Raw genomic sequence first — 71,667 nt, 5'->3', positions numbered from 1 at the left:
CAATTACAACAATTAAAAGGCATCTGGATGGATATGTGAATAGGAAGGGTTTGGAGCGAGATGGGCCGGGTGCTGGCAGGTGGGACTAGATTGGGTTCGGATATCTGATCTGCATGGACAAGTTGGATCGAAGGGTCTGTTTCTATGTTGTACATCTCTATGACTCTAAAAACCATGGAACAGGTTGTCATTGAAATCATGGGAAGACCAATAGCATGTAGCAACAAGATTTGGGCATATCGCAGAAGAATCTGTCAATATCTTGTCTTTCCACTTAACCCCTTCAGTCATGCATTCTCTGATCTCCCAACAAACTAATGGAGAAGTCATTAGCTAGTCATCTGGTCAATGCATGCATCAAATTGATACCCTAACCCTTAACTCTTCCTACTTTCTCTTTTGCCAAATCTCACCACATTCTAACAGCACAATAGTTGTACTTATATCAGATGGTTTGCAGGGGTTCAAGAGCATCTAGGGATGGACAACAAAGGCAGGCCCAGCCAGCAATATTCACATTCAATGAAAACACTTTTTTTAAAAGAAAGTGTCTTTCTTTCCTGTCCTACACAATGCCCTCAAAAGTTTCTGACATATGAATCACTGGAGCTCATTCTGTAAGCATGGTACAAAAACATTCATGAACAATTCAGTAAGTGGACGAGTAGGAGGACCAGCCCACCTCTCTAAAGTATATGACTACTGCAATCTTCAGCTAATCTCGGCTTTTCAAAGACAGTATTCTTATTACTAACCCCTGTTTCGCAGGATAATGGCGAGCCACCAGAGGATATTTAAACGAGCTGATAGAAATTCATGGCTGAAAATTCTCAAAGCGCGAAATATAATTGATCATGTGGAATTTCAGGAGCTCCATTTTGAATGATCGAGTACAACATTTATTCATATTATCGCAGATATAGTACTCATCGATCTCACAAGTGAAGAGAGGTTGGTTGTAGCAAGAGATGTATGGCTGACTGGTTTTTGTAAACAAAGGTGAACATGATCGAATTTATGGAAGATGGGAGACAGACAAAATAGGGCTTTGGTTATTTCCAATTTGATAAAAGCTTGGATACGATCTGCACAATCTCTATCCTGATATAAGTACCAACAGCTAGTGACTTCTTGTGATAAGGACGCTAACTTCCACATACTAAACTGGCGCAAGACATTGTCTAAAAAAGGAAAGCCCAATTATATTACTGTAAGTGATTTTTAAAAAACTTGACTTTTTTTCCTAAAAGACAGCACTTTCGCTATGAAATGGGGAATCATCTACTTTTTGGTAATTCCCTGTATTACCTCAAGAGAAAGAGTAAAAAGTAACCATGAGAGGATCGCTTGCGCTTCAACAAGTTTATTTATATTTTAATGTTGTTACTGTTTTTACGCCCCAGTCTTGCGCACGAAAGAGGGAACACTATCGGGGTTTCCACCGGGAAAGCCAGTGACTAATTATGGACAATAAATAGGCGCCAATGATGCCCAAATGCCAACAAAGGTCTGAGTACTTGAGCCCAAGACAGCCCCACACAGAGAATCCAGGAGAGCGAGCCTGCGACCCTCAGCATGTCCTCATTGCACTGTTAGTACAAGCTGCTGCTCTCTGAGTTCTGCCCGTGGTCCCTGTCTCCGGGGAGAACCGCTACTGACTGCCTTTGTTTTTTTTCTGTCTCTCTCCTTTCCAGATCTCTGCCAGTCTGTCCTACTCTTGGTGATGGGGGTGACAGCCGCCTGGATGGTTCCTGTTGCTGTCTCCCCGCTCCCTGAATCTTCCGGAGACTCTGCAGACCTTTCTACAACTGGTACACCCCCGAGCGCTGGAAATCCGAATCTTGAACCTTTGGCTCTTTTCATCTGGAATATTGCCACTGAACAGCGCAAACGACAGGTGAGTAATGTCATGTAATGTAATGTAGTAAGGTAAAAGTGACTGTACAAGAAAAACGTAGGAAAATTCCTCTACTGATTCCTCCTCATGGTAGTGGGTCTTAGCCTTTCCATTTTCTACTTCCTTCCCAAAAGATTGAAATTGACCCAGAGACATTTGCAGCTAAAGTTGAGCCACTGACTTCAACCAGCATCAACTTCAGCTTTTCATTCTTCAATTTTCTATTGAATTTTACATTTCAATTTATGTTTGACATGTGTATTTGACCATCTCAAATTTTGAGATAAATATGATTATACCCAGTTATAATTCACCAAGAAATGACAAGGCTGGCCTTTATGGAAGGATATGTTGAATAACATTCCTCATTTGCATCAATTATGCCACCTTTAGTTACATCGTAATGGGTAGAGTTTATGGCACAGTATTAGTGTCCCTATTTCTGAGTCAGGGGGGCTGGTTTCACGTTACTCCAGATGTGTGTAACAGTAACTCTGGACAGGTTGATTAGAAAATGTCCACATTTGTGAATGTGGGAGCTGGTTTCTTTATTCTGCTCCTGGGATCCTAGCGCTCATCACGCTCAGCTACTGTGCAGGACAACCGAATGCGGAAACAATTCTGAGTGGCAGAATAAAAGGGTGTCACTTTTACAAGGGTTTAAGCAAATGAATAGAAGCTTCGGATTAAGAGTAACGAGTTAGCGAGGGAGTGATGATGTGCAGTTTTCCTGTGGACTGTTGATGCTAGAATTAGTTATCAGATTTGAAGATTAGATTAATAACATTGACTTTTGTTTCAGCTGTGCGATTACTTTTCCATGTGCGATGGGACGTCAAATTCACTGAATATGTACAACATGGAGCTGTCACAGATTCGAAAGAGAGATAAATGTTTTGAGAGCAGTTTCCAGAAGGTGAGTAGTCCCTTCAGTGTTAGCTTTTGCCGCCTGTAGTTGTGCTGACTGGACAAGGGATATGTTGCTGAACTGGCGCTTTGGACACACCCATTTTCACTTTTCATTGAAAAGGTGAATTTGTATAAGCAGGAGTATAAATCCAGTAGAATGATCCCAAGCTATTCATTTCTCCTTGCCACTTACCTGCTCGTATTCTAAATTGGATTTTAATATTTGCAAAACTAAAAGCAAAACTGAATTTCTGCAAGGTAGACTTGATCTTCTGCCGGAATTTAATAGAGTCGCAAAACAGCCCAAAGAAGTCAGGTAACAGCCACTTATAATGCAACCTTGCAACGACGTTGTAGCGGGCGTTTAGAGAATTCTTGTTGCAGTTCAATAGATTTTTTTTCTAAAAGGAAAGTTATACGTAACAATTTGCACAGAATTTTGGAAAGAGCAAGAAATAATCAAATTGTACGGACTCTATTTCTAAACTACCAATATTTTGTAATAATTCAAAGAAATTTAGTTTAATTTCAAGTTGAAAATGGTCTCCAAAAGTTGTAGTAGTTGTCATCCTTGTTAATTGAGATGTTGAAGTGGCTGAAAGTTCCCGCATAATTTCTGCGAGGTTATCAATTTAATTTCGCGTGGTATCGAATTCAAAGTTGCAGAATTTAAACTTAAGCGTTCACTTCGGAAGTATCCAACATCTTTTTTACGGTGGTTCAAAAACCTATTTGCCTGAGGCAGACACCGGCCTCGGAGTTGGAACGTTTCTGGTTCAGGCTCCCTTCAAAGATTTGAACCCAATTCCACGCTGACACTCGAGTGCAGTGCACAGAGAAAGCTGTAGTGTTGGAGATTTTTACGCTGAACACCTTTTGAAGCAGAGCGCATGGAAGTCCTAGCAAACATTTATCCCAAATCCTCAATCAGCAAAATCGCTTCGTTTATCTCTGCTGTTGGTAGACTATTGCTGTGGGCAAATTAACTGCAACCCAGGACAGAACCCCATTGGTCCTCACCTACCACCCCACCAATCTCCATGTACAGCGCATCATCCGCCGTCATTTCCGCTACCTCCAAACGGACCCCACCACCAAGGATATGTTTCCCTCCCCTCCCCTATCAGCATTCCGTAAAGACCACTCCCTCCATGACTCCCTCGTCAGATACATACCCCCCACCAACCCAACCTCCACTCCCGGCACCTTCCCCTGCAACCGCAGGAGGTGCAAGACTTGCGCCCACACCTCCCCCCTCACCTCCCTCCAAGGCCCCAAAGGAAACTTCCATATCCGCCACAGATTCACCTGCACCTCCACACACATCATCTATTGCATCCTCTGCACCCGATGTGGCCTCCTCTATATTGGGGAGACAGGCCGGCTACTTGCGGAGCGTTTCAGAGAACACCTCTGGGACACCCGGACCAACCAACCCAACCACCCTGTAGCTCAACATTTCAATTCCCCCTCCCACTCCACCAAGGATATGCAGGTCTTTGGACTCCTCCATCGTCAGACCACAACAAAATGACGGTTGGAGGAAGAACGCCTCATCTTCCGGCTAGGAACCCTCCAACCACAAGGGATGAACTCGGATTTCACCAGTTTCCTCATTTCCCCTCCCCCCACCCTGTCTCAGTCAAATCCATCAAATTCAGCACCGCCTTCCTAACCTGCAATCTTCTTCCTGGCCTCTCCGCCCCCACCCCAGTCTGACCTATCACCCTCACCTTGACCTCTTTCCACCTATCACATTTCCGACGCCCCTCCCCCAAGTCCCTCCTCCCTACCTTTTATCTTAGCCTGCTGGACAAACTTTCCTCATTCCTGAAGAAGGGCTTATGCCCGAAACGTCGATTCTCCTGTTCCCTGGATGCTGCCTGACCTGCTGCGCTTTTCCAGCAACACATTTCCAGCTAACTGCTACATCATAACAGTGACTGTACTCCAAAAGTAATTAATGTCAATGCAAGGTTTTCTTTTGAGAAATCAGTATATTTTTATAGCCTTATATGTTACAAATTTTTTAATTGTGTTGCAAATTTATGAATTCTGCAGAAAAAGTGTTTGATCAGGATTGTCAAGGGATTTCAGGACTATAAGAAGTATCTCCAGTTTGTGCGTCAAAGGATTGTGGGTGATAATTTGCAAGTGGATGCAATGCTGAGCAGCACAAAGATTTTGGTTGACCTGCTCCCACTGGAGGTAAGTTTTGTCTAGAATACATAGTCCAATACACAACATGTCTACAAGGTCAGGAAAGGGAAAGTGAAAACAAAATTTAGATTTGCATCAAATTCCATAGATAGTACAGAAGAAAACAAGTCGTTCAGCCTATTTTGTCTTTCCTGTTGTTTATACTCCACACAAGCTTCCTTTACACCTCTTATCTAACCCTGTCAATATAATCTTCTATTTCTTTCTCACTTGTGCAGTTCCCTCTTAAATACATTGCTTTAACTAATTTAGACAGAGTGTATCTCAGACTACCCGATGAGCTAGCGAAAATAGAAAATGAGCAAAGTGGAATAGTTTTTGTTTAAACCATTTAAGAGAAAGCGTAGTATTGGGAACAGTCATCAGTCTTTCCAAGCATGTGTATTCCTATGTTTTTTTTGTATATTATGTAAAATAGTCATGGCAGCAGTGAGGTGATCTGTGAAGGAATGAATTGACCCCTTTCTTTTAACAACTTTCTCTGAGGAGATTCTTCATTTGATCAACACTACTCATAGAGTCATAGAGTTGTACAGCATGGAAATAGATCCTTCTGTCCAACCTGTCCATGCCGACCAGATATCCCAACACAATCTAGTCCCACCTGCCAGCACCCGGCCCATATCCCTCCAAACTCTTCTTATTCATATACCCATCCAAATGCCTCTTAAATGTTACAATTGTACCAGCCTTAACCACTTCCTCTGGCAGCTCATTCCCATACACATACCACCCTCTGCATGAAAAAGTTGCCCCTTAGGTCTCTTTTATATCTTTCCCCTCTCACCCTAAACCTATGCTCTCTAGTTCTGGACTCCCCGACTTCAGGGAAAAAACTTTGTCTATTTATTCTATCTATCCTATCCATGCCCCTCATAATTTTGTAAACCTCTATAAGGTCACCCCTCAGCCTCCGATGCTCCAGGGAAAACAGCCCCAGCCTGTTCAGCCTCTCCCTATAGCTCAAATCCTCCAACCCTGGCAACATCCTTGTAAATCTTTTCTGAACCCTTTCAAGTTTCACAACATCTTTCCAATAGGAAGGAGACCAGAATTGCACGCAATATTCCAACAGTGGCCTAACCAATGTCCTGTACAGCCGCAACATGACCTCCCAACTCCTGTACTCAATACTCTGACCAATAAAGGAAAGCATACCAAACACCGCCTTCACTATCCTATCTACCTGCGACTCCACTTTCAAGGAACTATGAACCTGCACTCCAAGGTCTCTTTGTTCAGTAACACTCCCTAGGACCTTACCATTAAGTGTATAAGTCCTGCTAAGATTTGCTTTCCCAAAATGAAGCACCTCACATTTATCTGAATTAAACTCCATCTGCCACTTCTCAGCACATTGGCCCATCTGGTCCAGATCCTGTTGTAATCTGAGGTAACCCTCTTCTTCTTAGTAGATAGATTTGTACCCATTACCCTGATGTAATAATGCGATATTTTTGAACCTTAAAAATGAGTCTACACAATTGCTCAAACATCTTTTTGGAAATGTTTGGCAAGCATGAAGAAATAGCATTTCTTCAAATTTAGCATATGTATTCTAAACATACCCCATAAGTTACACATTTTAATTATTACGTACAAGCCATGTCATTGTTCTGCTTTACATTAGGTTATTTTGTTTTAAATTATTGGTTTACAAATTTGGTTCAGTCATCTAACTCCCGAAGTTCTTAAAGGAATGCGGGTAGAATTTCTATGGGTTTCTGTGAATTTCCCACTATAGCATCAGTGGACATCAGCAAAAACAGCCATTTTCACCATTTTTTTTTGCACTTTTCTACCAATTTTCCATTAAAGTCACAGCAGGAGATCAATCGAACTCCAAGGAAATTCTACCCTCAATATTTTATTCTTAGTCAAAGTAGGGAATACATTCACTCTGGGTCATGTTTCTTTCATCTCTTTTCTTTTCAATAGAGCAAAATTCGCGAACGTATTGCCCAACAAGATAACAGTAATGAAGAGACTTTCAATCTGGATGAATCTACTAAAACAGACTGGGATAAGCAAGTGACAGTTCATGTGATTCTTAGAAATTTTGCTCTCTTTATGGAGAGTACTATTCGAGCCATTCGATTCATGCAATCAGCACCTGCAACAGCTTTATGATAGCCAGGATAATACTGTATGAACATTTTTGTTCATGAGTTCCTGAATGATATCTGTTTTTATAGCAGATAGCAGTATTGTTTTATTTTCAAAACCAGCAGTATTCTTTTAGTTCAGTTCTATGAAATGAAAAATAATAATCCACATTTTGGCTATTTATGATATTTCTATTTAATATTTATTTATTTACAACTGTGCATTTAGTGTTATGGAGTCAGAATTCAGTTTTGTAACTGCTCCTCGCCCAAATCTACCAAATTATATATATTTGTACTGCTGCTGTATTAATTGTAATTGTAATTGAATTGAAAGTAAGCAAACGTTAATAAATTATATTATATGGTATTTCAGTTTTCTTCATGTGTTGTTTGTCAAAATATGTCTGAGTAGCATAAGCAGTGGTAATGAATTTGGGAAAGTACAACAGAAATGGAATTATCAGATTCCCAATGTTGAGAAAAACATTTCGATTTTCCCAAGATTTTAAGCTAGATGAGAATCTCGTCAGTAAGTGGTGAGGACCTTATTTCCATGCAATTGCATCTCATTATTAGCTAATCACCCCCATTTGTTTAGCAAATACACTTCAGCAACTGGATATTGCACTTTGGAGTTCATCATCATCTTATGTTGCAATGCTACTGACAGGTCTCCCTACACATAAAAATGCATACCAATTTTATACATCTGAACAGGATGTTTTCTAGGTCTCTTAGCTTGGTTTCATTGCAATCAGTCACTTTGTGCTTACTTGGATGTTCACTGCATCTCTTCCTGGTCCTTCCACTTCATTGAGAACTTGCAGGTTCACAGCATGTCTGGCTTGATTTACCTCTTAATTGAGACAGAAAGCAAAACAGCTTGGCATGGTTGCTGGCACTTAATAGTCAAGGGATGGACATGTTTCTATATGATACTGGGCTACAGCAATGTTGAACATACAACATGTGGCAGCTTCACATGGCAAAACCACTGAATGTGCTTCAAGCAATGGCCATGTCTGAAACTCAAAGGGAAATAGTCCTTACTCAAGTGAAGGTGGATAATGATCAGTCAGAGTGTGTCGTCACACTTAGTCAAGAGCATCATCTGCTTTCAGTCCAAAGGGTTGGCCATGATCAGTCAGTCATTGGGGCAATCGGGGATTCATGTCCTTCCAGTCCAGAGCTTGGGCCAAGGTCAGTCTAGTGAGTCAAGTCCAAGCAATCCGTGGAGTGCAGGCAAGTCAGTCAATGAACGCAGAGGAAGTGGTGAAGGGTGATGCAATTACAACATTTAAAAGGCAACTGGATAGGTATATGAATTGGAAGGGTTTAGAGGGATATGAGCCAACTACAGACTATATTAATTTAGGATATCTGCTCAGCATTGAAGGATTTGTTTCTGTGCTGTATTCTCTGACTCTATAACTCCAAATGTGAGGGGAGAATCTGATAGGGAATGAGTATCATGGGGTATTGTTTCGCATGTCACCACCACCCGGGTTTCAATGGGGGGCATGGACAGAGACAATGGGTATGGCTATGCGATATGCCAGGGCTGAGAGGGAAATAGGGGAAATTGACCATCAAATTAAAGGTTTGGATGAGAGTGCAGGCCATCTGAAAGCTGATGGGGTTGACAGACACAAATAAAAGAAAGGCTATGTGAGGGGTGAGTGGAGGTCTAACGCTGTCTGTGAGGACAGGGTGTACTTGTAGGTAATATGAGACCCTTCAAGGTGCACTTACATTAATCATACATCCATGGTGTCAATTAAGACACATATCTTACATCAAATTCCTCTTCTTGTCTAGTTCATGCATTGACCAACAATGCAGGTTACGAGTCTTGGTCGCAAGCTGTCAAGAGCATGCCACTGATCATGAAAAGTCTTTCCTAGTTATCTCTGAGAAGGAGAGACAGAGGTAGTTACAGATGAACATAAAAATGTCAGCTGCAATCACCAACTCTCAAACACATCCCAGAGGTCTCATAGCTGCACAAGAGCTTCAATCTGCTTTCCTCTCAAAGAGAAATGTAATTATGTGAGAACATGGACTGTATATTTGATGTTTCATTTATTGGGTGTTGGAGGTGGTGGCAACAAGCGAGTGCGCCTATTATAGATATAACAACTGAATATTGTTTTGCAATATACTGCATGCACCTGCAAAAGGTGTAATATAAGTGAGAGGTACATGTATAGGTCATTACATGGCCCTCCTTCTGCAAGGCCTCCACGTCATGGTATATTGCAGCCTATGACAAAGCTTTATTTCTCTTTAATAAGATTGTTCATGAGCCACTTCACTGAGAAATTGAGAAATTGTTCTCTTTATGATAGTCCCTAAATATATGCTCACCATAAATGAACAATGCACCCTTCCCAAATAGATCCACCAATGCCAAGTGTTATCATTGCTGGCACAGTCCTACAAAAACTGCGCAGAAGAATTCAGGAGATAAAATGATAACATGAAGTCCAGGAACAACAGCAAACTCCAGCAGCTGCTGCTCAGTTTGCAGGGGGAGAATCCAGAACCAAAGATTCTCAGGATGTGGACAAGGATGAGGGCCTAGAATTTACCACCTTCCCTGTCCTTTCCAACAGATGACTGAAGCTCAGTGCAGGCATAGACTGAAGACATCCTTGGACAACATAATAAAACTGTGTCATTTGATGCAGCAAGTCTTATATTCTGAAGGAGCAAATGGCTAGTCCACTCTGGTGTCATTGAGGTAAAAGCAACACTTAACTCTAATATGACTGGCTTGTTCCAAGCATCCACTGGGGACTTTGTGGAATCTCCCAATCCTCAATCCACAAATAAATGAAGGATTGTACAGATGCAATTTGAGCCAGATCATACCTCTCATTCCCATAGTAATGTCAGTCCTCCAGTTTATAGAGTGAGATTTTCCATCTTTGTTATCTTTCCCCTGGAATAGGGTGCAATAGAATATGAACACATTGCATTTAGAACAGTATACCATATCGTGGCTGAATTTATTATCAGGAAAGGATTCCACTCAAACAATGTCACACTCATCTGTGATCATTGCTACATAGCATCTTAGAGGTCTCCATCAGGAATTGTGGCATCTGCCATGAAGTCTATCTTGTTGATAACTACCAAGTTTCTGCCTCATTCCAAGGGCCAAATGCCATGTGTTAGTGCTTGCTAAAATTCAAGGGTTGCATTCTACATCTTTGATAACTCTTATAGAACCTGCCAACCAAGACAGAACACAGATGCAACATAACCCACTCTTCCACCGCAGCCATTGTGAAACAGACAATCGGGCTCCTCAAGATGAAATTCTAATTCTGAGATTGCTCTGGATGGGCTTTGCAGTATACTTCAGACAGAGTAAGCCACAAATTCCTGGCATCCTATGCTCTGCACCACTGGAGCATGCAATGAGAGGATGTTACAAAGGTGTTGAGAGGGCAGCAGCAGTCTTCCACAGAGAAAGATTAGGATATTGACTGGGAGGATCATAACTTTCAGCATGACAGAGTGACAATTCACACGGAACTTAATTGTCACCACTTCCAAAAGTTATGACGTGTTAAGACATAATTTAGCACATACATATTATAGGTTGGTGCAAAACCAAGCAAAACCAAGTGGCAAAAGCAAATGTAGAATTTTTTGCTTTGCCCTGATGATCTCCTCATAAAAGTTCTAAAGCTTGACTGCAATCATGAATGCAATTGTTGAAGGATGCCTCAAATCTGTTACTATCTAGGATTCTTCCAAGAAATCACTGTAACTTGTATCCTCCTTGCCTGCTTAATTCTGACATGGTAGCCACATCATCAGGTTGTACAGCTAAAGCGACAGTCAATTGGACATGTGAAAATACATACATATGTGAGAATATATTTACAGTGAAGTAATACCTGGACCACCTATGTGCCCTCATAGCACCTTTCTTCTCTAGCCCATTAATTACATCTAGGTGCAGTCTCAGAGTCTGCACCTTGAGTGGAGGGAGTCAGATATGCCCTGGAGCCTTTTGTCTGGAAGATTTTGGCAGATTACTCTGAGAGCATTTCTGGCTCAAGGGCACAGATGTGCTGTGAATGTCTTACTCAAAAGCAAGCTCACACACCATTGATGCAAATTTCCATATCATCTGGGTGCAGCATGGAGGTGGAGGGCCCTGGCACCTCTGAAGTGTCCTGAAAGGAATCATCGAGGAGGGCTGTGTGTGTTTCCTCCTCCATCTGGATGCCACCTGATACTAATCGGTCTTCTTGAGAGGACTGACACATGGAAAGAGGTCAAGGTTCCTCATCCCCACTTGCCTTGCTGTTGTTGCTGGACACTGATGGCTAAAGTGATGGAATGTAGCTCTGTGTTCATTTTCAGCAGCTATTGAGCATTATGCCAGTCCTGGGTCTCCATGGCAGCCACCAACATTTACATGCACCCAGACACAGGCATGCTGGAGCCAACATTGTATTGGTAACATTGGTAGACTTCCAAACTTTGATCTTGTTTATCAACTGACTCTGATGAATTGCCTGTTATTCTGTGCCTGTCTGAGCAGTGGTTACTCACCAGATTGCACTCTTGAATCGAACCTCGAAAGAGGTTCACAACAAAATGAAAGATTATGAATGAAACTAGCTAAAGACTCTCAAAGGAATTGACATCTGCTGTTGAAGTATGATCTAGCCAGTGTCTTATTTAGGCTTGAAGTCAAATATTGATCAAAAGCTGTCAGGAAGTTATCAAATGTAATTTACTTATCACTGATCTGTTTTCAGTGTTGCATGTGATCTGATATGCTTCCTATCTAGGAGAAAAGTGTATTCATTTGCTGTGCACCTGAGTTGATACCCAATCTCAAAGCTGTTTAAAATTTTAGGAATTATGTTTTGCACATCTGTGAGTTCACTAATCAGCCAAATGTATCTGAAAGTTTATTTTTTGATGGATGGATTGGTATAGGCAAGTTTGGTCACATTGTATGTTTGTTGGAAAGCACATGAAGTCGTTGATTGTTTTCTTGATAGAAAATGTATTGTCATCGAGAATGTTGTGCTGCCTGCAAAACAAGGGGAAATATATTTCAAACCATCTTCACGAGCTGAGATGAACTTTGTGATGTCATGAACGTATGAAAGATTCTACGTGCATATAAGAAATGGCAAACCAGCGTATGCTTAAAACAAGATTAGGACATAACAGAAACTGCCGACATGTGGTTAAATAGAGAAGGATCTAGAGAGACACTAAAAAAAGCCTACATAGTAGGAAGTAGAAATATAGCTACATTAGCAGTTAAGAAAAACCACAAACATTGATAGAGGCTAGCAACAAATAGCAGAACTGTTATACAACAAAGAAACATTGAAAGTGGGAGTTAAACGAAAGTGGCAGCACTGAAAAATGTACAAACAAGGGAACACCAGAAGGAAGATCAGGTCAGACTCAATTAGAAAAATACAAAGACAAAGAGAAGGAGTTTAAGAGCTATTGGGGTGCAAAGTTGTAGAAGTGAAAATCTATCAATCCAAACATTGGTTCCCATGACTATTTAACATGAAACAACATACTACTGGTGCTCTTCATTGGCTATTTTTGTAAAGGTATAAGGGCTAAGGACTTGCAAGAATTCAGACATGTCTGGCTTCAGTTCTGGTGGTGATAGACTCACCATTTTTCAAGTATGTCAAAGACTAAAGAGTCTTCTGCAAGATCAGTATGAATGTTCACTGAACGGACAGTTTGTGATGTCAGTGTTGGTGCCTAGGGGAACTTCTGGAGTCATATAACCTCTGGTCTTCCTCTAGGGACATGGGATGCTGCGAGCTTGACACAGGTGATCCGCAAACCATGCTGGACTAAATTTTGGTGCCTGTATTTGGGATGTGAACACCAAAGGTTTGATATTAACTTCAGATGACGGTACAACATGGATGATAACTGCATTAGTTTCACATTATACATCAGAATCAGTTTTTCTTGCTATTAGGTAGATGAAGGAAATTCAGTAAATGCTGGATGGCCAACTTAATAGCATTGCCTAAAAGTAAAATTATCTAATAGGTCCCTCCAATGCAATTTCCTCAATTTGGCACTGAAATTGAAACAAAATTATAACATTAAAATGTAGAAATGTCTAGCCCAAAAATACAATCTACATCATGGTTGGAATATAGCATTTTAAATATTACATGTATTTGTCACCACAATTGTTATTGTGCATTTGGCCAAAATAAATCAAAAACATATTTATTGTTGCAAATTTGTAACACAAATGCCATTTACATTGAAAATTTATATTTATGCTGTTGAAACACAAACTGATAAACAACTTTCTATCCACAGAATAACATTACCTTTCAAATTTATCTTCTTACTTATAACATACTAGAACAAATAACAAAGATTGTTGATTTATTTTGAGACAGAAGTCATGGATTGGTATTACACTGAAAATGTATACACCCTTCAGCATTTAATCAGGATGGATTGCTGATACTGGAAATATAGCAGGATAGATGGATCATAACAGTATTATAACAAGACAGATAGCTGAAATTGGAATTATATCAGGATTAAGTGGTCATAACAGAGTCAAAACAGGATCAGAGCAATCTTATCAAAAACGAAGGATCATAATTGATTTATACCATTAATATAAAGTGTAACTATTCTCAGAGATTCCAACATCCAAGTGTTCTTTCTAATTAACTGCTAACCGACTGACTGGAAATAAATATCTTCACTAGGGATGATGTGATAATACTAAATTTTTAACCTTATGATAGATCCTGTGTAAAAGTGGTTAAGATTTGAAATGCTCAAGAACTGTGATTTGGGATTTTATTTACCAAATGCTTTATTCGCCTGTAAGTTATAAAAGAAATCAATGATCATATCAATAAATCTCACCAGAGATCTAGCAGAGTTTTAAGACAGGAGGACTGCTGCATGAGAGCAGAAGGAACGAAACACCATGGCTGAATCCAATTAGTTCAGGATTCAGAAGTGCTTTTGAATGAGGGATGGGAACAGGATATTGAGGAAGACCAGGGGCACCTGGGGAGTACCAGAGACTTTCAGTGGAAGGCTTGTGTCTGGGAAGAACATTTACTGCCATTATTTGAAGATTGACTTTGAGATACATGTGTACCATCAGACTCTGGAAGAATGCTGACACATGGTGTAGCTCCTATGACTGAAGAACCATCAGGAAGTCCATCATCTGCATGAAGTTCATCCACCGCTTCTCCATGAGATCAATATTTAAAAAGTTCACAAAATGTACCATAATTCAACTACCATCAAAACTCTGTATCTGTAGCACAATCAAATAAAGGCACAAAACGCAACTGACAAATACAAAACTACTTACTATGAAACTACGAATACATAGTGGTGCACTCAATGGTTATCTATAAGTACTCTTTCCTTTTCTGGTTCTCACACATGAGCAGCTGTAGCAGGCAAGGTGGATTGTGCTGAAATTCTGAAAAGAGATGGTCAGCTGTCCTCCTGTCATGAAAGGTCTTGTTTCCCAAACCCCATTCACCATGGGTTTTAGCAGACTGGGCAGGCTGGTCGTCATCTATATTGCAATCAATTGCAGAGTAGTGGAGGAGAGAGGAACAATACTAACAGTAGAATCATACTCTATGATTCGCACAACACTAGATTAGATTAGATTTCCTACAGTGTAGAAACCAGCCCTTCGACCCAAAAAGTCCACACCGACCCTCCAAAGAGTAACCCACCCAGACTCATCCACTTAACATTTTGGGCAATTTAACATGGCCAATTCACATGACCTGTAAATTCTTTGGAATATGGGAGGAAACCGGAGCAGCTGGAGAAACCCATGCAGAAATGGGGAGAACGTACAAACTCCACACATACAGTCACCTTGAGGCTGGAATTGAACCCAGGTCCCTGGCGCTGTGAGGCAGTAGTGCTAACCACTGAATCACCGCGCCACCCCACTTATCCAGAACCCAAGGATTCCTGGAAGATTAAAACCAGTGCATTCACTATCTTTGAAGCTAATTCCTTTAATGTCCTAGGATGCATTAAATCGGGTCCAAGGGCCTTATCAGTCTTTAATCCAATTAGTTTCCCTAGCAATTATTCTCTAGTGATAGTTATTGAATTTATTTCCTCTCCTCCTTTGGACCTTTGATTACTTAGAACTTTTGAAAGGCTATTAATATTTTCCATCATGAAGACTGATACAAAGTATTTAATCAACTTCTCTGCAATTTTTTGGTTCCCTATTATTATTTCCCCAAGTTCATTCTATAATGGGTCTATGGACACTTTGGCTTTAGTCTTCCTTTTTATATGTTTAAAGAAGCCCTTGCAATACAACTTGATATTGCTTGTGAGTTTAGATTCAAAATTTCTTTCTTTTTTTTTGGTTGACTGTTGTTGGATTTTAAAACTTAGTATTTCCATATGTGCAGAGATACAGGTCACAGATCCATCATCAGCTTGAGAGGAAGTCAAATACATTCAGTACCTTGGGGCCTCTGTTCAGCCAGCTCAATGATCTGCCAGAGGTCAATCTCTGGCCATTTGAGACAATCTGCAAGCTATTTTCAACCAAGGAGCTCAGAGACACGCTGACAGTTGCCTGGGTTTCCATTGCACCATTTTGCTTTTTCATACAATTGTAATAACTGGATTTGAAGTTGACACCTTACTCATTAGATGATATATGATGTCAATCTCCATATGTCACTGGATGTAACTGAACTGCTTCTATGCACTGGAAAGACTAGCTCCATACTCTGTATCAAAACTTGGACAAAGATGAAGGAGATGTGATAGAGGTTTTGAAAATTATGAATGGTCTGGATAGCATAGGTAGTGATATACTGTTCAGACTTGTGAAAAGAACAAGAATGAAATGGCATTGAAATGGCAAAATAAACAGGGGTAATATGAGAAATAAAATCACTCAGTAAGCAGTTAGGCCATGGAATGCACTTCCTGGAAGTGTGATGGAGGCAGATTCATTGAGGCATTCAGGAGGGTGTGTGATGATTATTTGGATAAAAATAACATGTAAGGGATGGGGAAAGTAAAAGAGATTGGCATAGGTAATGGTGTCCACTTGAAGAACTGAAGATATGAAGGGTCAAATGGCCTCCTTTTGCAACATGATTTTTCTGTGATCACACCAAGCCATGACACTTAGCTTTCAAGCAAGCTCTCCATTGCAGCACTGCACCATTGGTTTATCGCACTTACTAGCCTTCTTCACAGGCTTGGCCTTACAAGGTCCCCATCTACCTTTTCTATTTCAAAGTATCCCTTCCACCCTGCACCCCCCCAAAACAAAACAAAACAAATGTTGCCTATTCCTTCACTTATGTGTGGTTGCTGTCCACTAGTGGCTAGTGCACCCAACTGTGAGGATCTCATTTTAACCAAGAGGCAAAATTACACATGGTGCCAATCTTTGCATTGATACCTATAACGGTGGTGGTGATTGACTCTGATACACAGCAATCTTCCTTAATCTCCTTCTGTTCCTACTTTGGAAGGTCAAGACATTCATTTGTCCTTTTCTAAAACTTCTGAGACTGAAAGACATTTATCTTGTCCCTGGGGATCTGCAAAGATAAAGTTAGAAGATCTTGGGGGAAACACATGTAGTAACTGTAGAAAGATATGTGAGAGAAAGCCTTATGGAGGTCAGAAGCGAAGATGGCTTTGGAAGATGAAGGAGCAGAAATCGTTGTGGATCGGTAAGAAGGTAGCTGCGATCATTCACTTCTGGTGAACATAATCACTACTCAGTTCCTGGTCACAGCATTTTCCATTTATTCCCACGTTCTCCACCGTAACATCAGGAACAGCTCTGCCACTTTAAAAAAAGCGATCTCATGAAGGTGTTGACACCTTCCACACCCCAGTCAAGTCTGCTGCTTATTTGTACTGTAATCTTCCTTGAAAAAGAAAGAGTGGTGAATATGTGTAAGTGTAGTTACAAGTGTGTTTGCAGGATGCCTCACCTGATTAAAGAGTTGTTACATGTGCTTAAAATGTGTGAGAGTCTGTGTATAGTTAGGTGGTGAATGAAGTGAGGTGAGATTGTGATGTCAGTGGTGGTTATCGGGCAGTGTGTTTGTCATCTTGTTTACTCATGTGAAGGTACAAGAAAATGCATCTAATCCGTACTTGAATGCTAAACTTACAGTTGTTAGTTTCAACACCTGTAGGAATATGTAAATTGTGATGTTTATGAATTAGCCCAAACTGTGTGCTTAGAAGTATGATTATAACATAGTTGGTTACAATTGCCTCCATTGGTAGGTGGTTAGGAGTTGGGGTGAAATTAAGGACTAGGGTTCAGTGCGAGTATATACTCCACCTCAGTCCTACTCTTCCAATCTTTGACGCAAATCAATATATCTCCACAATGATATCAGTAAACTAACACACACATAAATTGCTTTAAAGTTGGGGATATTGTCCTCTTGAAACCAACTCACTGAGCCATGCACGCACATTCAATGACAACATGTATGTCACAGGCACTGAGCCAAAAACATGAGTTATTAGGAGAGTTAGTGAATCGTTTGATTAAAAAAAAAGCTGAGTTTTTCAGATGTAAGTTAACTAAGGAGATGGAAATTGAGAGAGAGAGGCTAAGGGAAGAAATTCCAGAATGTCAGGTCTAGATATCTGAAGGCATGGCTGCAACTACTGGGTGAAAAGAATGGGCATGTATAAAAGGCAGAAGTTGGAGAAATGCTAAGGGCTGCATTTGAAGGGCTGCATAGCTGCACAGCATGTCTACCAAGGCATTGAAGATTTTTAAATCTAAGACCATAAGACTATGAGATGTAGAAGCTGAAATAGACCATTCAGCCCATTGAGGTAAAAACAATGACTGCAGATGCTGGAAACCAGATTCTGGATTAGTGGTGCTGGAAGAGCACAGCAGTTCAGGCAGCATCCAATCCATTCAGCCCATCGAGTCTGCTTCACTATTCAATTAGATCATAACTGATCTGATCAGCTTCAACTTCACTTTCTTCTCTACTCCCCATTCCTTTTTTCATTAAAAGCTTGGCTATTTCAGCTTTGTGTTTACTTAATGACCCAGCCTCTACATCCTTCTGTGGTAATAAATTCCACAGATTCAGTACTCTCCAAGAGAAGAAATTCCACCTCATTTTGTCTTTAATTGGTAGCCCCTTATTGTGACATTATCCTAGACTTTCCCACAAAAGGAAATAAATTACATGCAACTACCTGTCAAGTTCCTTAAGAACCCTATACACTTCAATAAAGTCACCTTTCATTCTTTTAAACCTATGAATAGAGGCTCAGCTTACTCAACATCTTCTCATAATGTAATCCCTTCATTCTCTGGATCAGCTTAGTGAAACTTCTCTCGAATGTCTTTAACGACAGTATGTCTTTCCTTAGGTAAAGGGGACCAAAGCTGATCACAGTATTCCAGCTGTCGTCTACCTTGATAGCTTTAGCAATTCCATTCTCCATTCCCTTTGAAACAAAGACATGAGTTAACATGAAGACCAATATTTGAAAATGGAGTCACTGGGGGATTGCAGGCAAATGCAGTTCATTATGATAAAAGCAGTCGATGAGCAGATTTGATGCAGGTTGGGATAGAAGAACAGAAATATGTACAAGTGCACATTTGTGGAGGAAGGAGGATGGGATGCCACAGATTGGAATAGTGGAAGTAGCTGAAACGGATGGGTCAAGGATGCAGCAATTTTAGGCAATGTTATGCCAATGGAAGTCTTTATGCTTGAGAGAATACAAAGCTTGAAATGCAGCTCCAAATTCAAGTGATGTTAATTTTTATTTGCAAATGCCCTACATGTAATTTGGGTTTAATTCCATCTAGAGTAAAGGGAACAAGGAATAGATTAGGTCTTATTTATTTTGTTTGAAAAATATTGTTATTTTGATAATGTTTAAAATATTTGTTGCGATATGATTTTCTTCAATCATCATGAAAGTACTAAACCAAATAGTTTCTTGAATACTTTCCATTGCTTATAGAGGCTTATAAAATCATGAAGGGCATGGATCGGGTGAATAGCCAAGATCTTTTCCCCAGGGTAGGGTAGTCCAAAACTAGACAGCATAGGTTTAAGGTGAGAGGGGAAAGATCTAAAAGGGACAGAAGGCCAACACAGAGGGTGTCTCAGCATTGTCACACATGCAAATATAAATCATACATTCCCTCACTCACACACACACTTACATTCACTCTAACACTCTCAGTTATTCAACTTTCTCTTAAAACATGTACTCACTCTCTTACCCATATAAGAAATAGGAGCATGAGTAGGCTATTTTGTCACTAAAGCCTTCTTACCTATTCAATAAGATTATTGGCCTAATAACCCCTTAACTCCCAGTAGATTAGTATTCTCTATGGCCCTACAGCCCCTATGGCTTGATATCTCAGAGATTAACAACGCTTTGAAAAATAAAATCCCTCCTGATTTCCATTGTAAATGTGAAACCTCTTATGTTAAGACTATGTCCCTTTGTTCTAAATTCCCCAGCGAAGGGAAACATCCTCTCAGGATCTCCCCTGTCAAACTCTCTCAGAAAGTGCAGTTTCCAATCAGAAACAAATTATCATTCTTCTAAACTTCACTGAGTACAGCCTAAGGCTGGGGCTGTTTTCCCTGGAACGTCAGAGGCTGAGGGGTGACCTTATAGAGGTTTACAAAATTATGAGGGGCATGGATAGGGTAAATAGGCAAAGTCTTTTCCCTGGGGTCGGGGAGTCCAGGACTAGAGGGCATAGGTTTAGGGTGAGAGCGGAAAGATATAAAAAGATCTACGGGGCAACTTTTTCACACAGAGGGTGGTATGTTTATGGAATGAGCCGCCAGAGGAAGTGGTGGAGGCTGGTACAATTGCAACATTTAAGAGGCATCTGGATGGGTATATGAATAGGGAGGGTTTGGAGGGATATGGGCCAGGTGCTGGCAGGTGGGACTAGATTAGGTTAGGATATCTGATCGGCATGAACCGGTTGGACCAAAGGGTCTGTTTCCATGCTGTACATCTCTATGACTATGACTCTATAACAGTTCAATTTTCTATATAAGACGCGCCTTCCTCCCAGGAACGGTTAACTGCCTACAATGTAAACATATCCTTCCTTACATAAGGAGACAAACATTGCACATGGTACTCTAGGTGCAAGCTCACAAAACTATATACATTTGTAGCAAGATATACTTATTTCTATACTGCAGGCCTCTCGCAATAAAGGCTAACATTGTATTTGGCTTCTGAATTACTTGCATGTTCACCTCTTTTGACACCCAGGTCTTCCTGTACTATGGCATTTCTTCATTTAAATAGTATTTTACTTTTCTGTTCTTCCTGCCAAAGTGGTCAAGCTCAAATTTTCCTACAGTCTACCCCAATTGCAAATGTTTTCCCTGCTCTCTTACCCTATCTAAATTTATTCACAGATTATTTGTAAAACTGCTTTCTTAGTTATCTTGTATCATCAGCAATTTTTTTTACGATATGCTTGGTTCCATCATCTATATAATTAAAATTAATTGTGAACAATTGCAGCTGGGCCAGTCAGGAAGGTTTTGGCTGACCAAAATAAGCAGGAGATTAGAACCTCCTCAGTTAAGGATTGAATCCAGTGAGTGTAATGTGCACTAGTAGATAAAGGGTGACTTGGTGGCAGGACCCGGTCTCTGTGCAGTTATTTCAGTAGCAACAGGAGAAAACAGGACGGGACTGAAGAACATTCGCTTGCGACCATCATCTTAGAGTTGGGGCAAGCATTTCTGGCATTTCTAAAACTTTCGACACTCCATTGATTTACAGTTTTGTTTTGTTTACTATTAGTTGACCAATCACCTGTTCATGTTAATATTTTAGCCCCATACCATGAATTCTTGTTTGGTTTAGTAACTTTTTGTGTGTTATCTCATTGACTGTCTTCTGTAAATTCAAACATAATAAAGCTAATGGTTGTCTTTTATCTGCCTTGTTTGTTATATATTCTGACAAATTCTAATAAATTTGCTCTGTTGTGGATTATGTCCAGAAGACTCCACCTCAAAACAGTGCATTATTATTGACATATCTCACCAAGACTCTTTATAATCACAGAGAGACTTTCTTACACTTATACTCTAAAACTTCCATTCAAGACTAACATACCATTTGCCTTTGTAATGACTTGCTCTACCCACTTGTTGACTTTTTTTGACTTGTGCACAAGGACATCCAAACATGATTGAATACCAAGATTTATGTTTCTCTCTCAACAACAATCCTTCCACTCCAGAGTAATGGGTGAAAATGTAATCTTCTGACTGTGATATAGAAGTGTCACCCACTGATTTACATACAAAGAAACAGCATTTACAAACATGAATGAGAAGCAGAAGTAGGTTCCTGCACAAGCCTGCTCTCCCATTGCGTAAAATCATGGTTTCTCAGATTGTGGCCTCAACTCGATTCCTCCAGTTACTTTTTGTAGTGATTGGGACCAGGTGGACCCTGTAAACCACAAGGTTCTTGATTGGGGTTGTTAATCTGGGCCAGTCAGGAAAGCCTTGGCTGACCAAGACAACCAGGAGATTAGAATCTCTTCAGTTGAGGATTGACTCCAGTGAGTGTACTGTGCACCAGTAAATAAAAGGTGACATGGTGGCACGACCTGGCCTCTGCGCAGTTATTTCAGTGGCAGTGGGAGAAAACATGATGTGTCTGAAGAACATTCACTTGCAACCGTTGTCTTGGAGTTGTGGTAAGCATTTCTGGCATCATGCCTCTCTTTGGGAAGATTTGACCCTGCTGTCAAAGACTGGGCCCAGTATGTTGAGAGAATAAATGTTTTTTTCTGGGCAAATGATATTGGGCAGAATGAAAAGCAACGAGTAATCCTTCTGACTGCATGTGAACCTGCAGCATTTTTGGTTATCAGGGGCCTAACTTTCCCAGAGGCACCAGGCAATAATACCTTCCAAGAGTTGACAGAGTTGGTTAAGGAATATTACGACCCCAAACCACCTCTAATCCTGAGACACTGTTGGTTTTATTTGGCATTTAGAGAATAGAGGGATTCTGTTTCAGGATTTTTGACAAGGTTACGACGAATGACAGAGGCATGGATTTTGGGCTAACCCTGAATAAGATGCTGAGAGACCGTTTGGTTTGTGGAATTAATAACGTAACCACGTAAAAGTTCCTATGAGCTGAGGCCCAACTGGACTTCAAGTAGGCACTGCAGCTGACCTTGTCATTACAAAATATGGCAAGTGGAACATGGAAACTACAGCGCATCCCAATGGAAGTGCTCATCTTCACCTATCAAACTGAGCTTGGAGAACACCATGTGAGTGCAGGCAATTGCAGAGCCCCATGTAGGACATGTTCTGAGCAGAGGGACCAGAGACCAATCCACAGCAAAACGCACAACAAAGCCGAGTCTTGGCCAAGTGACTAATCAGGTCTTCAGGACCTGGGCCAGCAAGTCATTGTAGTTGCTGCCGATATGCAAGACAGCAAAGGAGTCCTACAAGGCCTGTTTTGAGTAAGAAAACTTGTAGGCCGGTACCCAGAAGAGTGCACAGACTGGAAAGTTCCCCTACATGTGGGTTGGAACAATTTATTTGCTTAGTAACATGCAAGTCGGAGCTAATTAAAATTCATGTTTAGTTAAATGGTCACCCAGTTCCCACGGAGGTTGATACTCATGCAACTGTATCTGTGGTTGCAGAATCTGCCTTTAACAAGATTCACTTGGGACTCCAAACTTTGGACTTGTGCAAGACCTCAGCCAGACTGAGAATGTACACTGGGAAATCATTGCAACTTAGGGGTACGGCTTCAGTTCCATTCTCCTATGAAAAGCAGTTGGTGCAGTTATCACTGATGGTAGTATAAGGCTCGGGCCTAACCCAATTGGGACAGAATTGATTGAGATAGATTCACCTGGATTGGCTCACCATTTTTCGATTGGGAAATGGCTGCCTCAGTGAAGTCTTATTGAAATACCTAGGAGGTTTTCAAGAGGGCTTGGGACTATTAAAGAGGCCAAAGCCACTTTACATGGTGACCAGGACCTAATTCCAAGATTTTGCAAGGCCTGCCTGGTGCCATTCGCCTTGCAGGCAAGAGAAGCGGCAGTAATCAGGAGGCTGGAGACTGAAGGGATCATCAAACCAGTGCAGTCTGCAGAACGGGCAGCACTGGTTGTACCAATTGTGAAGCCTAATGGTTCGGTTTACCTTTGTGGGGATTTTAAACAAACAGTAAACTGCTTCTTGCAGCTGGATAAATAACCAGTCCCTCAGTTAGAGGACTTGTTTGCAAAGTTGGCAGGGGGACTGTCCTTTATGAAGCTGGATATGAGCCACACCTATCTGCAATTGCATCTGGATGAGGAGTCCCAAAGGTACACTACAATTAATATCCATGAGGACTCATATCAGTATACAAGACTGCCATTTGGGGTATCATCAGTCTGCACCAATTCCCAGCGGACCATGGAGAACATGTTAGAAGAACTACTTCAGGTTGCCATTTATCTGGATGTGCATACTAATAACAGGGAAGATCAATAAAGAGCACTTTGGAGAACTTGGACACAGAGCTTAAACGTTTCTCCCAGGTGGACATACACCTTGGAGGGGAAAAATGTTATGTTCCAGGTGCCCCAAGTGACCTATTTGGGTTACAAAACCAGGTTACACCGGTTGGAAGAGAAAGTGAAGATGATCAAAGGAGCCCTGGTTCCCATGTCTATCCTGAAGCTTAAGTCTTTCCTTGGGTTAGTGAATTCTTATGGAAAACTTATACATGACCTGGCCTCCAGCTTGGCACGCTTACACCTGCTATTGAAAAAGGGTCAGCGTTGGAAATGGTCACGAAGCCAAGAAGCAGCCTTTAGGGAAATGATAAAGCAACTATTGTCCACAAAGGTGCTGGCCCACTACAATCCGAAGCGAGAGGTGGTGCTGACATGCGATGACCCCCCCTCCCCGTATGGTATCAGGGTAGTGTTGGCTCACCGGTGGCCCAATGGAAAGGAAATTCTGATTGTATATGCTTCCGGACTTTGGCTGATGCTGAACACAAGTATGCCCAAATAGAGAAGGGAGCTTTGGAGTGAAGATGTTCCACCAGTACCAGTACCTACACAAACTCCTGTTAGGGGTACTGAAGGGAGACAAGGCGGTGCCACCCATAGCTTCCAGTAGAATTCAGCGTTGGGCCCTTATTCTCAGTATGTTCAAGTTAGAACACCACCCAGGAAGCCAAGTGGCTAATGTGGATGTCTTCATCTGCCTCCATGGCGGATCCTCCTCTGGTGGTGCCTCCTTTGGAAGAGTCCGTTTTGGTTTTAAACTTTCTGAGCACCTTTCTAGTCACTGCAGACAATATCTGACAATGGACATGAAAAGGTCCTGTCCTTGCGAAACTGAACAGCTGATGGCAATGGGGCAAACAGAAGGGCCAGCACAACCAGGATTGAAACCTTTCTGGACCTGGCGAGACCAGATTACCACAGAGAATGTCAGCTTACTATGGGGAGCAAGGGTGATTGTCCCTTTGTAAAGGTTGCCGCCAGATACTGGCTGAACCCCACCAGGGCCATCCGAGGGTTTCCAAGGTGAAGACGCAGGCAAGAAGTTATGTGTGGTGGCCAGGATTGGATGCTGACATCATTGCATTAGTGGGGCAGTACCCAGAGTGCCAACAAAGGCACAAATTGCCTCCATAGCATCCCCACAGACATGGGAATGGTCGGGGAAACCATGGACTGGGTTGCATACCAGTCCTTTCATGGGCTCAATGATCTTGGTTATTCAATGTGGTTGGACATGCATAAGGTTCATTCAGTAAACTCAGGGATGATGCTTGAGAAACTGCGAGCATCATTCATGACGCGTGGACTCCTGTAAGTGTTGGTCACAGATAACGGGACATCACTTACCAGTAGGGAATTCAAGTATTTCCAAAAGTCCAATTGTATTCAGTATATAAGGACAGCTCCATACTACCCTTCGTCCAATGGTCTAGCGGAAAGAGCAGTCCAAATATTGAAGGCAGGCTTAAAGAAGCAACCAATAGCATCAGTTGAGATCAAACTGTCCCAGTTCCTGTTTGATTATAAGACCATCCCACACACAACAACAGGAGTAACTCCAACAGAATTGAAGATGGGGAGAAGACTCTGCACCAGGTTAAACCTGATAATTCCATACCTGGATGGGGGGTGTGAAACAGCAGTAGGAATGCCATTGCTGACTAAATGCTTCCTCTAAGTGAGAGAGACAATTTAATTCAGGGAATGAAGTTTGGTGGTAGAACCATGGAAAGGGCTCTGTATGGGTTCAAGACTAGGTCGATGTGAGGTCGGATACCGTGAGTTACTAAGTTTGGATAGGCAATACAACCTTTAACAAACATGTGGATCACCTGAAAGCTGTTACCTCACAAATGGGACAGGAGCAAAACACACCTAGCCCCTCAGGACAGCCTGAAGGACCAAGAACACTGCTCCCACTCTATCTAGTGTCCAGGAGATCTCCACGTCTGAAATGGAAGCAGTCTCGATACTGTTACCACCAGAAGAAGAGGAGCAGACTGTTCTGAAACATTCTGGATGCAAGAGAAGGGCCATGGACTGGTACACGCTGCCCATGTCTGAGGCTGAGTCAGAGGAACCAGAGCTGGGTCGAAAGCATCACAGAAGAAGCTACAAATGAAAGATCCCTGGACTTGGTGGGGATAGCAGAGGGATGTAGTGATTGGGACCAGATTAACTTTGTTAACTACGAGGTTGTTGATTGGGGTTGTCAACCTGGACCAATCCGGAAACCCTTGGCTTAACAATATAACCAGGACATTGGGCATGGGGAGGACCGGGAGCCGGAAGGGCCGTGGGGTGAGCTGCCTTGTGGCCGGAAGGTGGATGGGCAGGTAGTTTACTGGGTTGCCAGGAGTGTCTGTGCTCTGTGCACTGTTTTATTGTTCGTTTGATTAGACTCTATGAGTTTGTGTTACTGTTTCCTTTTTAATGCAATAAAGTGGGATTTGAGGTGTGTGCTCAGTTCCCTAATAATCTGTTGCATTGTGGGGTTTGGGGTTCAGCCTATCTGTTCCTTTCCCCTGTAAATAGCATGGTTTTTTTGTGGACTGCTGCTTATTATTTATTGTTAACTGTTTGTATTTTGTACCGTTTCATAAAATTAAGAAAAATATATAACCAGGATATTAGAATCTCCTCAGTTGAGGATTGACTCCAAGCAGGCTGGCCACAGCAAGTGAACTGTGCGCTAGTAAATAAAGGGTGGCTTGGTGACAGGACCCGGCCTCTGTGCAGTTATTTCACCCCTGATAGCCTTGGGCTACTTTGTTAGTCAATAGACTATCTCTGTCCTAAAAATATTTAACAACCTTGCCTCCACCACTCACTAGGGTTTGGAGTTCCAAACCCTCTGAAAAATAATTCTCCTAATCTCCATTTCAAATAGAAGCCTCCTTATATTTATCCCGTCTTCTGGTTCTCTCATTTCTCCCACAAGGAGAATTATTTTTCAAGCATCTACCTTCTCAGCTCCCTCAGGATCCATTATGTTTCAATAAATTAATCTCTCATTCTTTTAAATTACAATGAAGATGGACTCAAACTGTCAAACCTTTCCTCAGAAGATAAATGATGCCCTCTCAGGAAAGGATCAAACATAGTTTTACCACTCTTACTTCCGCTTTCTGTTCATCCTTACTTCATAACTTCTTGTGATTTTGCCTTTGGATATATTGTCGCTTGTCCTTTCCAGTTTCCCTATCCTTTTCTGAAAACGTTATGTCCTGGAAGTTTTGGCTGCCATTTATAGGTAGAAGCCAAGTCCCTATTATAGCAATACATCGTATTGTTTAAATGGAATATGTGCTACATTTTCAAAAAACTTTGCTGAGTACATTTGCGTACAGCATTGACAGAGGGATACGTGCTATATGCAGGCAGATGGAATTAGTTTAGAATAGAATCATGTTCAGCACAGACTTGGTGGGCCAAAGGGACTGTTCCTGTGCTATACAGTTCACAAAAAAACTATTTTCATCGATCTGAATATTCCTCTATCCGTTTTCTACTTGTTGAGGACTGGGAAAGGAGTATATTAGATTTATTATTCTGTGAAATAGAGGAAAATTACATGCAAATTGTATTACAGGAAAATTACACAAAGGTTTTTGCACAAGAATTAATGGAAAGTCTATAGCAAGATTACTCATATTAAGCAATTACTGATGGTGAATATCATGTGTAAGAATGTGGTTATGAATCCATTTCATGTCACAGCAAATCACTTCCTCATGTTTTCGGTGCAAACATGAAAACACAATTTTCCGCAGCCTTCCGACTATGAAAGACAGTACTGCTGTAATAAGTGAATGCATTTATGAGGGATGATTGATATCACCAACTCTGCTGATGGCCAAGGAGGCATGTGTTGTCACAAGTACCACATGTAAAGCTATCAATTTCCTTATGTGCTACTTTCAACATTGGTGTCAGTAGACAACCTCCTGCATCCACTGGTCATTATGTTGTTGCACACCAACTTTTAACAGGTGATGCCATATTCCTCTGACATTAGGTAGAGACTCTCATGTGTAATAATCAACATACTGGATCTTCAATTTTTAATTGGAAACATTCGGGAAGTGCAGCTTTGGTTATCCTAGTGGTCATCTGGCTCTGGTTACCTCACTATACAAAAAAGACCTTAGGCATACAACTGCCTTCCACTCAATAGATGGACCTAAGTCAAAATTGAATTGCTTCATGCATGCTAACATGAAGTTTTGCCTTTGTGAAGACTGTTCTTTAATTCTTTCTCTTTGTGTGTATGTTGTGTGGGGGTGAGGGGAGTGAATATTGAAGGTGTTGAATGGAGTAGCAAACAAGCAGGCCATTTTGTCCTCCATGGTGTCAAGCTTCTTGAGTTGGAGCTGTGCTTTTCAGGCAGATGGAGCGTATTCCATCACATTCCTGACTCATGCCTTGTGAGCAATGAACAGGCTTTGGTGAGACGGAAGATGGGTAACTTGGTGCAAAATTCCAAGCCTTTGATCTCTGGTCTTATTGTCACAGTATTTGCATGGTTGGCCCAGTTCAGGTTTTGATCAATGGTAAGCAGAGCTATACCAAGGAAGATGCAGGGTCAAGGCAAATAATAGTGTGGGGTCCCACCTCCCCAGGGCAAATCACACTGTGTACCCCTTGCTCCTCTGGGCTGTCTTCTGGTTCCACCCAGGTGCCTATAATCCCAGAGGAGTCATAGAGTCATAGAGCCATATAGCAAGGAGACAGGCCCTTCAACTCAAACTGGTCCATACTATCCAAAATGTCCATCCACGCTAACCCCATTTCCCTGCACTTGGCCCATATCCTTTCAAACCTTTCCTATTCATGTATTTGTCCAAATGCCTTTTAAATATTATTAACATACTCACTTCAACCACTTTGAGTGGCAGCTCATTCCATATGTGTACCACCCTCTGCATTAAAAAATTGCCCCTCAGGTTTCCATTTATTTTTTCCCCTCTTACCTTGAACTAATTCCCTTTAGTCACCAATTCCCCAACCCTGGGAAAAAAAGACCGAATGCATTCACCCTATCCATGCCTCTCATGATCTTATATACTTTAAGAAGATCCCCACTTAATCTTCTATGCTCTAAAGAAACAAGTTCTAGTTTGTCCAACCTCTCCCTATAACTCACTCCCTTAAGTCCTGGAAACCACCTTGTAAATTTCTCCTGCATTATTTCCAGTTTAATAACATCCTTCCTATAGCAAGATGATCAAACTGAACACAATACTCCAAGCGCGGCCCCACCAAAATCCTGTACAACTGCAACATAACTTCTCAACATTGGAAGTCAGTGCCCTGACTGGACACCAATGTGTTAAAAGCCTTCTTCATTGCCCTGTCTACCTGTGACTCTACTTTCAGAGAGCCATGTACCAGAACTCCAACACTCCTCTGTTCCACTACACTCCTTCAGACGCTACAGTTCACCATGAAACTTCTACCTTGAGTTGACTTTCCAAACTGCAAGACCTCTCGCTTATCTATATTAAACACCATTTGCCATTTCTTGGCCCACTTCCCCAGGTGATAAAGATTTTGCTACAATTTTTGATAATCTTCCTCACTGTCCACAATACTGCCTATTTTAGTGTCATCTGTAAACTCACTAATTATGCCTTGTACATTCTCATTAAAATTATTGATATAGATAACAAGCAGCAATGGGCCCAGCAACAACCCTGAGGCACACTATTGTCACAGGTCTCCAGTCTGACAAGGCCCTGCTGCAACTTTTCCATCTGCTTTCTACCATAAAAACAACTGTGTATCCAATTTTCCAGCTCTCCCTGCATTGCATGCGATCTAATCTTCCAAAACAGCTTACACTGTGGAACCTTATCAAAGGCCTTACTGAAATCCATATAGACTATGCCTACCGCCCTGCCCTCATCAACCTTCCTGGTCACTTCTACAAAGAATTCCAATAAATTTGTGAGGGATGAAGATGTCCCATGTACAAAGTCAAGCTGACTATTCCTAATCAAACCCTGTCTTTCCAAATGCATGTATATCGTATCCCACAGAATCTTCTCAAGTGACTTACTTGCCACAGATGTGAGGCTGGAAATGTGTTGCTGGAAAAGCACAGCAGGTCAGGCAGCATCCAGGGAACAGGAGAATCGACATTTCGGGCATAAGCCCTTCTTCAGGATGTGAGGCGCACTGTACTTTAATTCCCAGGTTTTTCTTTGCAGCTCTTCTTGAATAAGGACACAACATTTGATAACTTCCACTCATGGCTAACAATGATGCAAATATACCAGCAAGGAACCCCACAATTGCTTCTCTAGCTTATTGCAACACTCTTGGATATATTTGGTCAGGACCAGCAGATTTATCCACTTCATAGATTTGAATATGTCCAACACCACCTTGAGTGTGATATGGACAGTCCCCAAGACACCACTACTAACTTGCTGAGGATCCCAAGTCTTCATGACTTTCTCATGGTAAACACAGAGGAGAAATATTCATTGAGGACCTTGCCCATCTCCGACGGTTCCACATATACATGTCCACTGCGGGCCCTTAATAAGCCCTATTCTCTCTCTAGTTATTCATTTTCCTTTAATATATTGAAAGAATCTCATTGGATTCACCCCAATCTTCTCAGCCAAAGCTTTTTGGTACCCCTTTTTTGCCCTCCTGATTTACTTCTTCAATAAACTCCTGTATCCCCTGTATACCTCCAGGGATTCCCTTAATCCCAGCAGCCTCTTCCTGAGCTATGTCTCCTTCTTTTTTCTGGACAAAGCCTCAATATCTCTTGTCATCCAGGGTTCCCTACTCCTACCAACCTTGCCCTTCACCTTCATTGGAACATATTGACCTTGAATTCTCACTGTAATACTTCAAAAGGTCTCCCTTGCCAAAGGTGCCTTTGCCTCCAAACAAACTACTCCAATCAAACCATGCAAGCTCCAGTCCAATTCCATCAAAATCATCTTGCCCCAGTTTAGAACTTGAACCTGTGAACCAGTTTTGACCTTCTTCATAATTATTTTAAAATTCTTCGAACTATGGTCACTAGTCCCAAAGTGCTTCACCACTGTCACCTCAGTCACATGTCGTGCCCTATTTCCCAAGAATAGTTAAGTTTTGCCCTGTCCCGATTAGGACCCTCTAGGTACTGCTTGAGGAAGCTTTCCTGAATGCTATAGTAGTCCCAGTCTGTGTTGGGAAAGTTAACATTACCCACAATGCCAACCCTATTGCTGATGCAAGTCTCCCCAGTCTCCCTGCATATTTGTTCCTCTAATTCCCATTGACTATTTTGGGGCCTTTAGTACAACCAGAGTAACGTCACCATCCCCTTCTTGTTACTTACCTCCATCAATATAGCCTCACTGGATGATCTCTCATTCATTTCATCTCTGACTACTACTGTGATACTCAAAAATGCAATTCCTCCTACATCTATGTACCGCCTAAAGCAGCTGTGCCCTGGCACATTAAGCTGCCAGTCCTGTCCCTCCCTTAACCAGGTTTCTGTAATGGCTTTAATGTCCCAATCCCACTTACCTATCCAGCTCTCAGTTCATCAGCCTTACCTGTCCACCCTCTCGCATCGCAATAGATGTAATTGCATCCAACAGGGCATTCATCGCTCCCTGTCATGTTCCAGCGCGACCTGTCCCTGCAACATGCTATTTCTGATGACTGTATTGCCTTCTAGCCTTACTTATGCCTCCCTGCTGTTACATCTCATCCTCTATCAATCTGATTTAAACCCTCCCTTATGGCACTAGCAAATCTGCCTGCCAGGATATTAGTCCCTTTCCAGTTCAGGTGCAACCCATCCCACAGTCAAGTGTCAGGTCAAATCTGCCCTGTAAAATGTCCCAATGATCTCAGACTCTGAATCCCTGCCCACTGCACCAATTCTTTAGCCACACAATCATCTGTCTCTCAGTACAGGACTGAATGTCACCCTGAATCGCCCTACTGCAAGGACAGTTCATACACTAATCCCCAGGAAAACATTGATGACAAGAAAACACGCTCAAAAAGTTTCATCATAATTGTCTTCATGTATTATCAATATATTTTAGCTGGGCATCATTCAAAATGTGGATATCTTAGAGCACATGCAACAAGACTTAGACAATGGTCAGGCTTGGGCTGATAAGTGGCATGCAACTGAAATAACTCCACAGGCACCAAAATCCTGTCACCTAGTCACCCTTTATTTACACGTGCACAGTACTTGACAATGGTCTGGCTTCTTCAGAGCCAGCTGTCAGAGTGAACAGTACCTCTGACACTTCTGCTTACATCTGTCAAACAGGGGTCCCTGATTGGACCAGAATAACAGTCCCAATCAGGGAACTGGTCTGATCAGGTCCACTTGTCTGACCTCATAACAATCGCTACAGTAGCATTCGTGCCAATTAAATACCAAGCAATGACCATCCCCAAAATGAAAGAATATAACCATTACCCCTTCATTTTAAATGACCACTCTATCCACCTATGCAGCAACCTTCACAGTACAATGGACCTGCATTCCCAGATCTCTCTGCTCATCAACTTTTCCCAAGGCTCTTCCGTTTACTGTATAATTCACTCCAGACTTCCCAAAATGCATCACCTCACATTTGCCTGGATTGAACTCCATCTGTCACTTCTCCGCTCACCTCTCCGGTCTGTCTATATCCTCCTGTATTCTTTGACAGTCCCCTATGCTTTCTGCTACTCCATCAATCTTCGTGTCATCTGCAAACTTGCTGATTATACCAACAGTGCCCTCTTTCAGATCATTTATGTATATCACAAACAACAGTGGCCCCATCACTGATTCCCGTGTAACAACATATTTAAGAGACATTTGAATAGGAAAGCAATAGGACCAAACATAGGCAAATGGTAATGGTTCAATGGGCTTGCTTCCATGCTGCCTGACTCAAACCAGGCTGACATCTATACTGCAGTGCCAGGGGGATGTTGCATTGTCTGAAGTGCCAACTTTCAAATGGGATAGTAAATTACAGACCTATTTGCAACTCTTCGAATGAGCATCTGTAAAATACCCCATGTCACTGTTCAACGAATCATAGAGTGTTCTATCTGAAGCTCAGAGGTATTCTTAGCACTTAACAGGCACGAATATTTTATAATTAACCAAGTAAAAATCGGCAAAAATTACAGTTGCATAGTTTCATAGACTACGAAAAAACGATATCAATTTATTCAGGGAATTAGATGTGTCTCCAGGGTAGAAATTGGAGACAGGACATGCAGAAATAGGTTGTCAGCATGCTGACCATGTGACCGAAGGCGAAAGCTATAGAGTTCTCTTAAGAGCGAAGTGGCGAGGAGTGGAAAGAGAGATCTATCTCGGTGTTGGCAGTTGGATGATGGACGTCACAGAGTGGTGGGAGACCAGCAAAAGCTGACATGAAGAATGTGTGGCGGAAGACAGACGGATGGAAAGCTATGACGTTAGAACTCCTGGCAGGATAAGCTACAATCAGTGCAAGTGCAACTAGCATGGCGAAACAGAAAATCTGGTCATAATCGTGGGGCTGTTATGGAATTTTGCTCTGCAAAGGCGGCCACATATCGAACATTGCCAAGCGTGGATTGAATTGGTTGTGGAGCATGCCGGAGCTTGTGAAAAGAATGAAATAAATACAAGCTATTACTCCTAAAAGGGGATTGAATTGATGGGACTAACCTCTTCAGTTTATGTTTTAAAGTTGTTTTTCAATGAAACGGTTACTCTGATTGAGCAGGCCTCACTTTTATCACAGTCTATCCTTTGTGACAGCCTTGTAGGTATCAAGACCGCAGTAAACCTTTAACCGGCTGTTTATTCAGCAGGCTCACTGAGCCCTTTCCTTTATCATCAATCAAAGCCCTTCACGACATCAGGTAATGAGGAACATTCAGCTTTTTCAAGAGATTTTCCTGAAACGCTCCGCTCAGGCGTCCATCACTCTTCAAGCGCATGTTCCGCAATTCTCGAAGTGCGGTTAAACAAGGGAATCGAATTGGTCAATCTGAGGCAAAGTGTGAAGGACAGGAATCCTAATTGTTCAATACAGGTTTACCAGGTCCCCTCCTCCACCAATAAATCTGCCTGAGATTTCACATTGAGGAAGAAATTGACCAGCCCCTGCCACGTGACCACCATGAAGTAAACCCCACAAGGCTGACGTCACCAGGATCTTTTAGAAATGTGGGATTTCCCCAAAAGGTAGGGAATGGTAATAAATAGTGGAGAAGGGCTGGAAAGAGAGCTACACATTTCAGAGCTTTGTGTAAAGTGAGGAGGAGAGCAATTCAACATGAGACCTGTCCAATGTTAGTGATCCTTGCAGCCTGTTATCTCCTGACGTCTCCTTTCAGAGAGAGTTTGGGGGAGTGCTCGTTTCTCATGAGGTTCTGTCTCTTTTCCTGCAGATTCCTGCCAAGTTTTCCTGGTGTTGTTTGCAGGGCTCGCTGCTTTCCCTGTAACGGAGCTCTCAGGAAGGGAGGTGCGTTTGCCTTCAGCAGCTCTGACCTGCTCAACCTGCGTCCCTCTGGCGATGGAAATCCGGAATACAGCGGCTGAGCTCCGGAACATTCAGGTCAGTCAGTGGCTGGAGACAGAGAGCGGGGTCTGCGCTTTGGGAAACGAGTGGTTGCGGAGCAGGGACTGAAACTTGGAGAGCGGTGTCCGGAGCAGGGGGTGGGGGTGTTGGGGGGGAGTTGAGACTCAGGGAGATTGGGAACTCGAAGCTCGAATTCTTCACAAAGGAGCAGGACCTGATTTACACTCATTGTGTGATCTTGTATTACCCTCGTAGGTGTGTGAGTTTTTCTCGCTCTGTGAACAAGACTGGAGCTCGCTGCTGAGCTACGATTTCGACCTGCCCCAAATCCGAGCCCAGGACCGATGCTTGAAGATACATTTCCACAAGGTGAGTGAGAGAGAGAGTGGGAGCGGGAGTGTGGCAGTACGAGCACATCTGCCCTGCAGGCCGAGTCGGTCAGGGGCTCTCTGCAGGGATGTGAAGGAGCTCGGGTCGCTGCACTCTCCCGCCTTGACATCGATTGCATGTGAAAGCTGCCAATCGGGGAGCCAGAGCGAGTTACAATCTCAGATCTCCTCTTCCCAAACACAAGGTCAGGGTCACAGCCCCCTGAATGTCCGGCTGATGTTAGAAATTGGCTGCACCCTCCCCATCCTCCCTTTGTAACCCTGCTCCCACTAAACCAGCGAATCACCTGAGAACTGTCAAAGGTTTGAAGGTTTGCTCGGGCTCAGCTCCTGCTCAGGGCTAATGAAATGCTGCCTCCTGGAGGTGACCAGGCGGTAACAGTGCAGGAGCAGACAGCACAACAGAGCGGTCAGTAAACAGTGAATCGGGGAAATTGTTCACACGGTGTTAACCAAGAGTGGGATAAACTACCAACTCACTAAACACAAGGGAAAGCTTCCTTCAGTGCGCCCCGAGTTTCGAAATCACATGGGACATATTTTCGAATCGTCTTTTGTGTGCAGAAGGGAGTCTTACTCGCCCCAGTGGCATCTGAGAAACACCGCACCCGCTGTACTGTTAGATCCCACGACTCTGTGTTTGAAAATAACAAGTCTCTCTGCCATTCCTGCCGAGCCGGTCTGGCCAGGCTAAGCCACAGGAAATGTTCCTCCTTTCCGGTCTTCATAGTCCGCGCTTCCGAGTACACATACAGTAAGAGTTCATCCCAAACTTACTTCTGAAAACAGAGCAGTTTTAGATTGCACCGTTTTAGATTTAACGACCGACTATCGAAACTGGGCTCTTTCAGACAGCAGATTGGGATTGGAATTGTCTCCGAGCTGACCTTGTTAACGTAAACACTGCTATTGAAACTACCTGTCAGCGAACTGACATTTGGCAATTGTTGGCGAGCAGCTGCTGTTTGCTCCTGGACCCCCTGCAATAGCATCAGATTCGGGTTTATCCCCCTTTTAAGCACTGACAGGACCTGCTTCTAGATTCAAGATGACAGTGACCCTTCAAATATCGGGCCAGTTCTCCACAGCTTCTTGTTTGTAAACACTCCAGCTGGGAGGGAGGAGCAAGTCTTACCATTGGTGCAAATAGCAACGCGCCTCATCGGCCAGCCAGGCCCCTGTGGGAATCCCAGCTCCAATCCTGGTGACTTCCCATTCATTGTAACGGTCACCGAATACTAAATGGGAAAGTGAATGATCTGTCTTGAATAGTTGTACGAATGTCTTATTCATTTTCTCTGTCTCTATATATATCTTAGAAAACAACGGGTAAGGATATGCACCAATAAACTCTATACTAATGAAGGATATTTAACATTAAAACTCAACAAAATGTAACCTTCCCAAGTTGTTTATTTAAGAAGGCAAAATAATACAATGCATATACTTGGATAAACTATTTAAGGTATATTTTTGTATGAGTGATGAATAACCATAATTAGTTTGAGAATATAACGATTAAACGTACAAAACATTCAATATACTGAAACCTTCTCTTCAGCAAACCTGTCTCGAAGCGATTGCCTCTGGTCTTCAGAAATACAAGCCCTTCTTGTTATTGGTGGAAACATCCATCTCCAGTTCGAATGACCGAGTGACATGGATGAGATCCAGTACCCAGCACCTGGCAGATCTGATCATGAACCAGGTCAGTGTCGACAGAGACAGTTACTAAAGCAACCTCTGACAGTACATATTCTCAAAACTGAAATTACACCTCACTAACGATTCTGTTTCCTTTCATTTCAGTTAAAGGCTGAGTTCGGCATCACTAATCTGCATCAGGCTGAACTGGAGGTTCCAATCTCAGACCAGGCATCAAACTCAGACTGGAGCACACAGGTGACAGTGCATGTCATCCTTCGGGACTTCACTAAATTTATTGAGGGAACAGCCCGAGCCATCCGCTTTATGAGAACGCAATCAAGAGTGTGATCTAAAGCAGCAAAGCCCCCACCGTATGAACGTTATAGTTCAATATAGGATACAAAAACACATCCACCAAGTGGATGACTGTTGTTCTGTGAAAGAACTAAATAGGATGTAAAAGTGCATTGCACTTTACCGTTATTTAAATTTGGCGTTTCCTGTCAACTTCGTGTTTAGATTTTATTATAGCAATTTCGAATACATGGTGTGTTAAAGAGGAAATTATTAGTGTTGTAATATTATTGTGAAAACGTTTGGGCTTTGATAATTCACGTGCAATATAATGGCTGAATTTGCATAATGAAATATCATTTATTTGATACAATTGTTACATGTGGAGGAAAACACACTTAAGACTCCATCTTCATGTAAATGTTTCTCAACTTTTACAAATCAAAACGAAGAAACCTCTCTGCCCAAAACAATAACATTTCCCCATTTCATATTATTAATATAATTTATGGATTACTAATGTATTTATATTTCTTATAATATTATTATTTACATTATGAATATATTGTATGAAATGTTCATCCAGTAATTTTTCTGAGAAGATATTTATTACAAATTGACTTCAAAAGATAGTTTAATATTTATGAATTACATTGTATTTATTTATTTTGCTTATTTGTTTCAAATCTTCAGATCATGTATTGTGAACGTCAATAAATGGACAATAAATATTTATTTATTTAAATGACTTTGTTAGAGAATTCTATCCAGTGCCAAACAGCGCAGGTGCAAATATATGAAAATTAGATTTTGGAAAGAATATTTGAACATTAAAAACCAGCAGCCATCTAATAATAGAAATGTAGATTGCAAAAGAAAGAGGTAAGAACAGACATTGGACTGCTGGAAAGCGAGGCTGGAGAAGTATGTCTTGGGAACCAAGAAATGGTGGAGGAAGTGAATCCGGTTCTTTGCATCAGTCTTCACATTGGAAGACACTGGAATCTTTGGGCTGACAAGTAGCAAGTAACATTTCCATTTCACAAATCCCAAGCTATAACCATCACCAACACAAGACAATCTAATCACTGCCCCTTGACATTCAATCATGCTGCCATCAATGAAATCCCCACCACCAACAACATTGACCTGAAACACAACTGGACTCATGCCCAAAACACAATAGCTACTGGTGCAGCTCAGTAGCTAGGAATACTGCAATGAGTAACTCACCGCCTCACTTCCAAAAGCCTATTCATCAGCTACAAGGCACCAATCAGAAGCATGATAGAATATTCCACACTTGCCTGATTGGGTGCAGCACCAGCAACAGTCAAGTAGCTTGAAACCACCTGAGACAAAACAGACCATTTGATTGGCATTACATCCACCAGCAGAGGCCGAGCAGAAGCTGATAGCCAATTTCACTACCCATGGAGATGGCCTCAACCAGGACCTTTGGTTCATGTCACACTGCAGGTGACCCCATTGCACTATACACACAGACAGACACCCACATACACACACACTCCTACAGTCACACACACACTCCTACAGACACACACAATCAGGCAGACCCTCTCTCATATACTCACACATACACACACACCCTCTCACAGAAATTTACCACTTTGCACTCACACTCATACATATATGCACACACTCTCTCACAGACACTCATAACCCCACTCCACTCCATCACCCCACACCACACGCACACACACACACATTCACATATATGTTTGTGGGGTCAATTTGTACTTGCAAAATTACATTTTATTTCACTCAAAAACAGCATGAATCCAGGTAAGAGTCTGTAAATCCATTTTTTAGATTAGAATCAGTCTGACCATTGTGGCATAGACAGCCTCACACGGGGAAGCTAACACCTTCAATACATTATCTGGGCCGACAAATCACCAATTGTTAAAGTTCACTTGAGAATGTAACTTTTTGAAAATGTTTTGCAATATATGTCTGAAAGAACTGAAACCAACATGGCCATTCTAAACAATGAGAGACTTAACAAACAATCCAGGTCTTTTTTCAATATATAATTTCAGTTACATCACATTGTAAACTTTTGCAATAAATTCTGTGTCTTACAATCTGATTCTGCACAACCACCTGATGGAGGAGCAGTGCTCTGCAAGCCAGTGCTTCCAAATAAACCTGTTGGACTATAACTTGGCATTGTCTGATTTTTAACTTTGTACACCCCAGTCCAATACTGCTGTCTTCAAATGTGGGAAAGTGTGAGGTAATGCACTTTGGTAGGAAGTAAAGTGTGCAGAAAAATAGCAACTGCCAACTTAAAACTGAAAAGTGTCAGGTAATACATTTTGGGAGGATTGACAAGGCAAAGAGAATACACAATGTATGGTAGGACCCAAGGAGGTACAGAGGACTAGAGGGACTTTAGTGTGCAGGCCCACAGATCCTTGTGCTGGGTGTCTCTAATTCACTGCCTCCAGGATGATCAACGATGAAAATATCACAATGCTTAAGAAGTATCTACATGATTACTGGAAACACTATACCATACAAGACATACAATGGCTTCTGGATGGAAAATAGGAATAGAGTGATAGGTACTTTAAGATCAGCATGGACATGATGGACCAAAGGCCCTCTTTCTATGCTGCCAAAGTCTGTAAATCCCAGGCTCAATGTCATTTCTTTTCAAGACTTCCCCCAAACATTGAGTGAATAACTTACACCCACAATTAGTGGAATTCTTCCACTTTGTCACAGGAAATGATACAAGAGATATGATGGTATCACTCTCACGGAGAGACACTTTTAGTTATTTGCTTGCAAACAATTACTATTCGAGAAGATGACAAATTAAGGAGAGTGTAGTGTGAGCTTTAGCTGAAAAGTCCTCAATTTAGTAATGCATATAAGTGATTTGGTTATGATTTGCAATGATTCAGTTGTCTCCCACATTCAAATGATGTGCAGATAAGGTGAATTGGACATGCAAAATTGCCCGTAGTGTACAACAATGTGCAGGTTAGATGTGTTAGCCATGTGAAGAGTGAAAGGGCAAAGTGAGGGGGAATGAGTCTTGGTGGGATGCTGTTTGGAGGGTTAGTGTGAGTTTGTTGGGCTGAATGGCCTGTTTCCACACTGTAGGGGATCTATCATTCTCTGAACTGATGCCGAGACATGTAGAATAAGCATCGTATATGAACACTAAAAAGAGAAATTCAATGATAGTTATGAAGAAAATATTGGAAGACCTGTTAACGAAGATTGAAGTGAATGGTGTGACATTGGAACAATAAGCTTGTGTATTTAGAATAAATGTTGGAGGATATCATACAAACGTTAGAAGGAAAGAGACAGCCAGAAACGTTCTGAGAAGATGAATGTATTCCCAACCATGTAACTCAAGCTTGTCACAAGGAATAAGGTCTTAACAGGCGACAGTATATCCAACTTACTGTGTTTCTCTAAACTCTGGATATTACATAAATATCTCTGAAAGAAAATAGAAACCTTTGAACTGTGAATGATTTCGTACACAGATAATAAGACTAATGAGGAGCTACTCAAAATTGCAACAGCAAAAAGATCTCAAAAAGTAACAATCAGAAATAAGAGCGAAGCGGAGAGCAGGGAGAGGAGTATTTCGAGATGTCGGTAGCTGGATGATGTACGTCACAGGGTGGCTGCACAGGAGCTGAGCGGACATGAGGATGTGTGGTGTAAGACAAACGGGGGTGACACACTATGACAGTGGAACCTCTGGCAGGATAAACTACACTCAGCACAGTGCAACCCCATGAAGTAACAGTCAAAGGACACGTCACCAGGATCTTTTAGAAATGTGGGATTTCCCCAAAAGGTAGGGAATGGTAATAAATAGTGGACAAGAGCTGGAAAGAGAGCTACACATTTCAGAGCTTTGTGTAAAGTGAGGAGGAGAGCAATTCAACATGAGACCTGTCCAATGTTAGTGATCCTTGTAGCCTGTTATCTCCTGACGTCTCCTTTCAGAGAGAGTTTGGGGGAGTGCTCGTTTCTCATGAGGTTCTGTCTCTTTTCCTGCAGATTCCTGCCAAGTTTTCCTGGTGTTGTTTGCAGGGCTCGCTGCTTTCCCTGTAACGGAGCTCTCAGGAAGGGAGGTGCGTTTGCCTTCAGCAGCTCTGACCTGCTCAACCTGCGTCCCTCTGGCGATGGAAATCCGGAATACAGCGGCTGAGCTCCGGAACATTCAGGTCAGTCAGTGGCTGGAGACAGAGAGCGGGGTCTGCGCTTTGGGAAACGAGTGGTTGCGGAGCAGGGACTGAAACTTGGAGACTCGGTGTCCGGAGCAGGGGGTGGGGGTGTTGGGGGGGAGTTGAGACTCAGGGAGATTGGGAACTCGAAGCTCGAATTCTTCACAAAGGAGCAGGACCTGGTTTACACTCATTGTGTGATCTTGTATTACCCTCGTAGGTGTGTGAGTTTTTCTCGCTCTGTGAACAAGACTGGAGCTCGCTGCTGAGCTACGATTTCGACCTGCCCCAAATCCGAGCCCAGGACCGCTGCTTAAAGATAAATTTCCACAAGGTGAGTGAGGGAGAGAGTGGGAGCGGGAGTGTGGCAGTACGAGCACATCTGCCCTGCAGGCCGAGTCGGTCAGGGGCTCTCTGCAGGGATGTGAAGGAGCTCGGGTCGCTGCACTCTCCCGCCTTGACATCGATTGCATGTGAAAGCTGCCAATCGGGGAGCCAGAGCGAGTTACAATCTCAGATCTCCTCTTCCCAAACACAAGGTCAGGGTCACAGCCCCCTGAATGTCCGGCTGATGTTAGAAATTGGCTGCACCCTCCCCATCCTCCCTTTGTAACCCTGCTCCCACTAAACCAGCGAATCACCTGAGAACTGTCAAAGGTTTGAAGGTTTGCTCGGGCTCAGCTCCTGCTCAGGGCTAATGAAATGCTGCCTCCTGGAGGTGACCAGGCGGTAACAGTGCAGGAGCAGACAGCACAACAGAGCGGTCAGTAAACAGTGAATCGGGGAAATTGTTCACACGGTGTTAACCAAGAGTGGGATAAACTACCAACTCACTAAACACAAGGGAAAGCTTCCTTCAGTGCGCCCCGAGTTTCGAAATCACATGGGACATATTTTCGAATCGTCTTTTGTGTGCAGAAGGGAGTCTTACTCGCCCCAGTGGCATCTGAGAAACACCGCACCCGCTGTACTGTTAGATCCCACGACTCTGTGTTTGAAAATAACAAGTCTCTCTGCCATTCCTGCCGAGCCGGTCTGGCCAGGCTAAGCCACAGGAAATGTTCCTCCTTTCTGGTCTTCATAGTCCGCGCTTCCGAGTACACATACAGTAAGAGTTCATCCCAAACTTACTTCTGAAAACAGAGCAGTTTTAGATTGCACCGTTTTAGACTTAACGACCGACTATCGAAACTGGGCTCTTTCAGACAGCAGATTGGGATTGGAATTGTCTCCGAGCTGACCTTGTTAACGTAAACACTGCTATTGAAACTACCTGTCAGCGAACTGACATTTGGCAATTGTTGGTGAGCAGCTGCTGTTTGCCACTGGACCCCCTGCAATAGCATCAGATTCGGGTTTATCCCCCTTTTAAGCACTGACAGGACCTGCTTCTAGATTCAAGATGACAGTGACCCTTCAAATATCGGGCCAGTTCTCCACAGCTTCTTGTTTGTAAACACTCCAGCTGGGAGGGAGGGGCAAGTCTTACCAATTGGTGCAAATAACAACGCGCCTCATCGACCAGCCAGGCCCCTGTGGGAATCCCAGCCCCACTCCTGGTGACTTCTCATTCATTGTAACGGTCACTGAATACTAAATGGGAAAGTGAATGATCTGTCTTGTATAGTTGTACGAATGTCTTATTCATTTTCTCTGTCTCTATATATATTTTAGAAAACAACGGGTAAGGATATGCACCAATAAACTCTATACTAATGAAGGATATCTAACATTAAAACTCAACAAAATGTAACCTTCCCAAGTTGTTTATTTAAGAAGGCAAAATAATACAATGCATATACTTGGATAAACTATTTCAGGTATATTTTTGTATGAGTGATGAATAACGATAATTACTTTGAGAATATAACGATTAAACGTACAAAACATTCAATATACTGAAACCTTCTCTTCAGCAAACCTGTCTCGAAGCGATTGCCTCTGGTCTTCAGAAATACAAGCCCTTCTTGTTATTGGTGGAAACATCCATCTCCAGTTCGAATGACCGAGTGACATGGATGAGATCCAGTACCCAGCACCTGGCTGATCTGATCATGAACCAGGTCAGTGTCGACAGAGACAGTTACTAAAGCAACCTCTGACAGTACATATTCTCAAAACTGAAATTACACCTCACTAACGATTCTGTTTCCTTTCATTTCAGTTAAAGGCTGAGTTCGGCATCACTAATCTGCATCAGGCTGAACTGGAGGTTCCAATCTCAGACCAGGCGTCAAACTCAGACTGGAGCACACAGGTGACAGTGCATGTCATCCTTCGGGACTTCACTAAATTTATTGAGGGAACAGCCCGAGCCATCCGCTTTATGAGAACGCAATCAAGAGTGTGATCTAAAGCAGCAAAGCCCCCACCGTATGAACGTTATAGTTCAATATAGGATACAAAAACACATCCACCAAGTGGATGACTGTTGTTCTGTGACAGAACTAAATAGGATGTAAAAGTGCATTGCACTTTACCGTTATTTAAATTTGGCGTTTCCTGTCAACTTCGTGTTTAGATTTTATTATAGCAATTTCGAATACATGGTGTGTTAAAGAGGAAATTATTAGTTTTGTAATATTATTGTGAAAACGTTTGGGCTTTGATACTTCACGTGCAATATAATGACTGAATTTGCATAATGAAATATCATTTATTTGATACAATTGTTACATGTGGAGGAAAACACACTTAAGGCTCCATCTTCATGAAAATGTTTCACAACTTTTACAAATCAAAACGAAGAAACCTCTCTGCCCAAAACATTAACATTTCCCCTTTTCATATTATTAATATAATTTATGGATTACAAATATATTTATGTTTCTTATAATATTATTATGTATATTATGAATATATTGTATGAAATGTTCATCCAATAATATTTCTGAGAAGATATTTATTACACATTGACTTCAAAAGATAGTTTAATATTTATGAATTACATTGTATTTATTTATTTTGCTTATTTGTTTCAAATCTTCAGATCATGTATTGTCTTGGTCAATAAATGGACAATAAATATTTATTTATTTAAATTACTTTGTTAGAGAATTCTATCCAGTGCCAAACAGCGCAGGTGCAAATATATGAAAATTAGATTTTGGAAAGAATATTTGAACATTAAAAACCAGCAGCCATCTAATAATAGAAATGTAGATTGCAAAAGAAAGAGGTAAGAACAGATATTGGACTGCTGGAAAGCGAGCTGGAGAAGTATGACTTGGGAACCAAGAAATGGTGGAGGAAGTGAATCCGGTTCTTTGCATCAGTCTTCACATTGGAAGACACTGGAATCTTTGGGCTGACAAGCAGCAAGTAACATTTCCATTTCACAAATCCCAAGCTATAACCATCACCAACACAAGACAATCTAATCACTGCCCCTTGACATTCAATCATGCTGCCATCAATGAAATCCCCACCACCAACAACATTACTCAACAGGACTCATGCCCAAAACACAATAGCTACTGGTGCAGCTCAGTAGCTAGGAATACTGCAATGAGTAACTCACCGCCTCACTTCCCAAAGCCTGTTCATCAGCTTCAAGGCACCAATCAGAAGCATGATAGAATATTCCACACTTGCCTGATTGGGTGCAGCACCAGCAACAGTCAAATAGCTTGAAACCACCCAAGACAAAACAGACCATTTGATTGGCATTACATCCACAAGCAGAGGCCGAGCAGAAGCTGATAGCCAATTTCACTACCCATGGAGATGGCCTCAACCAGGACCTTTGGTTCATGTCACACTGCAGGTGACCCCATTGCACTATACACACAGACAGACATCCACATACACACACACTCCTACAGTCACACACACACTCCTACAGACACACACAATCAGGCAGACCCTCTCTCATATACTCACACATACACACACACCCTCTCACAGAAATTTACCACTTTGCACTCACACTCATACATATATGCACACACTCTCTCACAGACACTCATAATCCCACTCCACTCCATCACCCCACACCACACGCACACACACACATTTTCACATATATGTTTGTGGGGTCAATTTGTACTTGCAAAATTACATTTTATTTCACTCAAAAACAGCATGAATCCAGGTAAGAGTCTGTAAATCCATTTTTTAGATTAGAATCAGTCTGACCATTGTGGCATAGACAGCCTCACACGGGGAAGCTAACACCTTCAATACATTATCTGGGCCGACAAATCACCAATTGTTAAAGTTCACTTGAGAATGCAACTTTTTAAAGAAGTTTTGCAATATATGTCTGAAAGAACTGAAACCAACATGGCCATTCTAAACAATGAGAGACTTAACAAACAATCCAGGTCTTTTTTCAATATATAATTTCAGTTACATCACATTGTAAACTTTTGCAATAAATTCTGTGTCTTACAATCTGATTCTGCACAACCACCTGATGGAGGAGCAGTGCTCTGCAAGCCAGTGCTTCCAAATAAACCTGTTGGACTATAACTTGGCATTGTCTGATTTTTAACTTTGTACACCCCAGTCCAAATGCTGTCTTCAAATGTGGGAAAGTGTGAGGTAATGCACTTTGGTAGGAAGAAAAGTGTGCAGAAAAATAGCAACTGCCAACTTAAAACTGAAAAGTGTCAGGTAATACATTTTGGGAGGATTGACAAGGCAAAGAGAATACACAATGTATGGTAGGACCCAAGGAGGTACAGAGGACTAGAGGGACCTCAGTGTGCAGGCCCACAGATCCTTGTGCTGGGTGTCTCTAATTCACTGCCTCCAGGATGATCAACGATGAAAATATCACAATACGTAAGAAGTATCTACATGATTACTGGAAGCACTACACCATACAAGGCAGACAATGGCTTCTTGATGGAAAATAGGAATAGAGTGTGAGGTGCTTTAAGATCAGCATGAACATGATGGGCCAAAGGCCCTCTTTCTATACTGCCAAAGTCTGTAAATCCCAGGCTCAATGTCATTTCTTTTCAAGACTTCCCCAAACATTGAGTGAATAACTTACACCCACAATTAGTGGAATTCTTCCACTTTGTCAAAGGAAATGATACAAGAGATATGATGGTATCACTCTCACGGAGAGACACTTTTATTTATTTGCTTGCAAACAATTATTATTCGAGAAGATGACAAATTAAGGAGAGTGTAGTGTGAGCTTTAGCTGAAAAGTCCACAATTTTGTCATGCATATAAATGATTTGGATATGATTTGCAATGATTCAGTTATCTCCCACATTCAAATGATGAGCAGATAAGGTGAATTGGACATGCAAAATTGCCCGTAGTGTACAACAATGTGCAGATTAGATGTGTTAGCCATGTGAAGAGTGAAAGGGCAAAGTGAGGGGGAATGAGTCTTGATGGGATGCTGTTTGGAGAGTTAGTGTGAGTTTGTTGGGCTGAATGGCCTGTTTCCACACTGTAGGGGATCTATCATTCTCTGAACTGACGCCTAGACATGTAGAAAAAGCATCGTAAATGAACACTAAAAAGAGAAATTCAATGATAGTTATGAAGAAAATATTGGAAGACCTGTTAACGAAGATTGAAGTGAATGGTGTGACATTGGAACAATAAGCTTGTGTATTTAGAATAAATGTTGGAGGATATCATACAAACGTTAGAAGGAAAGAGACAGCCAGAAACGTTCTGAGAAGATGAATGTATTCCCAACCATGTAACTCAAGCTTGTCACAAGGAATAAGGTCTTAACAGGCGACAGTATATCCAACTTACTGTGTTTCTCTCAACTCGGATGGTACCAAAATATCTCTGAAAGAAAACAGAAACCTTTGAACTGTGAATGATTCCGCACACAGATAATAAGACAAATGAGGAGCGGGAGTGTGGCAGTACGAGCACATCTGCCCTGCAGGCCGAGTCGGTCAGGGGCTCTCTGCAGGGATGTGAAGGAGCTCGGGTCGCTGCACTCTCCCATCCTTGCCATCGATTGCATGTGAAAGCTGCCAATCGGGGAGCCAGAGCGAGTTACAATCTCAGATCTCCTCTTCCCAAACGCAAGGTCAGGGTCACAGCCCCCTGAATGTCCGGCTGATGTTAGAAATTGGCTGCACCCTCCCCATCCTCCCTTTGTAACCCTGCTCCCACTAAACCAGCGAATCACCTGAGAACTGTCAAAGGTTTGAAGGTTTGCTCGGGCTCAGCTCCTGCTCAGGGCTAATGAAATGCTGCCTCCTGGAGGTGACCAGGCGGTAACAGTGCAGGAGCAGACAGCACAACAGAGCGGTCAGTAAACAGTGAATCGGGGAAATTGTTCACACGGTGTTAACCAAGAGTGGGATAAACTACCAACTCACTAAACACAAGGGAAAGCTTCCTTCAGTGCGCCCCGAGTTTCGAAATCACATGGGACATATTTTCGTATCGTCTTTTGTGTGCAGAAGGGAGTCTTACTCGCCCCAGTGGCATCTGAGAAACACCGCACCCGCTGTACTGTCAGATCCCACGACTCTGTGTTTGAAAATAACAAGTCTCTCTGCCATTCCTGCCGAGCCGGTCTGGCCAGGCTAAGCCACAGGAAATGTTCCTCCTTTCTGGTCTTCATAGTCCGCGCTTCCGAGTACACATACAGTAAGAGTTCATCCCAAACTTACTTCTGAAAGCAGAGCAATTTTAGATTGCACCGTTTTAGACAGAACGACCGACTATCGAAACTGGGCTCTTTCAGACAGCAGATTGGGATTGGAATTGTCTCCGAGCTGACCTTGTTAACATAAACACTGCTATTGAAACTACCTGTCAGCGAACTGACATTTGGCAATTGTTGGTGAGCAGCTGCTGTTTGCTCCTGGACCCCCTGCAATAGCATCAGATTCGGGTTTATCCCCCTTTTAAAGACTGACAGGACCTGCTTCTAGATTCAAGATAACAGTGACACTTCAAATATCGGGCCAATTCTCCACAGCTTCTTGTTTGTAAACACTCCAGCTGGGAGGGAGGAGCAAGTCTTACCAATTGGTGCAAATAACAACGCGCCTCACCGACCAGCCAGGCCCCTGTGGGAATCCCAGCTCCACTCCTGGTGACTTCTCATTCATTGTAACGGTCACTGAATACTAAATGGGAAAGTGAATGATCTGTCTTGAATAGTTTTAACACTATTGATTTACTCCATATTACGTCTCAGAAAGCAACGGGCGAGGGTTGCTTTCTGAGCAACGGGCACCACTAAACTCTATGCTGATGAAGCATATTTAATAACATAACTCAACAAAATGTAACTGTCTCAAGTTATTTGATAATATAATGCACATATTTGGACATATTATTTAAGATAAATGAATCATAACCATAACTAGTTAGAGAATATGATGATTAAACATACAAAGCATTCAATATACCGAAGCCTGCTCATCAGTAAACCTCTCTTGAAGCAATTGCCTTGGATTTCAGAAATACAAACCCTTCTTGGTATTGGTGGAAACATCAATCTCCAGTTCGAATGACCGAGTGACATGGATGAGATCCAGTACCCAGCACCTGGCCCATCTGATCATGAACCAGTCAGTGTCGACAGAGACAGTTACTAAAGCAACCTCTGACAGTCAGTAGATATTCTTAAAACTAAATATCCATCTCCCTCACTATTCTGTTTCCTTTTATTTCAGTTAAAGGCTGAGTTCGGCATCACTAATCTGCATCAGGCTGAACTGGAGGTTCCAATCTCAGACCAGGCGTCAAACTCAGACTGGAGCACACAGGTGACAGTGCATGTCATCCTTTGGGACTTCACTAAATTTATTGAGGGAACAGCCCGAGCCATCCGCTTTATGAGAACGCAATCAAGAGTGTGGTATAAAGAAGCAAAACCCCTACCGTATGAACGTTATATTCAACATAGGATACAAACAAAACCAAGTGGATGACTGTTGTTCTGTAAAAGGGTGGGAAAGACTAGCCAGGGCACTATAGACCAGTGAGCCTGACCTCGGTGGTGGGCAAGTTGTTGGAGGGAATCCTGAGGGACAGGATGTACATGTATTTGGAAAGGCAAGGACTGATTAGGGATAGTCAACATGACTTCATGCATGGGAAATCATGTCTCACAAACTTGATTGAGTTTTTTGAAGAAGTAACAAAGAAGATGTGATCTATATGGACTTCAGTAAGGCGTTCGACAAGGTTCCCCATGGGAGACTGATTCGATCTCATGGAATACAGGAAGAACTAGCCATTTCGATACAGAACTGGCTCAAATGTAGAAGACTGAGGGTGGTGGTGGAGGGTTGTTTTTCAGACTGGAGGCCTGTGACCAGTGGAGTGCCACAAGGATCGGTGCTGGGCCCTCTATTTTTTGTCATTTACATAAATGATTTGGATGCGAGCATAAGAGATACAGTCAGTCAGTTTGCAGATGACACCAAAATTGGAGGTGTAGTGGACAGTGAAGAGGGTTACCTCAGATTACAACAGGGTCTGGACCAGATGGGCCAATGGGCAGAGAAGTGGCAGATGAAGTTTAATTCAGATAAATGCGAGGTACTGCATTTTTGGAAAGCAAATTGTAGCATGACTTATACACTTAATGGTAAGGTCCTAGGGAGTGTTGCTGAACAAAGAGACCTTGCAGTGCAGGTTTATAGCTCCTTGAAAGTGGAGTCGCAGGTAGATAGGATAGTGAAGAAGGTGTTTGGTATGCTTTCCTTTATTGGTCAGAGTTTTGAGTACTAGAGTCGGGAGGTCACATTGCGGCTGTACAGGACATTGGTTAGGCGTGCAATTCTGGTCTCCTTCCTATCGGAAAGATGTTGTGAAACCTGAAGAGGTTTAGAAAAGATTTACAAGGATGTTGCCAGGATTGGAGGATCTGAGCTACAGGGAGAGGTTGAACAGGCTGGGGCTGTTTTCCCTGAAGCGTTGGAGGCTGAGGGGAGAACTTATAGAGGTTTACAAAATTATGAGGGGCATGGATGTGATAAATAGACAAAGTATTTTCCCTGGGGTCGGGGAGTGCAGAACCAGAGGGCATAGGTTTCGGGTGAGAGGGGAAAGATATAAAAGAGACCTAAGGGGCCACTTTTTCACGCAGAGGGTGGTACGTGTATGGAATGAGCTGCCGGAGGAAGAGGTGGAGGCTGGTACAATTGCAACATTTAAGAGGTATTTGGATGGGTATATAAATAGGAAGGGTTTGGAGGGAAAGGGGCCGGTGCTGGCAGGTGGGACTAGTTTGGGTTGGGATATCTGGTCGGCATGGACAGGTTGGACCGAAGGGTCTGTTTTCATGCTGTACATCTCTATGACTCTATGACTCGAACTGACTGGGCCACGAAAGTGCACTTCACATTACCGTAATTTAAAATTGGCGTTTCTTGTTTACTTCGTTTTTAGATTTTGTTATACCATGTTTGATTACATTGTTTATTAAAATGGTAATTATCAGCTTTGTAATATTATTGTGAAACCTTTTGGGCTTTGATACTTAACATGCAATATAAAGACTCAATTTGCATAATAAAATATCATTTATTTGATAAAATTGTTACATGTGTGAGCAAATCACACTTAAGGCTCCATCTTCATTAAAATGTTTCTCAACTTTTACAAATCAAGTGACGAAACCTCTCTGCCCAAAACAATAAAATTTCCCCTTGTCACATTCTTAGTGTAACTTATGGATTATTAATATATTTATGTTTCTTATAATATTATTATTTATATTAGGAATGTATTGTATGAAATATTCATCCACTAATATTTCTGAGAACATATTCATTAAATGTTAACTTCAAAAGATAATATTTATGAACTATATTGTATTTACCGACTTTGCTTACTTGTTTCAAAACTTCAGTATTGTAAATGTCAATAAATGAACAATAAATATGTATTTATTAAAAGGACTGTTAGAGAATTGTATCCAGTGCCAAACTGGATATATGTGTAAATATATAAAAATTGGCATTTGTTAAAAACATTAGAAGATTAAAAACCAGCACATGAGAACAAAGCAATACAAAACCAGATACAAGGTGAAATACAAGTGTAAGCTAGCTGGTAATAGAAAAGAAGATTGCAAGTGTTTTTCATGTTATGTAAAAAGGTAAGAAAGAGGTAAGAGCAGACATTGGACTGCTGGAAAACAAGGCTGGAGAGGTACGAATGGGGATCAAAGAAATGGAGGAGGAACTGAATAGGTATTTTTGCATCAGTCTTCATGATAGAAGACATTGGAATCTTTTGGCTGACAAGGGGCAAGTAACATTCAATCCCGCTACCATCACTGAAATCCCCACTATTAGCAAAATGGGAATCAACATTGACCTGAAACTCATCTGGACTCACGACATAAAATCAGTAGCTACTGGAGCAGGTCAGAGGCTAGGAACACTGCAATGAGTAACTCACCTCCCCACTTCCCGAAGTCTGTTCATCAGCCTCAAGGCACAAATCAGGAGATCATAGAGTACTCTACACTTGCCTGATTGGGTGCAGCTCCAACAACAGTCAAGAAGCTTGAAACCATCCAAGACAAAGCAGCCTGCTTGATTGGCATTACATCCACAAGTATCCACTCCCTTCATCACCAATGCTCAGTAACAGCAATCTCTACCATACACTGCAGAAATTCAACAGAGATCATCAAACTGCATCTTCTAAACACACAACCACTTCCACCTAGACGGACAAGGGCAGCAGATACATGTGAACACCACCAGCTTCACCTTCCCCTCCAAACTACTCACCATCCTGACTTGGAAATATATCACCATTCTTTCACTGTCACTGCATTCACATCCTGGAATACTCTCCCTAAGACATTGTGTGTCAACTGACAGCAGGTGGATTGCAGTGGTTCAAGAAGGCAGTTCAACACCAAATTCTCAAGATCATCGAGGGTCAGGGAATAAATACTGGCCAGCACAGCGATGTCCACATCCCACTAATGATTTGAAATAAACTGGACTTGAACAGTATCAAGAGCCAAAGGTGACAGTAGTGGCTGTTACTACAGAGAAGAAACTGGGAAAGCTATGATTTCTGATCAACCAGACTGGATGGACAACCTTGGGTTCTGAATGAGTTAGTTGAGGAGATTGTAGAGGCATTGATAGTAATCTCTGAGGAACCACTTGAGTCAGGGAGGATCCCAAAACACTGGAAAATGGCTAATGTAACAGCTCTGTTGAAGAAGGAAGGGAGGTACAAGAAGGAAACCTTCACTGATTACTCTGACCTAGGCCATTGGTACAATTTTTGAGTCCATTATTAGGGATTAGATTGCAGAGTTCTTGGAAATGCATGTAAAATAGAGTTGAGTCAATCCAGCTTTCATGAAGGGGAGGTTATGCATGACAAATTTGGTAGAATTCTTTAAGAAGATAATGAGCAAGTTGGATAAAGGAGAAATGGTGGATTCAACCTATTTGGATTTCCAGAAGGCATTTGACAAGCTGCCGGACTCAAAGCTGTCAAATAAGATAAGGACCCAAGGTGTTAGGGCCAATGTACTGGCATAGAAATAGGATTACCTGACTGGCATTAGACAGTCAATAGGCATAAAGGGATTTCTTCACAGGATGGCAGCTGAGGAATGGGGACTTCTATTGGGCTCACTGTTCGGAGAACTGTTCATATTATATATCAGCAATCTGAATAATGGAACAAAGAGAATAGTTGCCAAGTTTGCAGATGACACAAATATAAGTGGAAGGACAGGTAGTGTTGAAGTAGCAGGGAGGCCACAGAAGGGCTTGGACACGAGGAGAATGGGGAAAGAAGTAGAAGAGGCAATACAATGTGGGAAAGTGTGAGGTCATGCACTTTGGTAGGAAGAAATATGGACATAAAAATAACAACAGGAATTTAATGCTGAAAAGTGTCAGCTGATGCATTTTGAGAGGATTGACAAGGCAAAGAGAGTAAAAACAATGACTGCAGATTCTGAGTACACAATCCATGGTAGGACTCTAGGAAGTACAGAGGACTAGAGGGATCTTAGTGTGCAGGCCCACAGATCCTTGTGTTAGGTGTCTCTAATTCGCTGCATCCAGGATGGTCACGGATGGAAATAACATAATATTTAAAAAGTATTTATCTGATTACTGGCAGCACTATAATGTACAAGGTATACAATAGCCTAGTGCTAGAAAATGGGAAGAGAGTAGATAGGTGTGTTACAACCGACATGGACATGATGGGCCAAAGGTCCACTTTCTATTCTGTCAAATTTGTGAATCCGAGGCTCAATGTCATTTCTTTTCAAGATTTCCCCAAACATTAAGAGAATAACTTACAGTCACAATTAGTTGAATGCTCCTATTTAGTTACAGGAAATAATACAAGCGGTATGATGGGATCATTCTAATGGAGAAACAGTTTTATTTATTTGCTTGCATCAATCACTATTAAAAGAAGATGACAACACACGCTGAAAGTTCCTTAACTTATGTCTGTTTTAATAAGAGTGTGGTGTGGGTTTTAGCTGAACAACCCTCTATTTTTAATATATATAAATGATTTGGATGTGAACATCAGAGGTGTGGTTAGTAAATTTGAAGATGACACTAAAATTGGAGGTGTAATGGACAACGAAGATGGTTACCTCAGAGTGCAATGGGATCTAGATTAGATGGGCCAATGGATCAAGGAGTGGGCGTTGGAGTTTAATTTCAATAAATGTGAGGGGCTGTATTTTGGAAAGGTGAATCAGGACAGGACTTAAATACTTAATGGTAAGGTCCTGGGGAGTGTTGATGAGCAAAGACACCTCAGAGTGCAGGTTCACAGCTCCTTGAAAGTTGAACCGCAAGTAGATAGGGTAGTGAAGAAGGTGTTTGGTATGCTTCCCTTTATTGGTCAGTACATTGAATGTAATAGGTGAGGGGTCGTGTTACAGCCGTACACGACATTGGTTCAGCAACGTTTGGAATATTGTGAGCAATTCTGCTCTCCCTCCTCTAAGAGGGATGTTGTGAAACTTGAAAGGGTTTCAGAAAAGATTTACAAGCATGCTGCCAGGCTTGGAGGATTTGAGCTATAGGCTAGGGCTATTTTCTCTGGAGCTTTGGAAGCTTAGGGGTATGCTTATAGAGGTTTATAAAAAAATCATGAAGAGCATGAATAGGGTAAATAGGCAAGGTCTTTTCCTCAGTATGTGAGAGTTCAAAACTAGAGGGCATAGATTTAAGGTGACAGGGTAAAGATTTAAACGGGACATAATGGGAAACGTTTTCACACAGAGGATGGTGAATGCGTAGAATGAGCTGCCAGCGGATGTGGTGGAGACTGGTACAATTACAACATTTAAAAGGCATCTGGATGGGAACATGAATAGGATGGGTTTAGATGGATATGGGGCAAATGCTGGAAAATGGATACCTGGTTAGCTTGGGTGAGTTGGACCAAAGGGTCTGTATCCATGCTGTATATTTATATGACTCTACGACTCTAAAGTGGTGAGCATGGACAATGTGCTGGTAATAAAGTGACTGAGTAAGGAAAGGGAATGTGTTATGTTGCTTGCCTTCATCACATCTGCGAGTTTCTTGTGGACCTTCTTATTAGTCAGATGTGAGAGTTGGCACTCATTGCATGTTACCTCTATCAGTATGTGGCAGGAGGGACATTTTGACAGGTTTCTCCCTTGGAAATCTGGAAGTCTAAATCTTTATTTTTCAGTGGTAAAACTAGATGTCATATGTGATTTTGAGCCATTTTTCAAACCTCTGCGTTCTCACTTCACCCCATCTTGGTAACATCGTCAAGTCCTATGGCCCCACAATAATGTTACACTCTGTTTTCTTCACATTCTTGAAAATTCCAGTGTTCATTAAATCCTTTTTTATGTTCAATTTCATCAAATAATGTGTAGTTGAGACATAAAAAGCTGAAAGGCCAGATTTATTCTGTGTCAGCCTGTGTCCTTACACTGAACTTTAATGACAGAGGCTTCAAAAGAGAAGCTAAGACCTGATCTTCATTCAGCTCACTGTCCTGTGACCCCTTCCCGAAGTGTTGGATGAAAACCAACTAAAACTTCAGTTGAATAATCTGGTGACATTGTCCATGTTCACTTGAGCATGACAGTTCAGCTCAATCTGTATTTGTAAAGCCAAATTCCAAGAAGGAGTTAACAAATTCAGGAACTGCTCCAGTGAACCTAATAGAAAATATAATGATCGAGCCGCCAGAGGAAGTGGTCGAGCCAGGTATGATTACAGTCTTTGAAAGACTTTTGGGCAGATGCACAGAAAGCAAAGGTTTGGAGAGTTTTGGGGTTAAAGCAGGAAACTGGGACAAGTTCAGTTTAGGAAACCTGGTTAGCATAGACAGGTTCAGCTGAAGGGCCTGTTTCCTGCATAGCCCTATCCAGGCTGCCAAGCTCGAAAATGCCAAGAGTACACTGCACTGTCTGAAGGACCAACTTTCAGATGGGATTATCAATCACAGACCTGTTTAAACCTTCCAATGACCATCTGTAAACTACCCCATGTCACTGTTCAAAGAATTGCAGAGTTTTCTCTGAAGCCGAGAATTATACTTATCTCTTAACCAACATCAATATTTAATATTTAACCTAGCAAAAATCTGCAAAAATGTACACTTGCATATACTCCATTGGCTATGAAAATATGTTTGATCATGTTACCACCAAAACTTAATATATTTTTGATCTGTGACAATAAAGATGTCAAGTGAAGATAACAGTACAACCAGGTAATGACCTTTCACCAAAATTATTCAATCTGTAAATAGAACAAACATTCAGTGAATTAGATAACACTCCAGGGGTAAAAATTGGAGGCAGGAACATAAGTTTGTAGGGATGCTGATGATGCAACGCAACTTGCAAAGTCACAAGAAGCTCTGGAAAATATCATAAATCAGCTGGTCCTAGCACTGCTGCCTCACAGCACCATGGACATTGGTTCAATTCCACCCTTGGGCAACTATCAGTGTGGAGTTTGCACATTTGCCCTGTGTCTGCATAGGTTTCCATTGGGTGCTCTGGATACCTCCCACAGTCCAAGGATGCGCAGTTTCAGTGAATTAGCCACGCTAAATCGCCCATGGTGTTCAATGATGTGTAGGTCAGGTGTGTTCGCCATAGGGATTGCAGAGTAACAGGGCAAGGTTAGGGGGATGAGTCTACATGGGGTGCTCTTCAGAGGGTCAGTGTGAGCCTGTTGGGCTGAATGGCCTGTTTCCACACTGTAGGGGATCTATCATTCTATGAACTGACACCTAGACATGTAGAATAAGGATCGAGTATGAACTAAAAAGAGAAATGCAATAACAGTTATGAAGAATACATTAGAATAACCCTTAATGAAGATTGAAGTGAATGATGTGACATTGGAACAATAAGCTTGTGTATTTAGAATAAAAGATGGAGGATACGGTGCAAGTTACAAGGAAAGAGACAGTATTTCTGAGAAGATGAATGTGTTCCCAACCATGTAATTCAGGCTTGTCACAAAGAAAGAAGTCTTAACAAGATACAGTATATCCAACTTACTGTGTTTCTCTAAACTCTGGATATTACATAAATCTCTCTGGAAGAAAATAGAAACCTTTGAACTGTGAATGATTCCGTACACAGACAATAAGACAAATGAAGAACAAAAAGATCTCAAAAAGTAACAATCAGAAATAAGAGCGAAGCGGAGAGCAGGGAGAGGAGTATTTCGAGATGTCGGTAGCTGGATGATATACGTCACAGGGTGGCTGCACAGGAGCTGAGCGGACATGAGGATGTGTGGTGTAAGACAAACGGGGTGACACACTATGACAGTGAAACCTCTGGCAGGATAAACTACACTCAGCACAGTGCAACCCCATGAAGTAACAGTCAAAGGTGACGTCACCAGGATCTTTTAGAAATGTGGGATTTCCCCAAAAGGTAGGGAATGGTAATAAATAGTGGAGAAGGGCTGGAAAGAGAGCTACAACATTTCAGAGCTTTATGCAAAGTGAGGAGGAGAGCAATTCAACATGAGACCTGTCCAATGTTAGTGATCCTTGCAGCCTGTTATCTCCTGACGTCTCCTTTCAGAGAGAGTTTGGGGGAGTGCTCGTTTCTCATGAGGTTCTGTCTCTTTTCCTGCAGATTCCTGCCAAGTTTTCCTGGTGTTGTTTGCAGGGCTCGCTGCTTTCCCTGTAACGGAGCTCTCAGGAAGGGAGGTGCGTTTGCCTTCAGCAGCTCTGACCTGCTCAACCTGCGTCCCTCTTGCGATGGAAATCCGGAATACAGCGGCTGAGCTCCGGAACATTCAGGTCAGTCAGTGGCTGGAGACAGAGAGCGGGGTCTGCGCTTTGGGAAACTAGTGGTTGCGGAGCAGGGACTGAAACTTGGAGACTCGGTGTCCGGAGCAGGGGGTGGGGGTGTTGGGGGGGAGTTGAGACTCAGGGAGATTGGGAACTCGAAGCTCGAATTCTTCACAAAGGAGCAATGGTTTACACTCATTGTGTGATCTTGTATTACCCTCGTAGGTGTGTGAGTTTTTCTCGCTCTGTGAACAAGACTGGAGCTCGCTGCTGAGCTACGATTTCGACCTGCCCCAAATCCGAGCTCAGGACCGATGCTTAAAGATACATTTCCACAAGGTGAGTGAGAGAGAGAGTGGGAGCGGGAGTGTGGCAGTACGAGCACATCTGCCCTGCAGGCCGAGTCGGTCAGGGGCTCTCTGCAGGGATGTGAAGGAGCTCGGGTCGCTGCACTCTCCCGCCTTGACATCGATTGCATGTGAAAGCTGCCAATCGGGGAGCCAGAGCGAGTTACAATCTCAGATCTCCTCTTCCCAAACACAAGGTCAGGGTCCCAGCCCCCTGAATGTCCGGCTGATGTTAGAAATTGGCTGCACCCTCCCCATCCTCCCTTTGTAACCCTGCTCCCACTAAACCAGCGAATCACCTGAGAACTGTCAAAGGTTTGAAGGTTTGCTCGGGCTCAGCTCCTGCTCAGGGCTAATGAAATGCTGCCTCCTGGAGGTGACCAGGCGGTAACAGTGCAGGAGCAGACAGCACAACAGAGCGGTCAGTAAACAGTGAATCGGGGAAATTGTTCACACGGTGTTAACCAAGAGTGGGATAAACTACCAACTCACTAAACACAAGGGAAAGCTTCCTTCAGTGCGCCCCGAGTTTCGAAATCACATGGGACATATTTTCGAATCGTCTTTTGTGTGCAGAAGGGAGTCTTACTCGCCCCAGTGGCATCTGAGAAACACCGCACCCGCTGTACTGTTAGATCCCACGACTCTGTGTTTGAAAATAACAAGTCTCTCTGCCATTCCTGCCGAGCCGGTCTGGCCAGGCTAAGCCACAGGAAATGTTCCTCCTTTCTGGTCTTCATAGTCCGCGCTTCCAAGTACACATACAGTAAGAGTTCATCCCAAACTTACTTCTGAAAGCAGAGCAATTTTAGATTGCAACGTTTTAGACTGAACGACCGACTATCGAAACTGGGCTCTTTCAGACAGCAGATTGGGATTGGAATTGTCTCCGAGCTGACCTTGTTAACATAAACACTGCTATTGAAACTACCTGTCAGCGAACTGACATTTGGCAATTGTTGGTGAGCAGCTGCTGTTTGCTCCTGGACCCCCTGCAATAGCATCAGATTCGGGTTTATCCCCCTTTTAAGGACTGACAGGACCTGCTTCTAGATTCAAGATGACAGTGACCCTTCAAATATCGGGCCAGTTCTCCACAGCTTCTCGTTTGTAAACACTCCAGCTGGGAGGGAGGAGCCAGTCTTACCAATTGGTGCAAATAGCAACGCACCTCATCGCCCAGCCAGGCCCCTGTGGGAATCCCAGCTCCACTCCTGGTGACTTCCCATTCATTGTAACGGTCACCGAATACTAAATGGGAAAGTGAATGATCTGTCTTGAATAGTTGTACGAATGTCTTATTCATTTTCTCTGTCTCTATATATATCTTAGAAAACAACGGGTAAGGGTATGCACCAATAAACTCTATACTGATGAAGGATATTTAACATTAAAACTCAACAAAATGTAACCTTCCCAAGTTGTTTATTTAAGAAGGCAAAATAATACAATGCATGTACTTGGATAAACTATTAAGGTATATTTTGTATGAGTGATGAATAACCATAACTAGTTTGAGAATATAACGATTAAACGTACAAAACATTCAATATACCGAAACCTTCTCTTCAGCAAACCTGTCTCGAAGCGATTGCCTCTGGTCTTCAGAAATACAAGCCCTTCTTGTTATTGGTGGAAACATCCATCTCCAGTTCGAATGAGCGAGTGATATGGATGAGATCCACTACCCAGCACCTGGCTGATCTGATCATGAACCAGGTCAGTGTCGACAGAGACAGTTACTAAAGCAACCTCTGACAGTACATATTCTCAAAACTGAAATTACACCTCACTAACTATTCTGTTTCCTTTCATTTCAGTTAAAGGCTGAGTTCGGCATCACTAATCTGCATCAGGCTGAACTGGAGGTTCCAATCTCAGACCAGGCATCAAACTCAGACTGGAGCACACAGGTGACAGTGCATGTCATCCTTCGGGACTTCACTAAATTTATTGAGGGAACAGCCCGAGCCATCCGCTTTATGAGAACGCAATCAAGAGTGTGATCTAAAGCAGCAAAGCCCCCACCGTATGAACGTTATAGTTCAATATAGGATACAAAAACACATCCACCAAGTGGATGACTGTTGTTCTGTGAAAGAACTAAATAGGATGTAAAAGTGCATTGCACTTTACCGTTATTTAAATTTGGCATTTCCTGTCAACTTAGTGTTTAGATTTTATTATAGCAATTTCGAATACATGGTGTGTTAAAGAGGAAATTATTAGTTTTGTAATATTATTGTGAAAACGGTTGGGCTTTGATACTTCACGTGCAATATAATGGCTGAATTTGCATAATGAAATATCATTTATTTGATACAATTGTTACATGTGGAGGAAAACACACTTAAGGCTCCATCTTCATGAAAATGTTTCTCAACTTTTACAAATCAAAACGAAGAAACCTCTCTGCCCAAAACAATAACATTTCCCCTTTTCATATTATTAATATAATTTATGGATTACTAATATATTTATGTTTCTTATAATATTATTATGTATATTATGAATATATTGTATGAAATGTTCATCCAATAATATTTCTGAGAAGATATTTATTACACATTGACTTCAAAAGATAGTTTAATATTTATGAATTACATTGTATTTATTTATTTTGCTTATTTGTTTCAAATCTTCAGATCATGTATTGTGAACGTCAATAAATGGACAATAAATATTTATTTATTTAAATGACTTTGTTAGAGAATTCTATCCAGTGCCAAACAGCGCAGGTGCAAATATGTGAAAATTAGATTTTGGAAAGAATATTTGAACATTAAAAACCAGCAGCCATCTAATAATAGAAATGTAGATTGCAAAAGAAAGAGGTAAGAACAGACATTGGACTGCTGGAAAGCGAGACTGGAGAAGTATGTCTTGGGAACAACGAAATGGTGGAGGAAGTGAATCCGGTACTTTGCATCAGTCTTCACATTGGAAGACACTGGAATCTTTGGGCTGACAAGTAGCAAGTAACATTTCCATTTCACAAATCCCAAGCTATAACCATCACCAACACAAGACAATCTAATCACTGCCCCTTGACATTCAATCATGCTGCCATCAATGAAATCCCCACCACCAACAACATTGACCTGAAACTCAACTGGACTCATGCCATAAACACAATAGCTACTGGTGCAGCTCAGTAGCTAGGAATACTGCAATGAGTAACTAACCGCCTCACTTCCAAAAGCCTGTTCATCAGCTACAAGGCACCAATCAGAAGCATGATAGAATATTCCACACTTGCTTGATTGGGTGCAGCACCAGCAACAGTCAAGTAGCTTGAAACCATCCAAGACAAAACAGACCACTTGATTGGCATTACATCCACAAGCAGAGGCTGAGCAGAAGCTGATAGCCAATTTCACTACCCATGGAGATGGCCTCAACCAGGACCTTTGGTTCATGTCACACTGCAGGTGACCCCATTGCACTTTCCACACAGACAGACACCCACATACACACACACAAATACACACACTCCTACAGTCACACACACACTCCTACAGACACACACAATCACGCAGACCCTCTCTGATATACTCACACATACACACACACCCTCTCACAGAAATATACCACTTTGCACTCACAGTCATACATTTCTGCACACACTCTCTCACAGACACTCATAACCCCACTCCACTCCATCACCCCACACCACACGCACACACACACACACACATTCACATATATGTTTGTGGGGTCAATTTGTACTTGCAAAATTACATTTTATTTCACTCAAAACAGCATGAATCCAGGTAAGAGTCTGTAAATCCATTTTTTAGATTAGAATCAGTCTGACCATTGTGGCATAGACAGCCTCACACGGGGAAGCTAACACCTTCAATACTTTATCTGGGCCGACAAATCACCAATTGTTAAAGTTCACTTGAGAATGTAACTTTTTAAAGAAGTTTTGCAATATATGTCAAAAAGAACTGAAACCAACATGGCCATTCTAAACAATGAGAGACTTAACAAACAATCCAGGTCTTTTTTCAATATATAATTTCAGTTACATCACATTGTAAACTTTTGCAATAAATTCTGTGTCTTACAATCTTATTCTGCACAACCACCTGATGGAGGAGCAGTGCTCTGCAAGCCAGTGCTTCCAAATAAACCTGTTGGACTATAACTTGGCATTGTCTGATTTTTAACTTTGTACACCCCAGTCCAATACTGCTGTCTTCAAATGTGGGAAAGTGTGAGGTAATGCACTTTGGTAGGAAGAAAAGTGTGCAGAAAAATAGCAACTGCCAACTTAAAACTGAAAAGTGTCAGGTAATACATTTTGGGAGGATTGACAAGGCAAAGAGAATACACAATGTATGGTAGGACCCAAGGAGGTACAGAGGACTAGAGGGACCTTAGTGTGCAGGCCCACAGATCTTTGTATTGGGTGTCTCTAATTCACTGCCTCCAGGATGATCAACGATGAAAATATCACAATGCTTAAGAAGTATCTACATGATTACTGGAAGCACTACACCATACACGGCAGACAATGGCTTCTTGATGGAAAATAGGAATAGAGTGTTAGGTGCTTTAAGATCAGCATGGACATGATGGGCCAAAGGCCCTCTTTCCATGCTGCCAAAGTCTGTAAATCCCAGGCTCAATGTCATTTTTTTTCAAGACTTCCCCAAACATTGAGTGAATAACTTACACCCACAATTAGTGGAATTCTTCCACTTTGTCACAGGAAATGATACAAGAGATATGATCGTATCACTCTCACGGAGAGACACTTTTATTTATTTGCTTGCAAACAATTATTATTCGAGAAGATGACAAATTAAGGAGAGTGTAGTGTGAGCTTTAGCTGAAAAGTCCTCAATTTTGTCATGCATATAAATGATTTGGATATGATTTGCAATGATTCAGTTATCTCCCACATTCAAATGATGTGCAAATAAGGTGAATTGGACATGCAAAATTGCCCGTAGTGTTCAACAATGTGCAGATTAGATGTGTTAGCCATGTGAAGAGTGAAAGGGCAAAGTGAGGGGGAATGAGTCTTGATGGGATGCTGTTTGGAGAGTTAGTGTGAGTTTGTTGGGCTGAATGGCCTGTTTCCACACTGTAGGGGATCTATCATTCTCTGAACTGACGCCTAGACATGTAGAAAAAGCATCGTAAATGATTACTAAAAAGAGAAATTCAATGATAGTTATGAAGAAAATATTGGAAGACCTGTTAACGAAGATTGAAGTGAATGGTGTGACATTGGAACAATAAGCTTGTGTATTTAGAATAAATGTTGGAGGATATCATACAAACGTTAGAAGGAAAGAGACAGCCAGAAACGTTCTGAGAAGATGAATGTATTCCCAACCATGTAACTCAAGCTTGTCACAAGGAATAAGGTCTTAACAGGCGACAGTATATCCAATTTACTGTGTTTCTCTCAACTCGGATGGTACAAAAATATCTCTGAAAGAAAGTAGAAACCTTTGAACTGTGAATGATTCCGCACACAGATAATAAGACAAATGAGGAGCGGGAGTGTGGCAGTACGAGCACATCTGCCCTGCAGGCCGAGTCGGTCAGGGGCTCTCTGCAGGGATGTGAAGGAGCTCGGGTCGCTGCACTCTCCCGCCTTGCCATCGATTGCATGTGAAAGCTGCCAATCGGGGAGCCAGAGCGAGTTACAATCTCAGATCTCCTCTTCCCAAACACAAGGTCAGGGTCCCAGCCCTCTGAATGTCCGGCTGATGTTAGAAATTGGCTGCACCCTCCCCATCCTCCCTTTGTAACCCTGCTCCCACTAAACCAGCGAATCACCTGAGAACTGTCAAAGGTTTGAAGGTTTGCTCGGGCTCAGCTCCTGCTCAGGGCTAATGAAATGCTGCCTCCTGGAGGTGACCAGGCGGTAACAGTGCAGGAGCAGACAGCACAACAGAGCGGTCAGTAAACAGTGAATCGGGGAAATTGTTCACACGGTGTTAACCAAGAGTGGGATAAACTACCAACTCACTAAACACAAGGGAAAGCTTCCTTCAGTGCGCTCCGAGTTTCGAAATCACATGGGACATATTTTCGAATCGTCTTTTGTGTGCAGAAGGGAGTCTTACTCGCCCCAGTGGCATCTGAGAAACACCGCACCCGCTGTACTGTTAGATCCCACGACTCTGTGTTTGAAAATAACAAGTCTCTCTGCCATTCCTAAGGTAAAAACAATGACTGCAGATGCTGGAAACCAGATTCTGGATCAGTGGTGTTGGAAGAGCACAGCAATTCAGGCAGCATCCGAGGACAGGCAAAATCGACGTTTCGGGCAAAAGCCCTTCGGGTCTGGCCAGGCTAACCCACAGGAAATGTTCCTCCTTTCTGGTCTTCATAGTCCGCGTTTCCGAGTACACATACAGTAAGAGTTCATCCCAAACTTACTTCTGAAAGCAGAGCAATTTTAGATTGCACCGTTTTAGACTGAACGACCGACTATCGAAACTGGGCACTTTCAGACAGCAGATTTGGGATTGGAATTGTCTCCGAGCTGACCTTGTTAACGTAAACACTGCTATTGAAACTACCTGTCAGCGAACTGACATTTGGCAATTGTTGGCGAGCAGCTGCTGTTTGCTCCTGGACCCCCTGCAATAGCATCAGATTCAGGTTTATCCCCCTTTTAAGCACTGACAGGACCTGCTTCTAGATTCAAGATAACAGTGACACTTCAAATATCGGGCCAGTTCTCCACAGCTTCTTGTTTGTAAACACACCAGCTGGGAGGGAGGGGCAAGTCTTACCAATTGGTGCAAATAGCAACGCGCCTCATCGCCCAGCCAGGCCCCTGTGGGAATCCCAGCTCCACTCCTGGTGACTTCTCATTCATTGTAGCGGTCACCGAATACTAAATGGGAAAGTGAATGATCTGTCTTGAATAGTTGTACGAATGTCTTATTCATTTTCTCTGTCTCTATATATATCTCAGAAAACAACGGGAAAGGGTATGCACCAATAAACTCTATACTGATGAACGATATTTAATATTATAATTCAACAAAATGTAACCTTCCCAAGTTGTTTATTTAAGAAGGCAAAATAATACAATGCATATACTTGGATAAACTATTTAAGGTATATTTTTGTATAAATGATGAATAACCATAACTAGTTAGAGAATATAATGATTAAACGTACAAAACATTCAATATACTGAAACCTTCTCTTCAGCAAACCTGTCTCGAAGCGATTGCCTCTGGTCTTCAGAAATACAAGCCCTTCTTGTTATTGGTGGAAACATCCATCTCCAGTTCGAATGACCGAGTGACATGGATGAGATCCAGTACCCAGCACCTGGCTGATCTGATCATGAACCAGGTCAGTGTCGACAGAGACAGTTACTAAAGCAACCTCTGACAGTCAGTAGATATTCTCAAAACTGAAATTGCACCTCACTAACTTTTCTGTTTCTTTTTATTTTAGTTAAAGGCTGAGTTCGGCATCACTAATCTGCATCAGGCTGAACTGGAGGTTCCAATCTCAGACCAGGCGTCAAACTCAGACTGGAGCACACAGGTGACAGTGCATGTCATCCTTCGGGACTTCACTAAATTTATTGAGGGAACAGCCCGAGCCATCCGCTTTATGAGAACGCAATCAAGAGTGTGATCTAAAGCAGCAAAGCCCCCACCGTATGAACGTTATAGTTCAATATAGGATACAAAAACACATCCACCAAGTGGATGACTGTTGTTCTGTGAAAGAACGAAATAGGTTGTAAAAGTGCATTGCACTATTACCGTTATTTAATATTGGCGTTTCCTGCAAATTTAGTGTTTAGATTTTATTATAGCAATTTCGAGTACATGGTTTGTTAAAGGGAAAATTATTAGTTTTGTAATAATATTATTATGAAAACATTTGGGCTTTGATACTTATCGTGCCAATATAATGACTGTATTTGCATAATGAAATATCATTTATTTGCCAAAATTGTTACATGCGGAGGGAAACACATTTCAAGATCCATCTTCATGAAAATGTTTCTCAACTTTTACAAATCAAAACGAAGAAACCTCTCTGCCCAAAACAATAACATTTACCCTTTTCATATTATTAATATAATTTATGGATTATTAATATATTTATGTTTCTTGTAGTATTATTATTTATATTAAGAATATATGGTATGAAATGTTATTCAATAATATGTCTGAGAAGATATTTATTACACATTGACTTCAAAAGATAGTTTAATATTTATGAATTATATTGTATTTATTTACTTTGCTTGTTTGTTTCAAATCTTCAGACCATATATTGTGAAGGTCAATAAGTGAACAATAAATATTTATTTAAATTACTTTGTTGGAGAATCCTTTCCAGTGCCAAACAGCGCATGTGCAAATATATAAACATTAGAATTTGGAAAGAATATTAGAAGATTAAAAAACCAGCAGCCATCAAATATTAGAAATGAAGATTACAAACGTTTTTCACATTATATGAAAAGTAAGAAAGAGGTAAGAGCAGATATTGTACTGCTCGAAAGGTCAGGGTCACAGCCCCCTGAATGTCCGGCTGATGTTACAAATTGGCTGCCAGTTCTCTGCAGCGTCTTGTTTGCAAACATTCCAGCTGATCGGGAGGAGCTGGCTTTCTTAATTGGTGCAAATAGCAGGGCGCCTCATCCACCAGTCAGGCAGGTGTGCAAATCGCAGGGGTACTACCAGTGACTCTCCATTCATCGTAAAGGTCACTGAATACTGAAAGTGCAAGTGCATGATGTGTCCTGAATAGTTTCAATATGTATGTTTGACCTACTAAAGAGATATAATGTCTTTTGCAAAATATTCGTCGAAGTTATGCACCAATAAACTCTATGCTGATGAACGATATTTAATATTATAACTCAACAAAATGTAACCTTCCCAAGTTGTTTTTTTAAGAAGGCAAAATAATACAATGCATATACGTTCTATTTAGGGTATATTTTGTATACTAATCATAACCATAACTAGTTAGAGAATATGATGATTAAACTACAAAACATTCAATATACTGAAACCTTCTCTTCAGCAAACCTGTCTCGAAGCGATTGCCTCTGGTCTTCAAGCCCTTCTTACAAGCCCTTCTTGTTATTGGTGAAAACATCCATCTCCAGTTCGAATGACCGAGTGACATGGGTGAGATCCAGTACCCAGCACCTGGCTGATTTGATCATAAACTAGGTCAGTGCCAACAGAGACAGTTACTAAAGCAACCTCTGATAGTCAGTAGATATTCTCAAAACTGAAATTGCACCTCACTAACTATTCTGTTTCCTTTCATTTCAGTTAAAGGCTGAGTTCGGCATCACTAATCTGCATCAGGCTGAACTGGAAGTTCCAATCTCAGACCAGGCGTCAAACTCAGACTGGAGCACACAGGTGACAGTGCATGTCATCCTTCGGGACTTCACTAAATTTATTGAGGGAACAGCCCGAGCCATCCGCTTTATGAGAACGCAATCAAGAGTGTGATCTAAAGCAGCAAAGCCCCCACCGTATGAACGTTATAGTTCAATACAGGATACAAAAACACATCCACCAAGTGGATGACTGTTGTTCTGTGAAAGAACTAAATAGGTTGTAAAAGTGCATTGCACTATTACCGTAGTTCAAAATTGACATTTCTTGCCGACTTAGTTTTTAGATTTTGTTAGAGCATTTTTGATTAAATGTTTTGTTAAAGCGGTAATTATCAGCTTTGTAATATTATTGTTAAAGCTTTTGGGCTTTGATACTTAACGCAATATAAAGACTGAATTTGCAGAAAGAAATATTATTTATTTGATACAATTGTTATAAGTGTGTGCAAATCACACTTGAGAATCCAACTTCAAAGACATTTTCTCAACTATTTCAAATGAAATGACGAAAATTCTCTGCCCAAAACACGAAACGTGCCCTTGTCATATTCTTCAAATAATTTATGGATTATTAATATATTTCTGTATCTCACAATATTATTATTTATATTATGATTATACTGTGTGAAATATTCATCCAACAATATTTCTGAGAAAGTTTTTATTATGTAATGACTTCAGAAGTTAATTTAATATTTATGCATATATTGTGTTTATTTCCTTTGTTTATATTTTAAAACAGTAGATCATGTGTTGTAAATGTCAGTTATATGACCAATAAATATTTAGTTTTATTTATTAAAACGATTTTGTTGGAGAATTATATCCAGTATCACACAGTAAATGTGTAAATATATGAAAATTAGAACGTTTCTAAAGTCTACATAGCTCTTCAATAAGATCATTGGCTGAATGACTTTTTTTTTGTCCACTCATTCTTAACTCCCAGTAGATCAGTAATCCTTCCAATTCGGCCCTGAATATATTCATTTACTCAACATCCACTGCTCTGTATGATGATATTCCAAAGATTAACTGCATACTGAAAAATAAAATTCCTCCTGTTTTTCAGTTTAAATGTGGAACCCAGTTCAGATCAGACTGTGTCCCTTTGCTCTACATTCCCCAAAAAGGGAAACATTCTGTCAGGATCTACCCAGTCAAGTTCTCACAGAAAGTTTTTTTCCAAATAAGAAACAAATGCTCATTCTTCTCAACTTCAGTGAGTACAGCACAACTGTTCAATTGTTAACTCCCACCAATGTAAGCACATCTTTGCTTAAGTAAGGAGACCAACATTGTATGTGGCAGTCTTGGTGCAGGCTCACAAAACAATATGCATTTGTAGCAAGATCTCCTTATTTTTATGGTGCATCCCTCTTGCAATAAAGACTAACATTACATTTGTCTTCTTAATTCTAGGTGTACTGCATATTACCCTTCTGTGACTCCCAGATCTCTCTGTAATATAGCATTCTGCAGCCTCTCGAAGTTTAAATTGCTTTTCTGTTCTTCCAGTCAAGCTCAAATGTTCCTACAGTATAATCCATTTGCAATTTTTCTCCCTACTTTCTTACCTTATCTAAATTTATTTGCAGACTATTTGTAGCCTTATCAAAACTGCTTTCCTAGTTATCTTTGTATCATCTGCAAATTTTTCCTACAATATACTTGGTCCTTTCATCCATGTAAATAACATTAATTGTAGAGAATTGCAGCTCCAACACGAAACCTTTAGCATTCCGTCACTTACAGTATATATTTACAGTTAGTTGACCAATCTCATGTTCATGCTAATATTTTAGCCCCACACCATGAATTCTGGTTTGCTTTTGTAACGCTTTGTATGGCATCTTATTTGCAGTCTTCTGGAAATTCAAATGTACTAAAGCTATTGGTTGCCTTATAAGCACATTGTTTATTATATTCTGATAGAATCCTAATAAATTTGCTCTGTTATGGACTAAGTCCAGAAGACTCCATCTCAAAACATTATTGAGGTGTCTCACCAAGACCCTTCATAATCACAGAGAGACTTTCTTACACTTACATTCCAAAACTTCCATTCAAGGCTAACATATCATTTGCCTTTGTAATGGCTTGCGCTTTCTGCTTGTGGATCTTTGTGATTTATGGACAAGGACCTCCAACTATGACTGAATACCAAGGTTTATGCTTCTCTCTCGTCAACACATCCAGCAGGGCAGCACTCTATCAGTCCGAGTCTGGATTATCCATCAACTTTAGTGTAATGGGTGAAAATGTAATCTTCTGAGTCTGAGGGAGAAGTGTCACCCACTGATTTACCGACAAAGAAACAGCATTTACAAACATGAGTGAGAAGCAAAAGTAGACCCCCGCTCAAGCCTGCTCTCCCATTCTGTAAGATCATGGTTTATCAGATTGTGGCCTCAAATCCATTTCTCTAGTTACCCCTGATAGCCTTTGGCTACCTTGTTTGTCAAGAAACTATCTCTGTATTAAAAATACAGTATTTAATGACTTTGCCTCTATCACTCACTGAGGTTGCGAGTACCAAACCCTCTGAGAATTAATTCTCTTAATCTCCATTTCAGATGGGAGGCCCCTTATATTTATCCTGTCTTCTGATTCTCATTTATCCCACAAGGAGAATTATTCTTTAAGCATCTACCGTATCACACTGCCTCAAGATCCAATATTTTTCAATAAATTAATCTCTCACTCTTTTAAACTAAATGAATATGGACACAAACTGTCAAACCTTTCCTCAGAAGATAAACTATGTCCTCTCAGAAAAGGATCTAGCATAGTTTTACCTCTCATATGTCCACTTTCTGTTCATCATTACTTCATAACTTCTTGTGATTTTGCCTTTTGATATATTGTTGCTTTACCTTTCCAGTTTTCTTATCCTTTACTGAAAACATTATGTCCTGGAAGTTTTGGCTGCCATTTATAGGTAGTAGCCAAATCCCTATTATTGCTTACGTTGAATTTGTATAATCTTTTTTAAAAAACTTTGCTGCCTCCATTTAGATTAGATTAGATTACTTTTTAGATTAGATTACTTACAGTGTGGAAACAGGCCCTTCGGCCCAACAAGTCCACACCGACCCGCCGAAGCGCAACCCACCCATACCCCTACATCCACCCCTTTAACCTAACACTACGGGCAATTTAGCATGGCCAATTCACCTGACCCGCACATCTTTGGACTGTGGGAGGAAACCGGAGCACCCGGAGGAAACCCACGCAGACACGGGGAGAATGTGCAAACTCCACACAGTCAGTCGCCTGAGTCGGGAATTGAACCCGGGTCTACAGGCGCTGTGAGGCAGCAGTGCTAACCACTGGGCGACCGTGCATACAACAATGCTGGAATGCTACGTTCTATATGCAGGAAGATGGAAATAGTTTCACACATAGAATCATGTTCAGCACAGAGTGGGTGGGCCAAAGGGCCTGTTCCTGTGCTATACAGTTCACAAAAAAAACACTTTTCATTGATCTGAATATTCTTCTCTCTTTTTCTACTTGTTGTGGACAGGCAAAAGAATATGTTTGATCTTTTATTCTGTGAAATGGCGGAAAATTGCATGCAAATTGTATTGCAGGAATATTACAAAAATGTTTTTGCACAAGAATTAATGGAAAGACTACAGCAAGATTACTCATATTAAGCAATTACTGCCATGGTGAATATCATGTGTAAGAATGTGGTTATGAATCCATTTCACGTCACAGCAAATCACTTTCTCATGTCTATGATGCAAATGTGAAAGCACAATTTTCCACAGCCTTCCAACTATGAAAGACAATACTGATGTAGCAAATGAATGCATTTCTGATGGATGATTCATATGACCAACTCTGCTGATGCCCAAAGAGGTAAGTGTTGTCACAAGTACCTCATGTGAAGCTGTCAAATTTCCTTATGTGCTATTTTCAACATTGGTATCAGTAGACAACCTCCTGCATCCACCAATCATCATGCTGTTGCTCACTACCCTTTAACAGGTGATGCCATATTCCGCTGTCATTAACTATAGACTCTCATGTGTAATGATCAACATACTTGATCTTCATATCTTACTTGGAAACATTTGTGAAGTGCAGCTTTGGTTATCCTAGTGGTCATCTGGCTGTGGTTACCTCACTATACAAAAAAGACCTTGGGCATGCAGCTACGTTCCACCCAATAGATGGACATAAGTCAATGAAATTGCATTGCTTGATGCATGCTAACATAGAGTTGTGCCTTTGTGAAGACTGTTCTTTAATTTTTATCTTTGTGTGTGCATGTTGTCCGGGGGTGAGGGGAGTGAATATTGAAGGTGTTGGACGAAGTAGCAAACAAGCAGGCCATTTTGTTCTCCATGGTGTCAAGCTTCTTGAGTTGGAGCTGTGCTTTTCAGGCAGATGGAATGTATTCCATCACATTCCTGACTCATTCCCTGTGGTCAGTGAATAGGCTTTGGTGAGACCTAAGAGAAGTAACTTGATTCAGAATTCCAAGCCTTTGAGCTCTAGTCTTATAGCCACAGTACTTACATGGTTGGTCCAGTTCAGTTTTTGATCAATGGTAAGCAGAGCTATACCAAGGAAGATGCGGGGCCAAGTAAGTAACAGTGTGGGGTCCCACCTCCCCTGGGCAAATCACACTGTGTATCCCTCGCTCCTCTGGGCTCTCTTCTGGTTCCACCCTGGTGCCTATAATCCCAGAGAAGTCATTAAATCATAGAGTCATAGAGCCCTATAGCAAGGAAACAGGCCCTTCAACCCACACTGGCCCATACCATACAAAATGTCCGTCCATGCTAACCCCATTTCCCTGCACTTGCCCTATATCCTTCCAA

At 41.7% G+C, this 71,667-nt stretch overlaps 5 protein-coding genes across 6 annotated transcripts; all 5 read left to right on the top strand.

The window, feature by feature from the left end:
* Nucleotides 1–1,723: 1,723 nt before the first annotated feature.
* On the top strand, nucleotides 1,724–7,501 carry LOC122550281 (interleukin-6). The gene is made up of 4 exons (XM_043691029.2): nucleotides 1,724–1,897; nucleotides 2,700–2,813; nucleotides 4,868–5,014; nucleotides 6,965–7,501. The coding sequence occupies exons 1-4, from the start codon at nucleotides 1,724–1,726 to the stop codon at nucleotides 7,154–7,156; spliced, it is 627 nt and encodes a 208-aa protein (XP_043546964.2). The 3' UTR covers nucleotides 7,157–7,501.
* Nucleotides 7,502–32,679: 25,178 nt separating this feature from the next.
* Nucleotides 32,680–37,359, top strand: LOC148149899 (interleukin-6-like). Its single transcript, XM_087986833.1, has 4 exons — nucleotides 32,680–34,096; nucleotides 34,196–34,362; nucleotides 36,277–36,423; nucleotides 36,525–37,359. Exons 1-4 carry the CDS (start codon nucleotides 34,081–34,083, stop codon nucleotides 36,708–36,710), a joined length of 516 nt encoding a protein of 171 aa, XP_087842959.1. The 5' UTR covers nucleotides 32,680–34,080; the 3' UTR covers nucleotides 36,711–37,359.
* Nucleotides 37,360–40,566: 3,207 nt separating this feature from the next.
* Nucleotides 40,567–43,799, top strand: LOC148149898 (interleukin-6-like). Of its 2 annotated transcripts, XM_087986830.1 has the most exons (5): nucleotides 40,567–40,616; nucleotides 40,716–40,882; nucleotides 41,103–41,216; nucleotides 42,799–42,945; nucleotides 43,047–43,799. In XM_087986830.1, the coding sequence occupies exons 1-5, from the start codon at nucleotides 40,601–40,603 to the stop codon at nucleotides 43,230–43,232; spliced, it is 630 nt and encodes a 209-aa protein (XP_087842956.1). In that variant the 5' UTR covers nucleotides 40,567–40,600; the 3' UTR covers nucleotides 43,233–43,799. The 2 variants fall into 2 exon arrangements, with proteins under 2 accessions (XP_087842956.1, XP_087842958.1); XM_087986832.1 differs by lacking the exon at nucleotides 41,103–41,216.
* A 13,003-nt stretch (nucleotides 43,800–56,802) lies between these two features.
* LOC148149897 (interleukin-6-like) lies at nucleotides 56,803–59,886 on the top strand. Its single transcript, XM_087986829.1, has 5 exons — nucleotides 56,803–56,852; nucleotides 56,952–57,118; nucleotides 57,335–57,448; nucleotides 59,029–59,175; nucleotides 59,277–59,886. Exons 1-5 carry the CDS (start codon nucleotides 56,837–56,839, stop codon nucleotides 59,460–59,462), a joined length of 630 nt encoding a protein of 209 aa, XP_087842955.1. The 5' UTR covers nucleotides 56,803–56,836; the 3' UTR covers nucleotides 59,463–59,886.
* A 467-nt stretch (nucleotides 59,887–60,353) lies between these two features.
* On the top strand, nucleotides 60,354–65,172 carry LOC148149896 (interleukin-6-like). Its single transcript, XM_087986885.1, has 3 exons — nucleotides 60,354–60,374; nucleotides 64,651–64,797; nucleotides 64,903–65,172. The coding sequence occupies exons 1-3, from the start codon at nucleotides 60,354–60,356 to the stop codon at nucleotides 65,086–65,088; spliced, it is 354 nt and encodes a 117-aa protein (XP_087843011.1). The 3' UTR covers nucleotides 65,089–65,172.
* Nucleotides 65,173–71,667: the final 6,495 nt, after the last annotated feature.

Source organism: Chiloscyllium plagiosum, unplaced genomic scaffold (genome assembly GCF_037043375.1).
Source record: "Chiloscyllium plagiosum isolate Xiang-an unplaced genomic scaffold, Cpla_swu_hap1 HiC_scaffold_5, whole genome shotgun sequence".
Taxonomy (NCBI): domain Eukaryota; kingdom Metazoa; phylum Chordata; class Chondrichthyes; order Orectolobiformes; family Hemiscylliidae; genus Chiloscyllium; species Chiloscyllium plagiosum.
This window is presented reverse-complemented; position numbering and strand designations above follow the sequence as displayed.

What these genes read in the sequence shown, in the direction of transcription:
- LOC148149899 (XM_087986833.1), top strand. An exon ending in CTGAGCTCCGGAACATTCAG is followed by an intron (nt 34,363 to 36,276) that starts GTCAGTCAGTGG and finishes CCTTCTCTTCAG; the next exon opens with CAAACCTGTCTCGAAGCGAT. An exon ending in CAGATCTGATCATGAACCAG is followed by an intron (nt 36,424 to 36,524) that starts GTCAGTGTCGAC and finishes CTTTCATTTCAG; the next exon opens with TTAAAGGCTGAGTTCGGCAT.
- LOC148149896 (XM_087986885.1), top strand. Translation starts at nt 60,354, where the DNA reads ATGGTGGAGGAAGTGAATCCG. An exon ending in TGGTGGAGGAAGTGAATCCG is followed by an intron (nt 60,375 to 64,650) that starts GTACTTTGCATC and finishes CCTTCTCTTCAG; the next exon opens with CAAACCTGTCTCGAAGCGAT. An exon ending in CTGATCTGATCATGAACCAG is followed by an intron (nt 64,798 to 64,902) that starts GTCAGTGTCGAC and finishes TTTTTATTTTAG; the next exon opens with TTAAAGGCTGAGTTCGGCAT.
- LOC148149897 (XM_087986829.1), top strand. An exon ending in CTGAGCTCCGGAACATTCAG is followed by an intron (nt 57,119 to 57,334) that starts GTCAGTCAGTGG and finishes TTACCCTCGTAG; the next exon opens with GTGTGTGAGTTTTTCTCGCT. An exon ending in CTGATCTGATCATGAACCAG is followed by an intron (nt 59,176 to 59,276) that starts GTCAGTGTCGAC and finishes CTTTCATTTCAG; the next exon opens with TTAAAGGCTGAGTTCGGCAT.
- LOC148149898 (XM_087986830.1), top strand. An exon ending in TAAAGATAAATTTCCACAAG is followed by an intron (nt 41,217 to 42,798) that starts GTGAGTGAGGGA and finishes CCTTCTCTTCAG; the next exon opens with CAAACCTGTCTCGAAGCGAT. An exon ending in CTGATCTGATCATGAACCAG is followed by an intron (nt 42,946 to 43,046) that starts GTCAGTGTCGAC and finishes CTTTCATTTCAG; the next exon opens with TTAAAGGCTGAGTTCGGCAT.
- LOC122550281 (XM_043691029.2), top strand. Translation starts at nt 1,724, where the DNA reads ATGGGGGTGACAGCCGCCTGGATGGTTCCTGTTGCTGTCTCCCCGCTC. An exon ending in CTGAACAGCGCAAACGACAG is followed by an intron (nt 1,898 to 2,699) that starts GTGAGTAATGTC and finishes CTTTTGTTTCAG; the next exon opens with CTGTGCGATTACTTTTCCAT. An exon ending in TTGAGAGCAGTTTCCAGAAG is followed by an intron (nt 2,814 to 4,867) that starts GTGAGTAGTCCC and finishes TGAATTCTGCAG; the next exon opens with AAAAAGTGTTTGATCAGGAT.